This window comes from Crotalus tigris, unplaced genomic scaffold (genome assembly GCF_016545835.1).
Source record: "Crotalus tigris isolate CLP2741 ecotype Arizona unplaced genomic scaffold, ASM1654583v1 scf7180000018491.14276545383:2951260, whole genome shotgun sequence".
NCBI classification, from domain to species: Eukaryota; Metazoa; Chordata; class Lepidosauria; order Squamata; family Viperidae; genus Crotalus; species Crotalus tigris.
This window is the reverse complement of record NW_024097037.1, coordinates 1471143-1543231: the sequence shown is the minus strand read 5'-3', so window position 1 is coordinate 1543231 and position 72089 is coordinate 1471143. Positions and strand designations below refer to the sequence as shown.

Below are 72089 nucleotides of genomic sequence, written 5' to 3'. Positions count from 1 at the left end.
ACTGCTTATTAGAGTTTTTTGACTGCTTATTAGAGGTGGAAAGCTTATTAGAGTTTTTTGACTGCTTATTAGAGGTGGAAAGCTAAGAATGCTAATTGCAAAAATATGTCAAAATAAATGTTTTAAATGGGAGGACACAATCCATATCAGGTCACTGAGGATTAAAGAGGTTTGCTAGCTATGAAGGGTTATGATTAGGCTAAGAATTAGAAGGAGGCAGAGAAATACAAAAGGGAGGTGATGTGTTCTGCCTTGGGAAAGTACACAGTGCATGTTTGAAACTATGAATAGAATTTATTCATTAAATTTATATGCTGTCCATCTCACTCTCCAAAATGACTCTTCATATTCTCCTTATAGCTATAGCTATATAGATTTGTTTTGTTTCTCTAATTCTCTATTTCATTCATCCATTATTCTTCATTTAAATTTCACTTTTCCTACAAAGCACTCAGAGCAGTATATTTGATCCTCACTCTATTTTATCTTGCAAGTATGTGGTGAAGATTAAACAAACTCCAAAAATCAGCAAGTGATTTTGTGGCTCAATGAAAATTTGAATTGGGGTCTTCTGATACAGTCTTCTGGTACAACCTCATTGTTACACAATATTGGCTATTGTTCATTTTCTCTTTTATTTCTTGCTGTACTAAGTTAAATCACACTGCCAAAAGAAACAGATTGATTGAGAGTTAACACATCTTGGTCCCTATCTGGTTCCATATTTCACTGCCCCACCCATTCCCTTCTTACCCTGAATGCCTATATTTTTGCCACTGTCTATGTCAGTGTTTGTTATTGATCCTCTGTTCCTGAAGGAGTAACAAGGCAACCTCAATATCTGCAAATGATTATTGATAATGGCTAGAACAGTGGTTCTCAACGTTTGTGTGACGGCGCCCCCCGTCACACAAACGTGCCGCGCATGCCCGGCGTGTGCGCATGGGGGCGCCCCCATGCGCGGTGCACGTACACGGGGCCCCCATGCACGGCGCACGGGCGTGGCGCCGCCCCATGCGTGGCGCGCATGCGCAGCGCCGCCCCCTGAGGGGGAAAAATGGCGGATCGCCTTGTTCCTGGCTGAGGAATTCTGGGAATTGAAGTCCACAAGTCTTAAAGTTGCCAAGGTTGAGAACCCCTGGTCTAACCCCTATTTCAGTCTACTAAAGTTCAACATCTTTTTAGGAATTACGCATGAGAATTTCCATCAGGAAATGCTCCTATGCTTAAAAATATTAGTGTAAGGCCACATTGGGTGCAATTTTATTAGAGTGGATTCTGGAAGGACAGAATAGTTTTTTGACCCTAACTTCCCTCCATTTCCTTTACACTAATGTATATTTTTCTCCCCCACTGTTTTATCTTTTTCTCTATTGAAAGACCTGCTATACAAGAGGAAACTGAAATAATTCTTGGTGAACAAAAATAATGAATCCATCTCATTTCAAATGTTGAACTACACAAAGCATGTTCTCCCATTGTGTAACGCAAGGCAATTGCTTTTATTACCTCTCTCCCAGATCAGAGGTAGTTGTGAAGAAGTTGATGGCATGGATCAAACTCACATTTCAGCTTGCTAGAGAGACACATTGATAAATGGCAGTTTCTAAGGAGAAAATCCTATTTTTTTTTAGTTTGTTGACTATTTTCTTTCTTCATCTGTTCCAATGATAATTATTATATTATATTAATCATACATGTAATCATAATGATGACAACTAATATTCACATCATTTTACAAAATATTCCTTTCTTGGGATACTTCCTTGGCATATTTGGATATTAAAGCTGTAGAGATAAATTTAACCAACAAATAAATAGGATAGATCCTTACCTCAAAAGGCTTATAAACTAAATCTAACAAGGAAAACAACAGAACAACCGATAGGACTATACAACAGAATAATGTGTATTGAATAAATAAGTTTGATTGACTATTGGGCATGGTGGTTAAGGGACGAAAACTATGGATACAATATCAGGAAGGTGGTTTGTGAGAAAAGTTTTGAAAAGAGATGACAATTTAGCAATTTAGGAAGGCAACATATGAGATGTTGGTAAATGTTCAGGTTGCAAATGCAAATAAGTGGGGAAGAAGTTGAGCAAGTACTTTTTTGTTTGGCTCAAAAAATTATGGAATTATAATTGTAGCTGTGAAATAATAAGATATCTGCTATTTGGGAGAAAAATGATAGAAGATCTATGGACAACACATGAAAGTGCAGGAACATCAGACTGACAACAAATATATACATTTTCAAGATTTCGGGTTCTTCACTTGCAACATTATGAATGCTGGATCGCCAGGAAAAGGAAAGCAAGGATAAACAAAGAAAAATGGAGGGAGATGGAGAGTGGAAGGATTCTTATGTGCTTTTGTGACTTTGAAGTTCTGGGATTTGTGCAATGTGGGCTTTGTAAATTGTATTGTTGAAGAAAATTGTTGAGAATAGCTTAGATCAGAGGTTCATAAGCTTCTTGCCATCACATCTCACTTTAATATAATCTTAACATACATACCTCCCCTAAAATTCCAAACACTAAAATGAACACAAATGAACAACGAAAACAATCCAATGAAAGTTTGGGAAAAGTGGCTTTTTATTATAATGTACAGCAAAAATGTTCTTTGTGCATCCCCTTTGTACATCTGCATCTTCCACTTCACTTCCACTTCATAGTTTGGGAAACCCTGCCTTGGACTATAAGAAGAACTATAGTTCATGTAGTAAATCTAAACTGCTCAGTGGAAAAGCAATAATAGTGAAATTAAATTAGATATTTTAGATATATAGCATGAAGGCAAAAGTTATTGGATAAGACTGCTGCATGGTAAAAATGAAAAGGCAATTGAAAAAGACAAGATAGTTAGATTTTATCACTGATGGCACACAGATAAGCATATTAGATTTAAAGAAACTGTTAAGGACAGACAATTCAGGAAAATGATGTCCATTAGATCAGGGCTTTTCAACCGGTGGTACGCGTACCACCTGTGGCACATTAGCACGTGGCAGGTGGTATGCAGCCCTGCCCAACCAAGTGTAGTGGGGGAGGGAACAAGCCAGCACAGGCAAGGACTTACTGTGAGAGAGTTTTCCAGAGCTGCAGAGTGGCTGGGGTGAGGCAAAGCCCCAGGCTCACTTCCAGCTCACCCGGATGAGAAAAGAGGAGGAGGGGGTGGAGACAGGAGAGGCTATAAAAGGAGGCAGTTGGGCGGGAGAGGGAGATAGAAAAAAAGCAGCAGCCTTGGGAGGTGGAGTCAGCTCTAGCTGCCCCGAAGGGAAAGAAGGAGGAGGAAGGTGGGGGGAGAAGAGAGGAGATCAAGCAGGCTGGCCATGAGCCGATCTACAACTGCTGTGGCAGCCATCTGTGCTGGCAGCAGCAAACAGGCAAGAAATGCAGTGGGGAGGGGTCGCCCTCCAAGAGGAATGAAAAAAGGCAGCAACAAAGAAAGGCAGCATTGGCTGGAGGTGAGGCACAGAGGGAGGGAGGGAGGTGGAGAGTGGAAGGATTCTTATGTGCTTTTGTGACTTTGAAGTTCTGGGATTTGTGCAATGTGGGCTTTGTGTTCTTAAGGAGTGTTTGGCAATTTCTATTTGGCTGATGGCTAATGTCTCTTGTTAGCTTCTATTGCTCTGCTATTGTTAGCTGTAAGTTTTGCTGAAAGGGATTTTAAAGTATTTTTCTCCTGAATGGATTTTGCTTGTAGCATTCCTTTACTTGTGAATGGAGCCATATGGGGAGGCTGCCTTAGCTGGCAGCCAGTACTTAACTACATTTTTTTTCTTCTTTATGTGCAGGCTCTGCTCATTAACTTTCCTTTCTAGCCAGTAGCTAATTCTTAAAGGGGAATGTGTCTTTTTAAGCTAGTTCCTTTAATGGCTTCTCTTTTCTGTCTCTGGAGGTTTTCCTTGTTTGATGAATTTATGGAAGAGAGAAAACATGGGGGGGGTGTGTGTTTCAAATTCTTCCCTCAGAAGGAGATGGGAATGAGAAAGAGGGAGGGAGGGAGGGAAGTGCTGCCTTAGCACTTGGCCACCAGCAGCCCTGCCATTGACTTTGCTTGTCAAAAGGTTGCAAAAGGGGATCACATGAGCCTGGGACACTGTGACCATCATAAATATGAATCAGTTACCAAGCATCCAAATATAAATCACATGACCCTGGGCATGCTGCAATGGTCATAAGTGTGAAAAATGGTCATAAGTTATTTCACTGCAATTGCAACTTTGAACAGGTTTTTTTTTTTGGGTCATCAAGTTTTTGACACCTTGCTAGGTGGTACTTGAATATTGCCATATCCTAAAAGTGGTATAGTCGGTGAAAAGGTTGAAAAGCCTTGCATTAGAACACAAAGCCAGAGGCAATTGAATAACTGCAGAACAGCTATACATACCATTACCATTTTTTCAACATTCAGTCAATTTTCTAGGCTGAACAGTTTATGGAACACTTAATATAAAGTTAAATCCTCTTTTTTAGAAAACATAACTTACACTGAACAATTTAAGCTACTGATCAAGTAGCTTAAATCATCCATCTTTAAAGTAATGAAGTAAATGTAAATTTTTTGGTATATTGCAGTGATAAATATCCTCAAAAATATGAGTCATGTCTTCCAATTCTAAAATTGCTTAATATGTTTTTAAAAAGAAATGCACAAGCAATTTGCTTATACTTCCTGAAATTCTAACTAAGCTATATGGTTGTAAATATTACTTCTTAATGCCAACTCAGAGGGAGAGGATGGGGGGGGCAGATAGAGATTTCTGTAGTTATGCATTTTTTAAGCAAAGACATCTACCTCACTTCTCAGTCCTATGTGGATTGGAAACTACTTTGGATTTTGCAAAGTTTTTGTGGAGAATGATTTAAAAAATCCAAAGATTTAAAACTGAATACGTGCAAGACTAAATTAGTCTGTGTGCATTCCCCAAATATAACGGTATTACCATTTAAATCAGACATGTCAAACACAAGGCCCGGGGGCCGGATGCGCCCCACGAAGTGGTTTCATGTGGCCCGCGAAGCCATCCTGGAAACAGTGAGGGAACGGCCCCCGCTGCCTTGGCCCTGGCCCAGGCCAGCCGGGAGCCAATGTACAATTTTGTGGTGGCCATCAATGCTGAAACACATTCAGTCTTAGCTCCACAAGGCTGTCTGGAAACAACGAGGAACCAGCCCCTGCCACCTTGGCCCCACCCTTGGGTGCATGCTGGGAGGTATCACCCTTTGTGAGGAATGAAGAAATGCACCATTGCCTGGAAGTGGCCAGCAAATGGCCCTTGCCTACTTCACATATCCGGCTTGATGGGCTCTGGGGGAGGGGTTTCGGCAGGCAGCGGGGCGCTCCCCTTACAGCGCCGAGAGGCTGAGCCGGATGGCGCAAATCCCAAAAGCATCACGACGCCCAGCCCCCAGCCTGCCCAGTTTCGGCAGGCAGTGGGGTGCTCTCCTCACAGCGCCAACAGCTGAGCCAGGTGGCACGAAACTGATAAGAAGTGCAATGCTGCCTAGTCCCCAGCCTGCCCAGTTTCAGCAGGCAGCAAGGTGCAAAGTTGGCGAGCTTCGCACAACCCAGCTCAACCTTTCGGTGCTGTGAGGAGAGTGCCCTGCTGCCTGCTGAAACTGGGCAGGCTAGGGGCTGGGCAGCATTGCGCAGGTAATATTGACTCTCACGCTGCTCACGGCATCCTCTCCCCCAGAGCCCACCAAGCCAGATATGTGAAGTAGGTGAGGGCCATGTGCTGGCCACTTCCAGGCAATGGTGCATTTCTTCATTCCTCACAAAGGGTGACACCTGCCCAGCTGCGTTTCTTGCCTATTTTTCTCCCTCCCTCATCTCAAATATTTTCCCATCACTCTGTACTTAGGAAGGAAGAAAGGAACGAAGGAAAGAAGGAGAGGGAGGGTCTGAGGGAAGTCCTGCCTTAGTCCTGCCCTGCTGACCTTTTACCATCCCCTTGCCCGCTCCTCCTGGCCTATCTTGGGGGTCTCCATCCTATTGCTAAGGAAGCTTTGGATACAAAGCCGGGTCTCCTCCCATGGAGAGGGAATGGGCCTCCCTCTGACTTTGCCATCATACCCATTATGAGCAACCTGGCTAAGGAGAGCAAGTACAGCAGCAGCAGCCTTGAGGAGGAGGTAAGTGCAGCTGGGCGTCCCCTTGGGGAAGTGGGGTTGGGCTTGGTGCTATGGGTGCTCGAGGGCCAGGCTGGGTGTTTGATCTCTGGTGCCCAGGGCTCCTGGCAGCCCCCACCACCATTCAGCCCCCCTGCATGGCCTGAGAGGAACAGTGAGGCTCCTACAGTGGACCATGTGTTGGCACTTGCCCTGGTCCACCCCCTTCTGTCAGAGACCCTCAGATCTGTCCCACTCCTGTCCAGGCCTCCACAGGCACCCTTGACATGAACGATGTAGAGTTGGCCATGCCCACCCAATAGGCCACACCCACTCCATCCATGCCCACCCAGTAGGCTGCACCCACCCTGGCCATACCCACCCAGCTCCCTGAGGGCAATTGCAATGCTGATGTAGCCCTCAATGAAATTGAGTTTGACACCCCTGATTTAAATCAAGCTTAGCTCCTGGTGGTTGTTAGGAGCCCAAAACAACTTATTGGCATATAATCAATGAACTCCTGGTCATTTTATGGATAAACCTATGTTGTTTTCTTAAGAGCAGTACTGAAATAGTTTGCCACTGTCTTCTTCCAGGATGTGCTTTTCTCCACTCCCTAGATTAGTGTGCAACCCTAGTGACCTAGAGGGGAGGACCAAGATTAAGATTAAATAGCAGTTCCTTAATGAATGTTAGTCAGTGTTATTTTACTCCCTTATCAATTTCTCTTGTTTACTCTTTTGAATTTGAGAAAATCCCATAGCTGAAACAAGGGCCAAAGAACTTTCCTTGATAAAATAAGGACAAATGAAGAAAAGAAAGAAAAGACAAAGGACAAGTGCTGGTACTCCAACTTTATACAAACCATTTGATCATTCAAAAGTGGGTGACTACTTGTCCACAACTGTAAATAATGGTAAATTCTACAGCCCTGTTATTTTCTCCAGGTCTTTCATCTCAACCGGATTAGTTTCCAACTGAAACAAAGTCAGCCTGGTGCTGCCATCTACAGTCAAATAAGATATTCTATTTATTCTTCCAAAGCTCCCATGCTGTTTGCTAGGCAGAAATAAAACATGCTCTTTTCCTGAACAGGGAATGTTTACATGAAAAATGCTGCTGTCCAAATGTTCAGTATTCCAAGATTCCATTCCTGTGATTTTTGAGGACTTGAGTTGGTAGCCCTTGACTGAGGTGCCTAAAAGTAGAAGACTGCATTCTCTAAAGCAGGACATGTCACTATCCCAGTGGTGGCGAACCTATGGCACGGGTGCCAGAGGTGGCACTCAGCCCTCTCTGTGGGCACATGCGCCGTTGCCCCAGCAGTGTTTACCAGAGTTGTGAGCACATGGCGTTTGAAAGTGATACAGTAGGAAGTGAGCGAACAAGCAGCGTTGCCCCCCCCGGGGATGCCCCGTAGATGATGAGGGATTGGCCCCTGCCATGCTCGCCCAGTCTGCTGTGATCATTGCAGTCATGCCCACCCAGTGGGTCACGCCCCCCGCCCCACCTGAGGGCATCGCAATCCTGATGCAGCCCTGGCACTTTGCAATAAATAAGTGGGTTTTGGGTTGCAGTTTGAGCACTCGGTCTCTAAAAGGTTCGCCATCACTGCACTATCCTATTTAGATTTTCTGTAAAATAGTAGATAGCATGGTCATCTGTGTATTGTAGGCCTTTACTGACCTCTGCTGGTCTAATTGTTGCTGCTCTCTTAATGGGAGCCAGTCTGGCATATACGGTAGTAGTAATTAAGGCAATCAGGCTAGAAACTGGGAGTCTGTGAGTTCTAGTCTTGTCTTAGGCAGATAGTTAGATAGGTAATTTGGGGCTAATCATTCTTTCTCAGTCTTAGGAAGCAAAGACTTCTGAAAGCTTGCCAAAAACTGCAAAGACTAGTCTAAGCAGTTGCCAGGAGTCAACACTGAAGACAACGTTTAAAATAAAAAAAAAAATAATAAAAAATAAAGGTGGGGGGCACAGCAGAAAGTGTTTTTAAGCAGCTCATTGAAAGGAAACCATGATGCTTGTAAGATGTGTGGCATCTTGCTGGAATGTATTGAAATTAGCCAGTGACACAATACATGGTAGGAGAAAGCATGTAACATCCCATCCTATGCTTGTTGACTGTATCTAAAACAAACACAGAGAGACATATATGGAGATTTTCAGTCACCCAGGTCATGGTTGTCCCAAAGATGCTTTTTTCAAAAGCACTGAACTTTATTTTATTTCAGTTCTGAAGATGAGAAGCGAAATGTCTTCAGGAAAAAACAAAGAACAGTTGCCTTTGGAAAAAAAAGTATCTTTGGGAAAATACATAGAGGCAGACACAAAACGCCCCTAGTTGTTTTCCCCAGAATAACTTACCATTACAATGAAAGGATTAGTTATGGAGTGAACTTGTGGTGTTTTTTTTTTGCTAAACTTTCTTTGGTCTTTTTCTCCTTTTCGCACGAATCTACCATTTCCTACAGGGTGCACAGTCACCAGCCCCATGCATTCTAAATCCTTTGAAAAGTCCCTAAACACTTCTCAAGCATGTCCCTGAACAGTAATTTTTAGTGAAAAAGCAAGGAAAATTGTTATCTACACGGAAGTAATCATATAAGCCACACTTCATTTAAAATGTAATTTAAAATTGGTATCAAACATTATTTTGCCCTGTCTCCTTTTAGGAGTGAAGCCCCAGGTGCACTACCCAAAGACTAAAAACACTTTCCTCCTGAAAAAGGATTGTGCAGCCATGACGTACCGTCATTTTCAACAGAGAGTAAGAGCAAACTGGATGCCTCCCCCCCCCCGCCAGTGTCCCCGATGAGGCCTGAGGGAGTGGTCAAAGGCAAAGGCTGGCCAAGGTCCAAGAGTTGGGGCTCTCTTTCCCATGAAGATAAACTTGTACACAGTTCAGAAAGATCAAGAAAGGATAATACTGCACTATTTTGCATCATGTGATTCTATGTGACTGTGTGTCTAAAAAGGGATTTGGAGTAAACGGTACCTCTATCAGAAGGCTGCCCTCTTTCAACTTGAAGACAGCTCCTGTTTCTCCAGTTCCCAAGAGGACATTTGATACCAGCAAGCAGCAAGTACTAAGTAAAACAACACCTTTGGTCACCTGCTTTTTTTTTTTTTTTTTAAAGAAAGGATTTCATTTCTTGAAGGCTGAATACTTAGGTTATAATCAGGACTGCAAGGATGGAATGAAAGAGGAAAAATGTACAGTAAATGAGTGTCTGGAAAGTCTTTCTATATCTTTACAGGGAAGGGAAAACAGTCCTCTGAAGTCTATTGACTCTTAATGGTGCTGCAAATAATATATTTTCTGGATGTAAAGGAGAATCAAAACAAGAAGTATTCTAAAAATGTACATACATCTTTATCTCAAGGGTACTTATTTGCAATTACTTATTTGCAATTAAGTCTCTCTTATTTTAGTGTGGCAAACTTCTTGGATTATTTTAAGATGCAATGTTAATTCTAATTTAGGGATCAGGAGACTGGATGACTCATTTTTGTAGCCCACCCCTCCCCCACTTACAGTGTGTGCCATGACCAAACCACCAAAATGAAGCAGAATCCTGTCCATTTTTAGCAGCAAATCTCATTATTGCCCCAGCAGGCCAGGAAATAAATGAATAAAACACAGCTTCTGGATTGGAAAAAAAAAGTGGCCTTCACATTCTAGTTAGACTACCTAAATTAAAAATGAACTGCACGAATATTGCAGGGTATGAGTCAGCCTCTAGACTATGTTTGATGGTTAAATCCAGCACCTGAAAGGTTGCAGATTGTTCTTCTCTGCCTTAAATGTGCATTTGACAAATTCCAAATATTCTCTCAGAATAATGCCTCTGGTTTTAGGCACCAGTATTTTTTCCCCAAAAGATAGCAAGTTATTTTGTTTCTGGGAAATGAATTACCATTTAGCGGTTTGATCCACTGTTTACGTGAGAAAACAGGTGCACAAGTTCTTCAGGTAACCTGCTGCATAAATGTCCTTCACATATTAAGAAATCTTTTTTTAATACCAAAAGGCTACAAAGTTCAATCAACCACAGGGTTTTGTTATACTATCCCTCAACAGCACAAAACATCTGTGTAGCACAGACATGGCCAAAGCCCCCTTTTTGGTTACCACAGTTATCCTGCATTAGAGAACTCCTCATTAAGAGTAGCAAAATTGAAGATAGTCCAACACAAGATAAATGTTGGCAGAACATTCCAGATAGGTAGCAGAATAATGGAAGTGCTTCTCATCAGCAGTTTGGGATGGACATAATTATGAGACTGACTGGGATAGTGGAGGCAAAAAGTCTGTTCTGGACAATGGCAGCACAGGAAATAAATATACCTATATAGCCAAACCCTCATTAATAACTTAACTTTTAGTGTTGGCACAAATAGCTTCCCCCCACTGATTTTATTGGTTCATCCTGAAAATCACCTATCAGATCAGTACAGTTCCCATTGAAATTAGCAGCTCTGGGCTGTAGCCCATCATCCCAATAAGGACTCCCATGGATTGTGAAATTGGCAAAAAACAACTAAACCTATTTGGAAATCTATTAGCAAAATTTGCTCTTTGTGGCACATCTGGTCATAACCATCCACATTATTTTTGGGAATACTCGCCTGTAACACTCTAGACATCCCTGAACGGCAACCATTTTTGTCATTTTCAGAATAAATAACCCTGTTACAGCAAGGAATTGTCTAGCAATTCCATGACCCCATCTACAAAGGTCCCTGTCCTTAATTACCTGGGAATGCCAAGCTCTACAAACGTGTAGTGGTTGAGTAGTGCTATCAAAGTGGAAGTCCAGATCTCATTCAGCAGAATGAGCAGGAAGTCCAAAAATATGGCAGACCTGACTGATCACTAGATCATTTAACACCATGAAGTTCAGAGTCTACAGCTTCCTGTGTGCAGTATAGTACTTATCTGATCGGCACCTTACAAATATAGTAGTTGTGATGTGCACGGTATGCATAGATGCAACTCTGGTATTTACCTGGGCAATTTGTGAAGCTTTTCTGAGCTGCTACGTTTGCCCAACTTTTCTATCATGTTTACAAATTTAACAGAAATAAGTATACTTCTCTCTTTACTTGAGCTTGTCCCTCTTCACCAACAACTATAGAAACAATTTTATTTATCAGTGTTGGCTTCTTTATAACCTAACAGTTAGAAAATATACTAAAAGTAGAAAATTAATTGGGGAAAAACTTTTTAAGGTAAAAATGCCACACTTAATTTCAAAAAGAAATTATGATGTACCAAGATTTTAATATACAAGTTTTCCAATCTAGGGCCTCTGAAAAGAAAGACAAGTTTATCTGTATTTTCTAAAAGACTGCTATCATATTAATTACAGAAATTAAGTGACAGATGCTAACCTTACTGTACAAGTCAATCTGAGTGCTTATGTTCTGGTTCAGTGCTATACAGCTTGGGTTTTATGGACCTGGTATAAGAATAACCATGTTCAGTTGGATACATTCAGGTGGCATCTACTCAGCAAATATTCACATTCTTTTTTAGGTCTAAATTAATACAGACAAACTTCAGTTAGGAGTTACTTCCTTGCTTTGCTTTTCTGCTAGAAACTACAAACTCTTGTTGAGAAGCCTCCTTGTACTCTTTCTCCACATTTGATTAGAAAGTGTATTATATTGTAAGCCAAGCCCAAATTTCACAGAAAGCACATATTTGTAGTGAAGTCATTTCTTTAATATGGCATATACAAAGCAAGTCTCCCAATTTCATGGCATAATTCAACACTGCCTCCCCCCCCCAAAATCTTTCTTTAACCTGGTGAATGTCATTTGCAGCTCTTTCTGAGAATGAAAGTGGGACGTACTCTAAGGGAAGATTATGGTGGAAATGGGAAAGTCATGATAGTGGGTTTCATCAGATTCAATTTTCCCCCTAGAAAAGTCTTTGCCTCCTGAACATTATAGCTTTGAACACTGAAAGAAGAAAGCCTTGGAAGAAATTGATACTGCTCAGAATTACACACTATGCAGCTGGTATCTGGACTGGAGAGAGTATGTGCTTGGCTTGCAAGCAGAATTCTTCATGCAGAAATAGTGGTAGGTAACACAGTGTTACATGCATGTGCGTGTATGAAAAAAGACTATAAACTACTCTTTTTTCACAGCAAACTGGATCTGTAGTTCCCCTATTGCTAGTGGAGAAAAAAATACAGAAAAGCCAGCTAAGCATTGAAACAGCTGTCCAATTTGATGATTTTTACATAACTACCTGTGAGATTGGGAAAAACTGACAAATCCTACTACCCATTTTCAGCACAACTTTTAAGAGTCATCATCATTGGAGAAAGATACGCACAACAAAACAATGAAGAACACACCCAAGACTGCCTAGATCTCCCAAGAGAAATCCCAATTCATCTGGCAAATGCATTGGACAACTCTGCAACCTCTTCCTACTGTTTGCTTTGCTTTAGTGTCCCCTATTGCAGCAATGATTAACCTAACCCAAAGCAGTCTGGAAAGAAGGCAGGAAGAAGGAAAGGGGCAGATTCTCTTCTCTGATCTTGTCTCCTTTGGATATCCCTCTCTTCCCCAAGAAGTGCAATGCAGAGCAGACAGGCCCTCTTGTAACCATGGCACACCAATCCGCAGAATGGCTCATAAAGCGAACATTGCATCTTCATCTTTCTCCTTCTTTTGCTGAGGACCGGACTTAGTAGACATGGAAGGAGCCCCTGTGGAGGCACTAGGAAGGGTAGGAAGTTGATCTGCCACCTTTGCACGCTCCTCAAGGAATCTGTCAAACTCTGGCAAGAAAGAATTGGGGAGAATTTTAAAAGAGGAAGAATTAAACCAGGGCTGGAAAGGCATTGGGAGGAATTAGCTGAAACATCTGTGAGGGCTTCTTGGTGCTCTCTGAGCTCGGTTGTTTTCTTTCAGACATTTCATTACCCGTTTGGGTAATGAAAGGCCTGCAAGAAAACAACCAAGCTCAGAGAGCACCAAGGACGCCTCATTTCAAGTCTGAGTTACAAATATTCTCTTCTGTTGGTGAAACACCTATCTGGAGTTGCACAGTTCATATCACTGTGGTAATAATCAATGACAAAGAGTTGCTTTCATCAGGACATTTCTGAATGCATAGCTACAAGAGCTAATAGATCTAACAGATCCTAGTAACCCTATTAGGGGGTTACAAAAATTGCAGGTATGCTAAGAAATCGTATGTGTGTGTTGTTCATATAGGATGGTTTGATTTTAGACTTTGTACACATGGGGTCAATAAATGAAGAACATTTCAGGCCTAGTAGCTGGGGAATATTAGTCATAAGAGCAGGATATACAATTGGGTATAACTTGCCTTCACTGGTGACACCCTTTGGATCCACTGTCTCATTTCCCTGAGGAGGAAAAAAAAGGCAAAATGGAAATCAAATAAGGTTAAATAGAAACTCACAGGGCTCACTTGGAACAGAATGTTCTATAAATACTAAGATCTGGTATATGTTCATCCATCATACCTACAGAGTAGATAGAGTTTCAAGGAGCAGTTGAGTTTGGGACACTGATATCAAATTTCTGTTTTTAATGCTGATATGTCAATGACAGACAGATCTGGCCACAAAAAAGGAAGAGTAGGCATTTCCTTTTCTGCCTCAGAAGAGACTCAAGGAGAGTAGTGCAAGAGAAGAAGTCAGTCTCAGTAGTTAATACTTATCATCTCTATAAGCTAGAAATAGAATCTAGGATTCCCCCTCCCCCCCATATACCATTTAGTATATGAGGGGGAGACAGCTGGTAGGATGTGCCAGTAATTAGCTCCTTATACACAAGCATTTCATCTTTATTACATACCACTTCAGTGGAGATCCACTGTTCAATTTCTTCCATGAAAGCAGCCTGGGGTACAGGAATCTGACAAGGAAAGTGAGAAAAAGAAAAAGACCAAATAGACCTTGCATACCCATGTTTGTGAAAAAAAAAATATCCTCAAATCTCAGGTTTAAAAAGTCATGGTTTAAATCAGTGCAATTCTTGGGGCCCATTTTTGATTCAACATTTTGTCAGTATGATTCAGTTTCTGAAGATAGCTTGTTTTTGATATACTGCCTGTAAAACTAGGCAGACCTTGGTCGCCCATTGATTGCGTCATTGATTGTGATGTATTGCTATGTCCTCTTGTGATGGCTCTGTCTAGTTTTGTTTTATTTGGATATTTGATTTATGTGTGGCCTTTGGCTGTAATAAATTGAATTGATATAATTGATTGATTGATTCAACATTTCTTAAATGAAGCCAGCATTACTGAAGAATGGTTAAAAATCTTTTGCACCCAGCTTGGGTCTTACCTTGCAGGTACAGATGGTATGGATAATATCATAATGTATATGGAGAGACATAATTAATTAGAAGGCTTTGATATATGTTTTAATTTTATCAAGTACAGCATAAAAACCTTCTGTGTTTTAGTTTATTTTAGGTCATACCACTGTATTTAACAAGCTTAAGGAACAACATTTTTCAAAACAAAATCAGGTAATTTATGTCTAGCAAAAGTACTTCTGTGGACTTCTGCTTTACTCCCATCTTCTAATATAAAGGCCACTTTAAAGTTCTCATTGTGCCACTCTGGCACAACAATCATACAGTTAAGATCTGACAAATAAGATCTCTCAAAGTTTCACTTCTTTCCTCTACACTTTCATCTCTTTTGGTTAATTATTACCCCTTACACTAATCTTCTTCATACAATTGTTTATGTGGGGAACAAGTGGAGGAAAGAGTGATGTGTATGCTATTTGGAGTTTCCGAATGAAAGGTAGGATGTAAATCCAACAAAAAATTTAAATAAGATTCTCAGATTTTGCCCATTTCCTGTGTTTAGTAAAATATCTTTAACATATTCTTAAAATTGAAAAGAAATAGGGTTTCTTATATAAACACATTGGTGTATTCAGTCAGCCATTTTTATTTATTGCTATTAAGCATATAACCTGTGCCTGTGATACAAAGGGTTTTGTTTCCATTACAAACCAAAAATAAAAACTTGCCTGGGGAATTATATTGTAATTTCACAATATAATGATGAAACGCCACTTCTTACTTCCCCACGTCTTCATTTTTAAGTTCATGTTCCTATCTTAGACCAAGTAAGCTTATCTTGATAGCCAGAATGTGCAAAAGAAAGAATATATATTTATTTTGGCTTTTATTTTTCAAAAGCAAGCAGGTGTGGTCTCAATAGACAGATTCTTAAGAAAAAAATGTTCAAAGTTAAAACACAAATACCATTAAGGCAGAAAAAGTATTGGAAAACAAAGAGAACTGAACCAAACGAGTAGAAGCCAACTAGCCCAAGGGAAGAAATTATGCAATCAGTTCCATTAAAGCCACTCCAGGAGTCTGATCTATTTTTATCTCATTCTCTTTCCTCTGCCGAGAAAAAGCTCTTTTTTCTTCTTCTTCAAACTGGGTTGAAAATTTGACGAAGAGAGGCATTATTAAGAAAAATGCGGTCATAATTTTTTTTATTCTCAGAAGAGCTTTCTGGAACAGATGGAAATGAGAGCTACAAAAATAATGCAAAACAGTGTATGGGTTCAGCTTGGATAAAGCAGTACAATTCCAATCCTAGGATGATGTTATTGATTAGTTCAATGGCATTTATAATCCTGGAATCTCAGGATCAAAATGATAGGTAGCTGGATATTGATTCTAGCGTTTGTGCATATATTTCTCCTGAAAGTGGATGCTATAGAAAAAAATCAAAAGAAAAAGCAAAGCAGAACTTGGCACTAGATGACAGTATGTGCCCTATGTGAGAGTACAATCCTTGCATGATATGGAACCATAGGATATGGCCACTTCATAATCCTTTATCACTCTTCCTCCTCCCCACCCCAAACATTTCTAGTCTCTTATGAAGATAGTCAGAAAGAAATAATGGATTTTTTGTACATAATCTCTGGATTGTAATGCAATGCAAGTGCATTCAGAGTTGTACACATTATGTTACAAAGATGGTGGGAATAAATTAAAAAATCTGTAAAAGATTCTATTTTGACTATTGTAAAAACCTTTCCTCTACCCAGGTAGTATCTGGAATGTGGCATTTTGAAGGAAAGCTTTCTTGGCTTCAAACCTAATCATATCACTTTGTCTGCTGTTGTCCCCACACAGTGTTCAATCCGTGCCACAATATGCTTGATATTCTTTAAGCGCTTTTTAAAAGCTTCCCCAGCAATGATACATTCTTACCATTCCTTGGCGCATCATCCAGTTTGTAATCGGGGCCTCATCAGTAGAAGCACCTGGCTCCAGCTAATTAAGAAAAAATTTGCTTTCAAAGAAGATAGAAAATGTGGATGATGAGGAGAGCAGGGAGCAATGTTCTCAGTGGGGGAACTATCCCCTCTCTATCTAAAAGATCACGGGGGACCTTCTTTTCTGCCTGTCATTCTTTTTAATGAAATTGAAGGAACTTATGTCCCAAGTCCATAAGAGAAGGTTGAATTATCTATAGAACAGAAAGAAACTGGATGGAGAAACAGTGCTTTTTGCTCTTAAGGACTGAGTTAAAAAAGGACCTATTTAGGGGTCTAACTCAGACTTTGAAAGAAGCTCGATTCAGATGAACTATATTTGAAACCTATGTTACTACAAAGTGGATTCAACACAAGAAGATGATATATTTAGAGAACTCATCTTTTTGACTGTATTTACCCCAGGATGAATGCATACGACTCATTCTCTTTTGCAGTGTTTTTTTTAGTATTGTATTTTTGGAGCTTGATGACTGTTTGAAGATTGAAGAATTTTGATGATACATACAGCATTTTTAATTACTATCTTTTCTTATGGTTGAGCTATAATAATTCCAATATACTGTATTGTAGAACAAAAGTATTATGAGGATTAAAATGTTATATACTTCAAAACTTGTAGAATTAGCTTTTAAATATTTGGGTTATGTTTTCCCAATTAGAATGAATTTTAATGAATTATTGGACATAATGCAGTGCATTACTATGGATCTTTGGTTTGTATTATTGCTGAATGTATGTGAGTAGTCTATTGTGATTTCTTATGAACTGTTGTGGGAACTATATCATGAAAAAGTGCTTAAAAATGAATTGAAATCTGAAATCATTTTTGCCTCCTCTTAGAATTCCTTTACAGAATTTACCCTTACTACGGGTAGATGGTACGTTCTTTTACTTTGGAGAGGTACCTATATTCATATACAAATTCTACATGAAAACATAGAAACCTGTATTATAAAGGATATTACAATCTCCCCAAATTTAGCATCCTTCAGTTATGTTGAATTACGCTTCACATTGCCTCAGCAAAAATAACTGATTGTGCTGGTTAGAGATCAGTGGTACATATAGGGAGGTACATGATGCCTTGAACAGGCAAGATATGCTTCTTCAGTTATATAGTTATGTAGTTATATATACAACTGTCTAACAGTTTGATAGATAGCTACTCACTGCTCCTGTATTCTGTTGTCTGGCATCCAAGGCTCCAGCTAGACCTTTTGTTGCTAAAGGATCTTCATACTTCACCCTGAAAGAGGAAATCAGGTTAGCCAACAGACATGGGTTTGGGCATTTTATCTAAAGCACAGATATATGTTCTAGATTTCTGGGGTGAGGTTGGAGGTGCTTTATATACAGAGAGACAGACAACACACACAGACCAACACAGACATACCAATAGTCAGGCCCAATAGAAATGTAATATAAATTACATTAAATATCTGCTTTGTCATTTTCTTTTAAACTTTCTTACTCATTTAATGTATAACAGTTGAATGTTCTTAAGTAAACTACATTTTCTCTGAAGAAAAAAACCATTTTGATTGACTTATAAGACTTGACTTGTGGTTATCTATCTATCTATCTATCTATCTATCTATCTATCTATCTATCTATCATCTATCTATCCATCCATCCATCCATTCATCCATCCATCCATCCTGCCCGTAATTTGGTAAACACTAGCATATATATGTACTTAGGTTGGCCGTAAAACCAAATTTTAAAAAAGAGGTAAGAGAGAAAGGATTTAGAGAAAATTTTAATGTCAAAATGAATAAACTCCCCTTCAATTGTCTCTTTTTATAGGCTCATACAATATTAAAGAATTTTCTAGGAATATATGGTGACATCAGACATTAGATTTATTATACTGATTAGTTGTGGACATTTGAGGATGAAATAAAAGAGCAAATTCAACTGCATCAGAGATCGGAAAAAGAAGCTACAAATAGTTGCATACAAAGTTAGAATTCACATTTAGAAGTAAAATATCAATCAGGCAAACAACTATTTCATTATTGGTAATCAGTAGAACTCTCAGATGTATTATTTACATGTATGTTCACAATTTTGCTTGACATCCTCAGAATAGCTTCTAGAAAGGTGTGAACCTGCAGGCTCTTCTGTGTATTTATGAGTGACTGAAAGACTATACCCAATCTCTGCCCAAGTTCCATAACAAAACTGCTGACTCCTAGAATTTATAAATAATTGCTTAAATGTAAATATCAGTAGTTGTTGAAATACATTTGGATAGCATTAATAAGGTTGATAAGACACTGGCAGCACAGAAATGCTGGTGTCAATATTTCTAAATTCTCGAGCATTCTTTGTAATATATCCTTTAACTACCCATCAATCTCAGATTTGTAGAATCCTTCATACTTTAAGAAATGGCTTACTTTGTATTTTGAGAAGGCCATGTGAAAACTGTAGAAAAGTTCTTACTCCACATTTCATCTCTGTACGTTTTCCACTGTAACTGTAGTACTACAGTTATGAAATCTTCTTCTCAGCTACTTAATCTCTTTTAGGAGGCATGTGAAAAATGTTTTGCCAGGCTGTAGTTATAGTTGGATGATGTTACTGGTGTGAATTATTTATTATTTTTAGCGGACTTAGAATGGCTGTAAATCATCTTAAGCACTGATGTGCAAGAATAAAGTGAGCAAAGGGTTAAGAAGATGCAACAAAGATTTTAAGTCTAAGTCTTTGATAGTTAGATCTTTTGCAATTGCATATTGATTTACATGCATATATACTAGGTGAAGCAGTTGCAACTGTTTCATCCTAAAATTTAATATTCAATTATAGTTTCACTGAACTTTACTGTATGTTTTCTCAATGAGATAAAGCACAGAGACAGATTGCATACCTACAGAATCTGTTTTGTTAGAATTAAAGAATTCTGAGTTTGCACATCTATTGAATATCAGAATTAAATGGAGTGCCTAGTCATTTCACATAAAAATCCATTCCTAGTCAGCTTAAACTTTATTTTGGTATAATAGTTTACAACTAATGTAGAACCAATTTGTTTGATGCTAAACTGAGTTAGAATAAGTAATTTTAGAAAAAGTTATTTTATTACAAGAGTACTGAAGTGGATTGGCTGAGAATAGGTGAAAGGCTGTAAGTCACCCAACGATTCTGAGTCTTCTCAGCCCAACATCTTACGAACTAAACTTTAAAAACCCAGTTTGAGAATCTAACCTAATCCTCTAATCAAATCTATTTCTCATTTTGAGAAAAAAATGCAGCCTGCATACACTAAGCAAATAACACTCTTGCATGCTATCTTTCAGTTTGATATTTTACGGAAGTTATTTTGATGTTGGTAGTTGGTAGCGAAGGTTAAAGGATTATAATAGGTATTAATCTGCTGTGCCCTGCCCCTAGCAATCTGTCTGCTTGCTTTTTGAGATTTTTGCAAATATCATTTTAAGTATAGCTCTACAAGAAGAGGGAATAAAGTACTTTCATTTAATAGTTTTATAAGCACTCGATATAGAACTGCTCGTGCACATAGATCTACATTTATCTCTATTTTACTTTAATATATGAACCTAACACACATTACATGCTCTGTTTTGCAGATAAAATTAGACTGGCATAACGTTTCCAGATTAATTAACGCATACTGGTAGTTATTGCAATGCCTTTTCAACTGAATATCATTTCATAGAAACTATTTCATAGAGTTACACATTTTTTGACAAAAATAACTAATTTTTGTTATTTACTCTAAAATATACCCAGATCTGCCTTCTGTCTACATTCTATCTAAATAATTTCTTATACAGGGTCAATGCAATCTTATTTGATGTTGCCCCAGAAATGAGCTCCGCCGAGCTCATATTTCTGTTCCACCCATAATTACTGGGACTTGTTCCTTCTTGCAGCCAGGGGGTTGGGCCACCTCTGCTCAAACTTTTCAAAGAAATGCTTGTCAGTGAAAGGCCCACTGTGCACAATAGCATCAAGGATGAAGCAGAGTCCCACCACCAAACCAGTGATAAGGCAGAAAGGTAGGAATGGTTTAATGTTTTGCCAGAACTTCTGCATGATGCTTATGATGTTTGGAAAGACACCCAAGCCCAACTCCAATAAAGTTATCTTGATCTGACAGTCAAAGCATAAGAAAAGAAAAGCACAAACGTATGTGGAAGTAGAGGCAGGCTGCAGAATAGATAATCCCAATCTGGTTTGCGGGCAAAAAATTAAAATAGGAGGCAACCAGTCCAACTTGAGATAGCAGAATAAACGGAAGGTGTCCCTTTATCAGAAAGATTACATTTGCCTTAATCATAAGAGGATCGAGAGGTGCTGGAGAAAATACGCTGCCAGTTCCTGTGCAATTATCCAGAGGGGGAAAAGATCAGCCAGAGTGGATGTCAAGAGATTAGGTTTCAGCTGCTTCTAGTGCTGGTTCACTCTCTCTGCTTTCTTTCCAAATAGTTCCCAATTCTACTTCATATTCCATTAGCAGCAAGCAGGCCGGGATTAGTCTTCCTGCAACCTGGTATATTCATGGGGTGTCTGTATTCTTCCTCTGGATGGTTTCCCTTCATCTTTGAACCAGGCAGAATCTCTGAAAAGGCGCTCTCTGCGGCAAGCATTATAAGTTCTTCAGTGGCAGCAAGAGCTGAATCAGTGATGCCTAGCAACATACTGGCACACTGCCTATTTTGCTAAGTGTTGGAGGGTGCATAAGTGCACATGCCCGTAAAAAACATCTGTTTCTATTAGCAATGATGTCACTCAAAAAGACTTGCTCTAATCTTATGCTATCAAGTCTGAAAAATATGCCAGGACATAGCTGTATTTTTTGGGAACTACTGAGTTAGGCAGGATCCTCAAAATTAGCTATATATCATTGTAAGACTAAAGCCAGATGAATAGTACTTAGAATTTTGTATCATAGTTTTTTGGTATACAAAATGCCTCATGTAAGTTTTATAGCCATTTTGCAGAGTGGAACAGTACTGCCATTATTCTTATTAAACAAATCTTGGAATAAAGTGAGGGAAGGTGCAATGTCTAAGAAAATTATAGTTATATTAAAGCTATTTGGTGAATGCATGGTTTTGCATCAGGAATGTGTCAGCAGAGTGTGTTAAAATAGCCTGTCCTATTGCAGGAAATTTCTGTTGCTTTATACAGAGAAGAGCTGTGTCATCTTTTAAGATGTTTATTTACCAAACAACTAAGTAATTAAGAATATGTGAGAAAATTAAAATCAAAGAACTTTCTGACAAACAAGCAGTTTCCTCAGAAAAATGTTAACTCAGCCATACACTGTGGCAACAGCTGTTTTTAGCTTGCATAACAGCTTGCAGACAATCTGCATCACTGCTACTAGATAAACAAGATGCAGATCCTCAACTGCCAACCACCTGTTAAGCAACTGTTTGAAATTACAATGGTGCTGAACGAAGGGAACTACAAATTGTATTTGAAGTTCTGACTGCTGTAACGACCCTGTGTTCACATGATCACAATTCAGGAACTTGAAAATTTGTCAATCCTTACAACCGATCTCAGGGATGCTACAACTGCCCCCACCAGCCTATCTCCCCCACCCAATTCCGTTCTATTATGTCTCTTGGGCCTCTTTCCACTTGGCAGAGCCCCTAGAGGCCTTGGCCTGTTCCCTGTCCCACTGAATCCAACACCCTTGGGCCAGTTCTGATGGGCCTTGCTCCACTTACCTCTTCCCAAGATTGCCTTTCTGAAAGAGAATTAGTCCATGTGCTTTTCTATACTTAGTGCCATCCTGGAACATGTGCCATTTTGGAAGCAGTCACAACTCTCACAATCCAAGAATGACAGTCATATCCAAAATGGCACCTGCCTCCAAGATGGCACTAAGCAGCTTCTATATAGGAAGGCTGTGTGGCATATCAGCTGATTTTCTTTTGGAAAGGAGATCTCCAAAGATCAGTTTTCCAACAGAGTGTCCAGCCGATGTGCCCCACAGGCTTTTACAGAGGCTGCCTTGCACCATTCTGGAAGTGGCTGCCATTCTTGCAATCTCTCAGAAGGACATGATTTTCCAAATTGCATGAATTGGAAAATCACGCCTCTCTGAGAGATTGCACAAATGGTGCCCACTCCAGAACATACAAAGCTGCTTCTGCAGGAAGACTGTAACCTCACATTGGCTGGGAGCACTTTTGGAGGTCAGAAGAAGTCAGTGGAACAAAGCATGACAGGGACAGAAGGCCCAAGGGGCAGGAAGCTGTGCAAGGGGTGCCTTGAGGGTGTGAGAGGTCCTGAAAACCCAGCACAGCCAGAGTGAGCCGGGGAAGTGCACAACAGTAACTAAAGCATTAGTCTTAATTGACTGTTACCTTGCTAAAACTGCACTTATTCATAATTCTGTTCTTCATTTGGTCCATGTTATTAACAACAAACTTTCCATTTTATTGCAGCTGCAATTCACAGAAACCTCTAGAGATTTAGGAAATGCCAAGGAGGACAGGGAGTGGAGGAGAGGAATGTGCTAATTACAGCTGAGGTTAGTCCTAGTTCTTCTGAGTAAAACAACAAACAGTCTTTTGAAATTTCAACAACCTAATTCTGAAAACCGCACTAGCATTATTGTTAAGGCATAATAAGACACAAAATATGTTTTCTTAGTATCACTGTATTAAAAATTTAAGGAGTCAATACCTAAAATTCAATAGTTTATTGTCAAAAAGGAATTCTAATTCTGAATGGTAATACTCATTCCCAAACTGACACCAAAACTAGGAATTTCAACTTCACATACAACATGGAAAGACTGATGCTATGCGAGCCAAGTGACATCACTTTCAAAACTTATTTTTCATAATATTGGCAGCCTTGATTTCAGTCTCCTGGTTTGTCCATTTTTCTTTTCTACTTGCAGGAGTTAAGAATTTTGGATTAACAACTTCTTTCCTAGCATGAAAAAATATGGAAGGGCAGATAGTCGAAAAGCTTTTGAAATTATGTCTACATTTTAAAAAATGTTTTACATAGATTAAATCAAAATGGCACCAGTAAAATCTGAATACATTAATTTACCAAATTGGGCATTCAATCTCTTAGTTTGAAAAATTTGCTTTACATTATTAATTTTTGCCCATTTTAATATAGTGGGTATATTCACTTACTCTTTGCGTTGTTCAGCTAAGGAACTGCCACGGGTCAGTGCAAACATATCAAACTCTTCTTCCAGTTTGCTGGAATTATTGAGGGACTGCAAACCTGCACTGACACTGCTAGAACCAAGATCTACAAGGCAAAAGACAGCAAGGTATCTCTAGAATGTTAAAAATATATGAAGATGTAATGAACCTATCAGTCTGAAAAAGAATCAAGCTTTCTTGCATGGAGGGGGCAAATTCTCCAGAAGAAGAAAGTATTAGAAAGATCTATTGTGACTTCTACATAGCATGCATTTGGCCAAATATGGCTATCTGGTTTTTAGTAATTTCTCAATAAATCTGCCTATTACTGCTTGTGTTTGCCTGAATTCAAACAATGTTGTTGTTTTTTTTATTAGGAGGGAAATTGTATAAAAACTAGAGAGAGCTTGCCAAATGGTCAGAATTGTGAATGTGAATGGGGAAAATAATTTTGCAGCCCTACAAACCCAACTAACATACTTACCAATTCCTGCAAGTTGAGATGAAAGTGTATTGGCAGTTTCAGGAACTTTTTGTGCTGGTGTGATACTAGGTCCCATGTCAAGCAGACTGTTTTCATTCTCTGTGTCATTTTGTTGCTTGGAAAAAAAAGTAAAACAAAATGTATTTTGCTAATCTTGGATTGCTGTGAAGGACTGTAGCATTTCTTTCAAAACATGCCTCCCAATTCACAGATCATGTGTTTGGATTTGTTGGGGAAATCCAACCAAGGATATGAAAGCCTGAGAAAAGGGTGATATGAATGAAAAGTTGCTACATTACAGTTAAATAGGGGTGTTAGGGAAACAAATGAATAAAAGGCCACATAGCCCTTCCAATGTTCAAAGGAATTCTCACACAAGCATTTCCTGGGGCATCTTAAGACTTCAAAACATATCAGACTTCATGCTTCCAATGTAGGTTCTACTATGCAATCAGTAAAATTTTGGGGGCTCCCTGGAGTTGAAGTTTATGGAGTTGAAGGATGGTTATGAATGTATATGACAAAAATGACAAGTCTAATAATGTACACAAATTAAGAAAAGTGTTTCTGAGTTGAAATGAAAATATTATTCACCATCTCAAACTATTCCCTATTGGCTGTTGATATCCCATTTCTATCTGGAAAAGTCAGAACTGAATCTAGGATCTTGGGCACAGAGTACACAAACTCTTCCCCTGAACCACAACAATTGCCCTAGTTTAGGATCAGTCCAAACAACCAGGTATACTGATGGATCAATCCTCCTAGAATTTTTCTCTAAATCTAGTAAATGCAAAACTTAGTTAAATTTTATGTATCGTAAAGTGACATGCATCCTGAATCATAAACTGATGTGCATCCTGTATTGGAAACATTTTGGCACAACCAAATGGAGGTAAGTTCCCCAGCAAAATGCCACTAGAACTGTTAACATCTTTTTGTTGTTGTTTAGGTGGAAAAAGCCCAACTACAAATATCTGAAGCCAAGAAGGATTATACAAAATAAGTTCAAGTATGCTTTTGCAGCCACTATCTATTTTATCTTATTCTCTAGCAGTATCAATATGACCTCATGAGCATGCTTTGAAGGAGTACTTAGTGGTCAAAGAATTGCATTAGGACAAGGAAATCCCAGGATCAAGTCCACCCACAGCTAAGGAAATTTACAGGTAATTTTAGGCCACATACTCTTTCAATCCAAGCTACCTCTCTGGGTTGCTTTGGAGGGTACAGATTGGTAAAGGCAATGTATGTTCTCCTGAGTTCTTGGAGAAAAGGTGGGCTGTAATTCAAACAAACTAAGTAAATGCTGAAATACCTTTGCAGACTGGCCAGATCTGAGCCGTTCAAACCTATGAGGATCAAGGAGATAGATTCAATGGAAAACAGCAGGCTGGTTTATTTATAAAAGGGAAGGGAAAAAACAAGGGAAAGGAAAAGTTGATCTCAGAAATACCGTTCATGGCGCAGGAAAATATTGTTGAGGTTGTCATTCACAATGAGCAGCTCCTCAGTTAGCTGTTCATTGAGGATGCGGGGAATCAGCTCCAATATACGCTGCTGCATTGCTTTACATGTCTGGTTGAGTTCCTAGACACAGAAGGAAGGTACAAGTTATGAGAACAGAACCAAAGAAACTAAGTTAAGAAGCAGCTGCTAATAACTAATCGGTTAAAAATCTAGGTTTACTCATCCAGGTCATGAATCCGAAAATTAGTTTTTGGGGTTAGGTTCAGGCTCAATGATTGCTAGGTTGAACTAAATGTCACTAAATAGTAGATGTCACATTTCAGCACTTCGTACCTGGAGCAGTTCAAGGTCAGAAGATTCAGTTTGTCCTGGCACTAATTCTGTTAACATCTCAGACATTACTTTTACATTTCCATTCACCACTTCCAATTCACTGCGTAATTTTCCAATCTGAAAACAACAATAGAGACATTTTCTAAGCATTCCATTACTGATATGTTGCCTTAATTTGTCAAACTAACAGTCATCCAGCTAGTATAATCTGGTTGCTCTTGTCTATCAAGTTTTCTCTGTTCTGCTAGGTGTGATAATTTACGCATAAATAAGCTCAGTATTTTCCTGCTCCCTTCCTGGCTATTTCCAGAAATCTCCTCAAATTAATTTTAGATTCTGAGTTAACAACACATATTCCTCTTTTACCTTGAATTCTTCAACTCTATGGTTAGACAGTTGCAAATAGAGCTGATTTTGTCCTACGTTAGAATAGATAACTGGAATTTTGTCTGAAGTGTTATGTTATTACTGTCAATATGACCTAAAGTCTAACAGCTAAAAGTGAAAGCTAAGAGGCACCATTTCAAACTTTTCAGATAAGTTATGAATAGATGACAAAGGGTGTGACATATATACTAATGGAAGTGGACTTACTGGTGAATAATACATGGAAGCCTGGCTATTCCCTTCACCCCTGGCTTCTGCTCAGAAATAATGTTTTTATACCGAACATCTGTATGAAAAATGTAATAGGATTGCTATCTTATTTTACTGTCAGCCAAGGAAAGATTGGAATCCTTATATCCTGTCTAAATCGTCTGTTTGATATTGTTACTCTTTCAGACAAACATGTCCTTTGACATTGGTCCATAAGATGCATGGATTCTTATTTCAGAAAGTAAAAATGGGTAGCTATTCTGTTCCAGCCTATAGCTGTCCTTGTTAAAGGCACAAGGACAAAACCCCTGTTGAAAAAAATAAGCTGGAGACTCCAAAAGAAAACAAATCCCTTTTTAATATGGGTGACAAACCTATAAATAGTCCAGAAACCGAAACAGCAAAACACAAGCCAAAGGGAGGAAATTGTCCACATGAAATACAAGGCAAAACAGAAGAGTAATCACCGGCAATACTAACAGAACAAGATTCCCATAAAGTACTTTGCAACGGTTGCCTTCAGCAACCAGCACCACCCACACATTCCCCTTTTGTAAGTCAGTCCTCAAGGCGTGGCTTCTCAGTGCCTTCTCCTGAGTCGTCCCATAGCCTCTCTCTGGTCTACTCTCCTAGCTTGTCTCCTTTTTCGGGTGTCTCTCATTTCCGACAGCTGTGAGACATCCGAGTCTGACTCTTCCTCCCCACCCAGCTGCAGCTCATCCTGCACACGATTGGAGGGGCCTGGCTCCTCACTGGAATGTGAGTCTTGTAACTCCTCAGAGCCTCCCTCCACCTCCTCCTCCTCAGATTCCCCGGACTCTGCTGTTGAGAGCACAGGCTGGCTCAGAGTCACGACAGGTAGCCTTCAACAAGAAACTCTTATATGTAGAGAAAGGAGTGGTTAGCGTTGCTCTTACCTGGTCCGGCGTAGGTGTGATAGAGGCATCAGCTGCAATCTCTGGAACTTGTGGTAAGGACACAGGGTGCAGGATTGAATCTATCGCCTGAGGAGAATCTGCTGATGAAGTAACTCCTGACTGGGAATCTGGTGGTGTGTATACAGTCTAAAGATAAATCCATAAAGGAGAGGAAGAACAGTTCAATTATTTCTCCTTAAAAAATTCTGCCCTGTATATTATATGCTGTTTTTCTTACCTACAATTATAGTGTTTTCTTTTTATCTAAGTAATGAGCTGGTCAAAATGTTTCCCATTCTCCTTAATGTTTCTTTATGGTTTCCAAAGCAGGCACTGCAGCCTGGTTCTTTTCATTTCTCTGCATGAGCAGCAACCAGCAGGTAGGATGAAATATGTGGCTTTTCAAAACAAAGCAGATTTTCAACTAGACTGTGTGCTTTGGGGGAAATGTCCAAACTAGTTTGTGTTCAGAACTCTCAACTATGTCTTTCAGTGGTTATGAAGCGGTTTCTTGAATTCTGTATGGTTCTTAGACTTTGATTATGATGGCAATAAATTACTCTAAATAAATAAATAAACCATGTGATCTGGTTACTTTCACTACACTTGATATATCTTGCCATGTAGTTCTTTCATTTTTTTTTCATAACATGTATCAGTTTGGAAAGGGAAAAATTGTAACAGATCAACAGCACTATTTCTAAATACCTTCAAGACATATTTCTTCTAATATTATTCATATAACATTTCACTCTAATATTTGTAATGCAAATGAAGAATTATTGTGAATTAAACATTTACCCTCTGTGGTGTATGGATGGGCGATAGCATATCTAGATCTGTCATGGGAAACTCCAGGCCTTTTCTCCTCAGGTCCTCATAAACAGTTACAACCCCAGTCAGGTCCGGTGTACTACGAAAGGCATCAGCCCAGGACTAGATAGGCAGGAAAACAATTACAATTTTTTATTTTTAAACTCCTGTGTGATTTTTTTTAATAAGCAGGAACATTATGATTCTATTAAGCATGCAAGAAAAGCAGACTGTGTTAAAAGGAAAGAGCAATTACCAGATATGAACATTCCGTAGTACCCTGGACATTTCAGCTTTTTAAAGTTTTTTTGCTGCATGGGTGTCTAAATGCTGGAATGATCTGATGAATACTAGATATATAGTCACACTAGCAGTATATAGCTGTTAGAAAACCTGATTTTGACTTTTTAAAAATGTTTGCCACCCATTTTATCACAGTGTTAAGTTTCTAGTCCTTGTGACTATAAGCTTGTAACTGCTCCAGCTGAGATCTAAAAAAAACAGTAGATTTCATGAGTTAAAAAGATAGCTTTTGCCTGTTGCCTGTGTTTTGCCTCTTTCCATGAACAGTAACATAATTATTTATACAAAATAAGGTCTTAAATTATTTATAATATTTATTTTATACAAGATAAGTTCTGATATTATATAAACTGAATACGTCTACAATGTACATAAATGTTTCAGATTTCAGTTATCCTCGGGAAACCAAGTATGGGTAGAAAGTTTACTTCTATTTAATAAGCATAGATTACATACTGCCATGAAAATAATCTGGGTTTTTGGTTTAGGCAAAGTAATTGTGGGTCTGTTATCATTCATGGAGACCCTCTGAAAGACAGACAGATTGATAGGGATGCACTTACTTGGATGATGGTCAACACCTTATCATGTACAATAGCTGGAGGATTGTTTTTGGGAAGGATAGTTCGTACTAATACACCTTCTACAAAATCCTGGCTAGCAACAAGTATGTGAAAACGATGACCACAGTTTTTGACACATGTCTCAAGGACCTGCAAAGTCAAAGAAGATGCATTAGAAATTACTTCTGGTCTACTTGCTTCTTGCTTTTTCATTTCCTGATCACACTACAGCTAGTGTTTTAGAAATACCTATATATCACCAATCCCAAGTGATTCAGTTCCTTGATTGCAAAAACAAGATAAGTTCTGATATTATGTAAATTGAATTGAATTGGTATCCACAGGCAAATAGAAAGGAATGGTTGTTTCACACAGACCAATAAAATTATTCTTTCTCTGTCAAGTATATTTGAACTGTCTTTCAATTAATTCAGACAATCTTCACAATATACTTTTTTAAAAAAAAAAACAAACTGTGCTTCCTATTACTTACATGAAAACTTAGTATTCCAGGTTAGAGATCACTTCTCTTTTCCATGTATATCCTTGAGATAAGTCAATTACCACGACAGCTTTCTCCCTTGCTAGCACCCTCCTAATGGAGCAGAACTGCCTCTCACTCAGTTTGTCAATAAAGCTTAACTGGAAAGCTATCCCCACTGACAGATGGTAAAAAGCAAAGGTGAAAGAGAAGGTGAAGGGATATATAGTGGAAGTAACTCTACACACCCCTGTTAAAATACCAAATTTTTTAGGTGTAAAAAAATCAAGATAGAACATAGAATAATAAGAGTTGGAAGGGACCTTAGTTCAACCCCTTGCTCAAGCAGGAGACCCTATACCATTTCAGACAGCGATGGAGCACTACAACTTCTGAAGACAAGCTATTCCCTTGGCTGATTGCTCTCACCATTAGGAATTTTCTCCTTAGTTCTAGGTTGCTTCTCTCCTTGGTTAGATTCCATCCATTGTTTCTTGTCTTGCCTTTTGATACTTTGGAAAATAGTTTGATCCCCTTGTGTCTATAGGAGCCCCTCAAATATTGGAAAATCACTTCAGAATTTTTTCCCACTTTTAATATAACATATAAACTATGCAATCCAACTGAAATCTTTTATGCATAAACATAACAATAAAAAACTAGAATAACGTGGCTGCATAAGTATGCACACCCTCTTTTTAATCAGCCACATTCAAAATGATGGTACACACCTGCCATCAATTTAAGTGACTCTGATCAAGTTCAGCTATTTTAGTAGGATTTTTCTGACATTTACTCAGTTGCCTTTTACAGCAAAAGCCTGCAAAGGGCTTACAAAGCTTCAAAGGGATCTCATTGTTGGAAGATATCAGTCAGGAGAAAAGTACAAATTTTTTTCCAAGGCATTGGATATACCATGGAACACAGTGAAGACAGTTATCAATAAGTGGAGAAAATATGACAATGACATCTATAGATATCCCTCCATAATTGAGGAAAAAACAAGACAAAAAGTGGTCCAAGAGGCTGCCAAGAGGCCTACAGCAACATTAAAGTAGCTGCAGGAATTTTGAGCAAGTGCTGAGGGTGTGCTACATTTTACAACAATCTCCCAATTCATCATTTGTCTCGGCTGTGGAGTAGATGGCAAAAGGGAGACTTTTCTCATGAAAAAAAAACATCCAAGCCCAGCTACATTTTGCAAAAACCTATAGCAAGTCTGACAAAAGTATGTGGAAAAATATGTTATGGTCTGATAAAACCAAGTTGAAGATTTTGGCCATAATTTCAAAAAGCATATTTGGCGCAAAAACGATACTGTGCATCACCAAAAGTACATCATACCACAGTGAAGCATGGGTATGTCAGCATTATGCTTTGGGACTGCTTTTCTTAGCTGGAACTAGGGCTTTAGTCAAGGTGGAGGGAATTACGAACAGTTCCAAACATCAATCAATTTTGGCATAAAGCCTTTTGGCCTCTGCTAAAATTCTAAAGCTGAACAGGAATTTTACCTTTCATCACAAGGACCCAAAGCATACTTCCAAGTCAACAAAAGAATGGTTTTACCAGAAGATCAAAGTTTTGGAATGATCCAGCCAGAGCCCAGATCTGAATTCAATTGAAAATCTGTGGAGTGACCTGAAAGGGGTGGTGGTGCATAGGAGATAACCTTGCAATCTGACAGTTTGGAGTGCTTTTGCAAGGAAGAGCAGACAAAGATTCCCAAGGCACGATGTGATATGTTGATAAGCAGCTCTTGCAAAAAACTGAATGCCATCATAAAATCAAAAGGTGCTTCAACAAAGTATTAGTTTAAGGGTGTGCATACTTATGCAGCTACATTATTCTGGTTTCTTACTGTTATTTTCATCCTAAAAGATTTCTGTTTGTTTTTCAATTGAATTGTATAGCTTATACTTATATGAAAAGTGGAAAAAACTTTGAAGTGATTTATCTTGATCTGTTTTTTTTTTTTTACATCTCAAAAACATGGCATTTTAATAGGATGTGTAGACCTTCTATTCTACCATGACTGAAAAATCTGCATCATACTCACTGTCAAAGCCAGCATCACTTCGTGGAAATTCTTATTCCCGACAATCCTTTTCTTTATGGCTCGAAAAGCATCTTTGGGCCTAACAATAGCAAATGTCACATTATAAAAGCACTAACATTGAAAAAGAAATATATACTTGTAATTTGCCAGACAATAAGGGTCAGAATCAGGTTTGTTCTTCTTCAATTATACCCTGGAATCACCCAACCAAAGCACAAAAAGAGCAACCTCCTCTTCATAATACAGTAAATGATTTTCTTTCTCCCCCAACGCACATTTTATTCACATAAATTAAAAGAACCAAGATTCCTAAATGTAACAAAAATGCCTGAAAATGAGGCACTAAATTGCAAAGGAAGATAATTTAAATTATTTAAAGAAAGAATTAACAATTAACATTAACAGATCTAAGGAAAAATACTTTAAGAAGAGAATTAAGAATAGTTTTAGTTTTTTCAGATGTCAGGAAAAGCGTGTAAGATTGATTTTACCCTCGTGCAAAGAATTACGACTATGATAATAGAAATTTTGACACTGACAACAAAAACAGTGTTTGAGCAGTACGCTCCTTTTTGAAAGTTGTCAGAAGACTCAGCATTGAGCTTTTATGTTTTGTATCAATGCTCCCTGTTACAAGTTTCACTTTTCTTGAGCTGGGTGTGTCTTTAAGAAACTCGGAAAAATGTGTAGGCTAATGCAAAACCATCAGTGAACGTATCCAGAAAATGACTATTGATTCTTTATTCAGCACTTGTTTCCTTACCCTTCTTCTGTCTCATTAATGATGTCACAGATTTCCATGTTAAGAGCCCAATCTTCATTCTGTAAGGAGCCATCAGTAGCTTTCTCTGTGGAAACAGAAAAAATACAACCTCTACTACTCAATTTACTAGGCTTATATACAGCTTCAGCCATTGCTGACTCTGAGAGGTTATATATCAAATACACATAAACTTTGAAATAACCACTGCCAAAACACATAAACTTGATTTTAAAAAAATAGTATAAGATCATTACAACTGGTAACAACATTTACAGTGCACCAGGGGAATAAATACAATTAAATTAAATGAATACATTCTCAAATGAATACATATCTACTCCTAAGATCAGCTGATAGAACTAGATTTTGATAGATTTCCTGAATCTTAGCAAGATTGGGGCCAGTCAGAGTTTAGGAAAAATATTATTTCAGAGAAGGGGAGGAGCAGTAGAGAAAGAAATTTCACTTAGAAGAGCAGATTAAAAATGCCACCTATTTTTCCTGGATGAATTTCTCTAATAAAGTGATAATAACATTCTAGCACCAGTAATCTAGCAAACTGAAATCCTTAGAAGGTGCCTGGGCTTTTTGAGATTTCCAAAGTGTGGTTCAGTTTTTAAAACAATGAATACTATTAACTGAAAGCTGTGAAACTAATTATGTTAAAATATATTAGATATTATAAGAGTGAGTTCAGTATTGGAGATCTTTCTCCTGCCTGCTTCCGAGCAAATCACTAACAGTCTGGTCCCAGGTCTCTTGAAGTCTAAAGGCCCTGAAGCCTACTTTTTAACTGATTGGATAAGGTAGTAAAACAATACTTATAAGAAGCCACTGTTAGAAATTATTAGGATGTTGAAGCTAAGTGTCACAAACATGTTGTTACAAAGCAGCTCTCTCCCTCTGTCATTACTCAGATGATTTAATTTATCAGATTTAGGTGCCACATGATTTCACAATACACGTAGTAGTGGGATTAGTACCTAGGTCCTAGATACATAGTGCTGCATAAAGGTTATAAACTGAAATTGAATTCCAATCCTCTGAAATTTCATAGTTCAGGAAATGAGTAGGTCTCTGATTCTAGATCAGGGGTGTCAAACTGCCAGCCTGCGGGCCGGATGTGTCATGCCGAAACCACACCCACCTCATTGCCGGCAATGGAAAAAAAGTCATGATACATCGTGACATGTCACGTGACATTGCAAGTTTGACACCCCTGTTCTAGATCATCTTTTCTCACTGGGATTCTTCCAAGAAAACCCTAGGATTCCGTGACAGGTTGGTAAGGGTTCCATGAAAGTTTGATAAAAAAAAATGTTTTTTAACTTCATGTACCAAACAACACTAACTGTAGGTTTGATGTGCAAACCCTGAAGATAAATCGGCTGATGGAACTATATTTTCTTTGAAAAAATAAAGAGAATGGCATATTTGTGCTCCTGTTGATCACTGTCAGCAGTATAAGGTAGTCCAGGCGATACCATGTGTACCTAAAGTTATTTTTTTTATTAAGACTATCTTAAGATCGATATCAAGACAGAAACTGGCAAATCTGAATGTGCTTCTCCTCCTCCTTTTTTCCTATTAATGTGACATCTGTCTGAGAGTTTTCTTAACCTTTCCCCATCATCTGGGCTTAAGTAATGTTTATCTCCTTGTTGTTCTAGTAATGGAGCTTTCCTCTGTTCATCAAGGTTGTTTTCTTTTTTATTTACTATATTTTTATTGAAGTTTAAAAGATCATCTTCTTTATTCATGCCCCCACATAGGTGCCAGGCGTGTAGCTGACCAAGTATGTCTGGTTGCAATACTTTCTGGACGGCCTGTCTCTAACGGTTTCTTAAATGCTAAACTCTAATCTAGATTACAGCATAGTGTTGTGTATTTGCCCTTGAAACACAAGAAAATTGCAGTTAGTTCAAGAAGTGACAATAAAGCTGTTATTAAACAATCTTCAGAGATTATATAACTCTCTATTGTTACTAGTTAGATTATAAGGCTTTAACAATGATGTTTCAGATCCTTAATTGTTTAAAATATTTGAGTCATGATGTCATTATGCAACTATTTTATTTATAGATGAGTTATAAAATTCTCAAACATGAGGAAAAAGGGCCAGATCTAGACAGTCAGTAAAGTTATGTAACAGAACTGATTGTTTCACTTCAAGTTATATATATTGGGTATTTTTTCTGGAAAAAATTACTCATTCAAAATTGTATTGAGTTACAAACTCATCAAGAATCCTTGCCAAGCCAGTATATCTTATTCTGTGTTCCTACATGCTTTATTGGAACAATAATATTGGCCAATTCTTAAAGACCTCTGTAAGCATAACATTGAAAATTGGTAATCACTGTATATTAAATTTACTATGTCAACTAGGTATTGCCATCTGTTGAAAGCTTTAATATTCAATTTTGATATAAAATATAAAAAACAGACAACTTACTTCACTTTCAGTACTTAGGAGAATACATCTTATATTTAAAAAATGTTTTTCCACTGTTAGCAATTACTGTTCTTTCTGAAGAGAGAATTGTCACTATAGCTTCTGGAAACAACCTCTTCCATCCAAGCCACTGCCACCAAAATGGGTTTTCTCAGTTACCCCTACCTGTTACTAACTAAAGATACAAGTGCCAATAGTTGCTGAGTTCATATTTGGATACATTTTGAAAACAACAATTTATAGAATCATAGGGTTGGAAGGGACATTGGAGTCCAACTCTGTGCCCAAGGCAGGAATCCTTATACCACCTTGGATAAATAGTTCTACAATATTTTCTTGAAAACCTCCACCCCCTATGTGGGTCTATGGAGCACCCATAACTCAGGAACCAAGCTTGTTTGCTCTCCAAATCTGAGAAATACAGAACATGAGCTATAACAAGGCAGATTTGTCCATGGCAAACTGTTATTATCTTAGTAACTTCTTCCATTTCCTTATGACTGTGCATTATGCTGCAAATGAAAACCACTGGCCTGATTATATCTCATTCTACAGTTCTTATGTATGGCTGTGTTGAACATCTTTTTAGATTGAGATTTCATAAAAGAGCCTCATCCTATCAAATACAACCTTTTTTTCCTCTCATATATCAATGAAGTAGATTTTATAATATTTCATGTTTTGCATTTGAAGTGGGGAAAAACAAGAAAAATTGTTTTATTAAAACAAAAGTTTTTATTAAGCTTTTCTAAAACACAAGGCCCTCAATAGTTATGTGAATGATATAGATGCTAAATTCAGCTTCGGAAGCTATAATTAGAACCATCAACACCTCGGAAGTCTAACTCAGCCACACAACTTCTATATGGAATAAAAAAAGCAGTTTAAATCTCACCTGAAAAATACAAACAATTCTAGTTGGAAGACCAGAAAACTAAATGTGCCAGCAAATTTAATATTCCAAACTAGTGTAGTGAAGCTGTCTGAGAGTGTTTGCAGGAGCTTGGTTGGGAAGGAAGAGATTGGGACAGCTGTTGCTGGCTTTGGGGGTGGCCGGGGTGGCTGGAGGAGAAGATAGAAAAGAGAAAGGGAGGAGAGGTCGTCAGGTGAAGGACTGGAAGTTTTATTTGTTTTCTTCGTAATGAGGATATTTTAAACAGAGGCTAGAGGGGGAGAGAGAGTGGAGTTTTTTTGCTTCCTTCATGAGGAGGATATCTCAAAAGAAGGCAAGAGAGAGATTGTGTGAAGAGGAGTTGGCAGAGACTCCTAGCCTCAGATTTTAACAATAAAGATAAAGGAGGGGGGAGGGTTTTGACGCTGAAACCTGACTGAAGGAGAAGTAATAGAAAGAGAGGAGAGACTGGAGGTGGCTATTGCTGCTGTGGAGCCTGGAAACAATTTGGACTGTGACTATCACTGTTACTACAGGTTTTAAGACATTGTGGGGGAGTTGCCGGGGGGGGGGGGACAAGCTACTGCTACAGCACATTGACTGTTGTTGTTTCTACTATCGTCTGGAGCCGGGGTTTTCCTTCATCCTACTTGACTCTGAACGATCACTGAGAATCTTTTATTCCTGCTGCTATACCGGCCTTGGGCTATTGGATATCATCATAGCATTGACTATCGTGACTGGTTATTTTCGTTCCTGGAAGCTCCTCCTTGACAAGAGCCTGCTACCTACTAATTCTGCATGAGCTCTGGCTGGAAGATACATCTTATCGACTCCTAGAGAACACTACTGCAGGGCTTAACAAAGGGGCTGGGCCTGGGAGGGCCTGGGTTTTTGCAGCCTCTGAGGAGGTAACGCTACACTAGTAATATATGTATTGCCTGACAGGCAAACTCAGCAAGATATATCTTAGCCTGCTGCCAGGGTGTGGAGATTTGGCAATTAATGACACATCACTAATATGTTAAGAATTACTGGTTATGAAGGTTTTGGATTCCAAGGGCTCCGATATCATCAGAAACTATTATTTGTATCCACTAAAGACAGAAGAGGATTTATCAGTTAATGCCATTAACATCTATTACAGTCTAAGCAAATTTCAATTTGCTTCAAATTTCAATTTGTTTCTTAAATTACATTTCAAACACATAAGTTGAATAAAATGAAGCAAAGTATGAAAATCAGTGGAACAGAATTTTACCTTATTTGGTTTCAGTTGATTTTAATGTCTCTAATCTCTAAGTCTAGATTTTTCTCAGCATTATGAACAGCATATACATGCATGTGAATTTAGGCAAAGATCTTATTTAGGAGTTTAACTTCAGATTTAAATCAGAAACATATTTTAGTAAGTCACATGGGATTTTTGTGAATGAAACAGATTGTGATGCCACAAGGAAAAGATACTATATACTTGTAGAATAGTAAGATGACTCTTGTGTGGTATGCTTTTTTCTTACAAAAATATATATGATTCACAATAGGTTCACAAATATTAATTTTGTAAATTCTTAAGCCAGCAACAGAGAACATGTAACTCTACAAACGTTTGAGAACTACAGTTCCCAGAACCCCCTGCTTGTATGACCGAAGATGAGCAATGCTTCAAAATGCGAATCAGCAACAACAGTAAGGCCACACAGGCTCCTCGTCAGTCACTTAAATGATAGATTTTTTTCTCTCCTTAGGTCACCATGACTAGACTTTGTTTAGTGCTCCAAACAGCCAACCATTTTTCATTTTGTCCCTCACTCAACGCCATCCCTATGGGACAGACTGCACCTAGAAGAGATGGAATTTGTACTTCATGTGGGCGGTTTTAAGCCTCCGCCCATTCAGTTTGCCAATTCGTGCTCTTGCGACAACCTCGAAAGCAACTGAAGGGCAGACTTCGAAGATCTTTTTAAAATTATTTCAACTGTTTGTAGGCACCGCACTCTAAAAGAGCGATTACAGCGAACAGCCTTCTAGGGGGCGTGATGTTCACATCAGAGGCGCGTCCCCTTTAAATAAGCAAACTTTATCCCTTCTTCGAGACCCCCCCCCTCTACTATTACCGCGACAGGATTGGCCCACAAGGCCTACTCTAAGAACCCGCCTCTTCGATGATACCCCATTGATCAGTACAAAATGTCCGTCAGAAGAGTGTCCTATCCCCATCGACCAGGAAAAAAAAAAATCTAAACCCCGCCTCCGTGGTTTATTAGCTCCGCCTCTCTCGCGGTAGACACTGACTTGAGGTAAAATCCGGAGTTTAAAACTACGGTCACGCGAGCAGTCGAGCTCGGGAGATACACGGGGGACAGAGGAAGCCTAACGCAAGAATCGGGCTGCAACTTACCAATGCGCTGTCCGACCGGAGAGCTAAAAGGATTGCCGAGAAGAAACTCCATCACCACCTAGACAACCGCCACGGCTTAGCAGGGATCAGCTGACAGGGCCGCGAGTTGATCACGTGACCAGCCTGAGCTGCAGGGGGCGTGCTTCGTTCTTTGCTCTTGCGACACTCCCCGTGGCCTAAGCGCCTCCTTTGCCAGCGGAGTTTAACACGGAAATTTGATAGACGAAGCGGTTTGGCGGAATATAGGCACAGCCGGCTCTTAAGCATCTTCGCCGGCAATAAGATGTTCTAACTTTGGGGGAGACATTTCCTTGCAAGCACGCTCGGGAGTGTAGACTTTTACAAGGCTCTTACTGTAGAGAAGGGTTTGTTACCTGACGACAGCATGCGGCGACGATTGGATGATGCCATAATAGGTCGCAAATAGGACCCAAGCAGCTCGCAGTCATCGTAGTATTGGTAGCTTCCCCGGAGGGCCTGCTCGGGAAAAAGCAGCTTGAACAGACTCCATTTCGCTCTGCCACAATCAAGCCGCATTAAGCTAAACCTGTCTGTAAAAAGGCACGCTGTTGCCACTAGGGCAGAGCTGAGGTATCTTCCTTCCTGATGTCTTTCAGTTCTTTTTCAGTAGCAACGTTTACATAATTATAGATGCCAAAGTTGTCAGATTGTTTTTCCCATCCAAATCCATATGTTACAAGCATTTAATTGTATGTAGAAAGCTACAAATATCAACGCGATGCAGGAAAGAAACACTGTTGAGTAGATTCGGTAAAGCATTGAGAAAATTTTTGGAGTCTCATCCTGATTCAAATGAATTTAAATTATAAATTTAAAAAGTACATCTGCAACCTCAAACCATAAATGCAAAGCTATTACACTACTAGAATACTGGAAAGTCACATGTTTCAATTTTCATCAGAAAAGTTATATGTACAGTATACATATGCAAAATACACCCAATTGAAAAAATATTTTTAAATCTTAACACAGCTATATTGGATTACTGATGATTTCAAGGTATTTTGCATCATGAGTATAGTATTAGTATTTCAGTATTTTATAGATGTCATTTAATGTGGAAATTGAAGTAACCACCTCAAAAAAAACAAAGCATCTTCCTTTCTTTGCTAATAACTTTAATAGAAACAATTTGCTTAATTTGCTGATGCATATGGGGACAAAGTTCTCCATTTTAAAACAAGCTTGTGTCAAAAACAATGTAAGAATGTTTCTACATGTTGATCTGTTACAGGCTCAAGTTCTCATGTTTCAAGTAAATTCAGTACAGGTAGTCCTCAATTTACCACCACAATTGAGCCCAACATTTCTGTTGTTAAGTGACACATTTGTTAAGTGAATTTTGTCCCATTTTATGACCTTTCTTGCCACAGTTAAGTGAATCACTTCAGTTATCAATTAGTAATACAGTTGTTAAGTGAATCTGACTTCCCTGTTGATTTTGCTTATCAAGAGGTTGCAAAAGATGATTATATGATCTTGGAACACAGCAATGGTTATAAGTATGAACCAATTGCCAAGTATCTGAATTTTGATTACATGATCATGGGGATGCTTTGTTAGTATGAAATTATGGTCATACGTCACTTTTTTCAATGCCATTGTAAGTTTGAACAGTCACTAAACGAACTGTTGTAAGTTGAGGATTACCTATAATGTGCTTTTTCACTTCAGGACCCAGACTGTTATGAATGCCAGCAGACTGACCCACAAACTTCACATGAAAATTATGACAAACTCAGTTACAACTGAAGAGTTAAATAACTGTTCCTGGAAGACACACTGACTGAATTTCAAATAATAACCTTGGAGCAAAATTAAAAAATGGCATAGAGCATAGAGTTCTACAGAAGGACATATATGGGTGATTATCATACAAGGATAGTGTCATACTGATGGCAGAGGGAGAGAAAATTTTCTGATACTGAAAAACCTGTACATGAATTAATGGGAGGAAAGAGAAATGAATCAGAATAAAATTTCCAAGTATAAAAATGTTTATGTACAATACCAAGAAGGTTGAATGCAGGAACTAACAAATACATAAAAAACAAAAGCAATTATGTTCAAAACCTTTCACTATCAAATATGACAAGATATGTATTATACAAATGTGTACAAATTTTAAATAAAGGTACATCAAGTACATTTAAAACATCAAGTCTACCATATTGCAAATGGTAAATGTGAAGCAGATCTTCTGTTTAATCCAAGATGCTGAAAACTTAAAACTACATATTGTCTGTTTATGTATTACAGCCTTTAATTGACAAGATTATTTGAGCCACTGGAAGAAGGCAATTATTTTTGACTCTTCTGTGCTCACTTTTTGTGTTCTGATTTTTTTTCTAGTTTTTGTGATGTATCTGTTGGTGGGGTAGCACAGGACAGGAGACATACGGTAAGTAAAAATTGCTTTTCATTTGTAGGAGAGCTGTGTTAGCCTACAGCCCCAGATGTTTGATAGCACCAACTAACAAATTGTATTAAATAGAGTAAGCTTTTGCAAGATGTAGCTCATTTGGTCAGATGCGAGATATCTGATTATGCCTTTTAATTACATTTCTTAGTTGGAAAAGGTGCTACCAAATTCCTAATTTTAAAGACTTTCCACTCAATGCTGAAAACTCAAAGAACTTTCCAAAGCAGAGATATAGTGTGATGATTCTGCTAAATGTCCAGCTCTAAAGACTGATATTCTTCATTGCTTATGTATTGCTTGTATATTTGCACATCTCTGAGTGAGTGACTCACAGGATGATTCTTAAAAGTAGTTTGCCATTGCTTGTTTCCTAGGGCTGAGAGAAAAATGATTGGCCTAAGGTCATCAGATGGCTTCCATGTTTTCCTGGCTTCCAGCCTGATGCTTAATAACTGTATCAATTGGTTCTTATATTGCTTGTAGCACAGTTCAAATAACACAAAATCTGAATAAGTTTTTAAAGCCTCAAGTCATTAGCTCTTAACACACAGTACTTTAATCTTCAGGTTTAACTAGGGGATAGGAATGGGGACGGGCACTTCATTATTTAGAGAAAGTTTAAGATGAAATGATGGAAAACCAGTCAATTTAATACCCTACCAATTAGAAAAATATCCACTCTAAGAGCCTAGGAAAGAGATATATATTTAATCTTGGATTCAAAATTATTTTATTTCCTGTTTTAAGATTTATAAATCCTATGTGATAAGGTTACATGACATAGCATTTCAACATTTGTTTTATTCATTTTTTTAACCACACTGCAAGGATACAGCGATTCACAACCACAGTTGGGACCAGAACTTCTGTCCCTAAACAGTGTGAAGGTTAAGTGAGTCATCATGTGACTGCACCTAATTTTATGACCTTTTTGCTGTGGTCCTTAAATGAATCTGGTTTCCCCCCCATTGACTTTACTTGTGCGAAGTCAGATGGGCAGGTCACAAATGGCGATCACATTACCCTGGGAAGTCGCAATCATAAATATATGCAGGTCACATGATCATGAGAACTCTGCAATGGTCTTAAGTGTGAGGACTGGCCATATGTCACTTTTTTCACCCTGTTGTAATTCTGAACATTTGCTAAATGAATGGCTGTAAGTTGTGGATTATCTGTATTGCTATTTTTATTTGAATACTTTTTAAAAAATTCAAAATCTCCTTTGAATCAATACTTGTTATTACATGAAGTTCAATTCTGGCAAGGCTGTATAGATCATAAAACCAATACAGATAGTCCTTACAACTATTTGTTTAATGACCATTTCAAGTTACAACCGCACTGAAAGAAGTGACTTGTGACCATTTTTCACACTAATGACCGTTGCAGCAGCATCATGGTCATGTGATCAAAATTCAAATGCTTGACAACTGGCTCATATTTATGACTGTTGCAGGATCCCAGGTTATGTGATCACCTTTTGTAACCTTCTGACAAGCAAAGTCAATGGGGAAGTTACATTCATTTAATAACCGCATTACTAACTTAACAGTTACAGTGATTTACTTTACAACTGTGGCAAGAAAGGTCATAAAATGGGGCAAAACTGACTTAACAACTGTCTCAGCAACATAAATTTTGGGCTCAGTTGTGGCCATAGGTTGAGAACTATCTGTACATGTTTTCTGAACAATAGTAAGAGAAGGAGTTTTTTGTATTCTAATTAGAACTATATACAAAAATACACAAAAATGTAAACCCCTATATTAAGAATGCCATACTTAATCCTATGAAAATGCTTTCCTAGAGAAGAACAGATTCAGAACACTAAAGCCTGGATTTCTCTTCTTCTTATTATTAAATCCTTCAATATCACCTCTCTAACTGCCTCTACATGAATATTAGCACCATAAGAGAAAAAAGTCAATTTGCTGGTAGTAAGAATTGGAATTTGCGTAATTGGGGGAATGCTCTTGCCTTCTATGACAGTATTTTTAGCTGCTGTTTCAGAAGTCACTATCTAAATGTGAAGAATTTGGAGCTTGGAAATGTAGGCTAAGGATCTTTTCTCTCATAATCTGAAGATTGTGTGAAATATTACAATTCTATACTATAATTACTAGTGCTATACATGTTTTGAAAATTATTTGGAAGAATTGCTTCAAAACTTCAATGAACATGAATTAGCACCTCACTGCTACTTATTAAAACAAGTGTGTGTGGAGAAAAATACAGCTGCTTTAAGCAGTCACATTAAAGAAATAACTGTTTTAATGATTTGATTTCATTCACTACCATATTTGTATGTAGCCCTGTCAATCAATGAACGCAACATTTAATAAGAAGTCCTAATGTCAGAACAATTCTTTAGAGATAGGACAATTTTTCCCATCATTACTTAGAACAAGATGTCCATTATTTTTTTTCCATTCCATTGGTTTCCACTTAGAGAAGTACTATTTTATAGCAATAGCAATAACATTTAGGCTTATATACCGCCCAATAGCACTTTACAGCACTCTCTGGATGGTTTACAATGTTGAAGCATTAGTTGCATATTGCCCCAACAATCTGGGTCCTCATTTTACTTTCCTCGGGAGGATGGAAGGCTGAGTCAACCTTGAGCTCTGTCAAGATCAAACTCCAGGTTGTGTACAGTTCGCCTGCAATACTGCACTTTAACCACTGCATCATCAGGGCTCTGTTTTATACTAAAATATTAGTGGTACTCGGTCCATGGCACTTATTTGCCCCAAACTTACTTGACATTTCTAATTAAAATAATTCAATATATTTTTCTTTTATATTAAGGCTAATATATAAAAAAATTACTAAACTCTAGTTATGTAGAAACACAGAGACTTAAGAAAACATCTTCCAATTCTTGCAAATTAAGTTCAGAACTTTTCATAAAATCAAGTTAAACAGTTATTGACAAAAAAGTTAAAATTCTGTAGGTTGAGACTTGAAGAACACAATATATATGTATACACACCAGTAGCATGGCAGTAGATTACTTTCCACATTCCCTTTTTTTTGTCAAAGACCGGGCATTATGTAGGCAATATTATCTAATGTGTTTGACTGAAAAGACAGAAACATTAAATTAATTCAGTATGTATGTTACAAAGTGAAATGCTTTTTGCTTGAATAGAATAAGGAAAACCCCATCAAAAGTAACTTGTGGTTTCCCAGCCCCACTTCTGCATTGCCCAAATTGACAACAATCTTCATTTTTTGGTTCAGTATCATTTTTCCTATTTGTTTACTTTGTTTTAAAACAACAGTGGCTGAAATAGATGTGACAATTTCCTATTTCACATAATACAATTTTGTTTTAAGTCTCCCTTCTCACATAAGCATACAGAAAATGCTTAAAATGTGAGTCCTGGCCACAGTTGATCATGTCATGGTATCTACCATATTTTGCTTATGACCACAATTGTACTGCTCATCCCTGTTGTGAAGATACCAAAGGCTGCATCTCTTGGGAAATATTTTTCTCTGACCTGGATTATATAATTGTTATAAAGCTAATAAAGATGTTAGAAGGGTTTTTTTTTGCTCCCTTTCATATAGTTAGGTATAAACTTGTATCTAAATCTTATTAAATTCATTGGGACTTATGTTAGAAGTAATTAAATTAAGTAACAGATTCAAATGAATATTTTATCTCCATTTTATGCTCCATTTCCAAAAATGGAGACCATTTCCTCTCCACCTTGGATTTATAGGGATCAGCTGAGGCATTTGTACTGTTAAAATGGAACTCTTCAGCTCTCCTTCAGAGCCAAGGAATGGGAAAGCAAGTTGGAATGTATTTATTAGCTGTGATAACTCTCCAAACCCCATGCAATTAAGAGAGAGCTGCTATTTCAATTACCAGTTAGGAAAAAGGATGGAGCTACTTGCCCTTTTCAAGCCAGGATTAAAAACTCACTTTTTGATAATAGGATTAAATGAATGTTCAGGCTTTAAGTCTCTTTCCCCCACTTACAATACATGTATTATTGTATTTCAGGATGTGGTAAGATAGAGATGTTAACATAAAAGAAACTCTATTTATGAAAACTTCCCAAGGAGTGTATTACCTTCTATAGCTAGTCCTCGATTAACAGTGGTTAAGAGAGTCTGGAATTTACACTGCTAATCGGTGTAGTCATAAAGTGTGATGTCACATGTTTTGCTTATTGACTGCAATCCTGGTTGTCCCCATTGCCATTATTAAGCAAATTGTCATGTGAGGACCACCCCGATCTAAGCCATTCTAGACTTGGTCCTTCCCAGCTTTGGTAAGGTAAAGGACTGCCTCCTTTTGAATAATCCTCACCTGCCTATCCCTCCCACTGTCTCTGCCCTTTTGGCTGCCTACCTACCTCCTACCACCCAGTATCCCCTTCACCTAGCTATCCACTGCCACTGCATCTGCAGCACTGAATGCAACTATTGTACTGGATGGGGTCTCTGTTTGTGCCCTGCATAACTAAATTTTAAAACATAATAAGACAGCTTGGTAATTAAGGGTAACTTACCAAAACATGTTTGGGGCAGCCATTTAGTTCAGGTAACTGGGATGTGAGGCAAGTCAATGGGCCCAGAGCACAAATAATTGAATCCAGGAGTACTGATAAACTTCCTGATACAGCTACCATTCCCTGGGAGGCCAAAAAGGAATGAGAAAAGTTGTTAATCTAATATACTCAGTATCAATGTATCCTTCCTATTTTAAGTCCATCATAATTTTCTCAAATTCAGCAGCCCTATTCTGCTCTGTGAAAGAGCTTTTACAGAGGAATCACACACAGAGAAATGAATGAACATGAATTCTACTGAAAGCAAGAAAGGCTACATTCTGTACCACACATGTATAAGATAAGCAAACACAAAATGTAGCACTTCATAAAATACACAAGCAAAGTAAATTCTGAACCCAAATATGGTGTGCAATTAGCAAATTAAGTGCGCTGTAGTTCAGCAGGCTAATATATTTAAAATGGAGAGCCTCCACACTTCCTCTCTTTTTAGGCAGCTTCTTAGTAGTCTATTCTACAGGGCAGTTCATAATACCGTAATTAGGTTAGAATATCATAGTGGATCAGAAGTCCCATCTTCATCCAGCATTTTGTTTCTTAAAACAACAGTTGCTTCTGAGATGCTCTTAGCAGGAAGTGGAGAAATAGCTTATTTCCAATATTTGCCCTACCAATTTGATATTTGGATATTGCTTTCCATCTCCAAGGTTAAGAGTTTTTGATATAATCTGTCCATTTTTATTTGTATCTACTGCCATATTCTGTGAACCTGTGAATGCTAGAGTTTAATCAGGTGCTGTATGATAAAATATTTTCTTTGATCTGTTCTAATTCATCTTTCAATTGCCTTTACCAGATAAATTCAGATCTTTGGATGAGGTGATGAGATTTATTCCTTCTTTGTTTTCTTCTTTTTAAAGTAATTTCAGTTTTTAAACAATCAGTGGCACCTCTGAATAATGTAGTGCAGGTTAGAAACTTCATGATTTACAAGAAGCAGAAATAGTGATATATCAATTGCATTCCAATTATGCTAAATTTTGTAGATTACAGTACAATCTTCTACAACATAGCATACTATAGATTTTTGCTGCATTGCAGTTGCCATTAACCTTAACTACACACTACAAGAGATGGGACTTGAATTTTCAGCTCCAACTTTTGTAGGTGAGTTAGATTTATTTCAATAATTGTTTATTTTTTACTAGACAGGGGTGTCCTTTATCGCCATTGTTGTTTGTTTTAACATTGGAAATATTATTGATCAAAATTCGAGAGTCTCAGGAAATTAAAGGAATATATGTTAATAAAAAAGAATATAAGTTGAGAGCTTTTGCGGATGACTTGGTTGTTACTTTGTCGCAACCTGATTATTCTGTAGTAAACTTATTACAGTTGATTCATCATTATGGTTTGGTTTCGGGTTTTAAGATTAACGTAAATAAGACTAAAATTTTACCTAAAAATATGTCGAGTCAGGAGAAGCAGATTTTGGTCAACTTGACGGGTTTTGAGATTGTTAATAAGGTAAAATATTTGGGGGTGATGCTGTCTGTTTCTAATGCAAAATTATTTAAAAATAATTATGAAAGGTTGTGGGTCAGGGTACAGAAGGACTTGAAGAATTGGGAAAAGTTGCAATTATCCCTCATGGGAAGAATTGCAGTGATAAAAATGAATATTCTACCCAAGTTTCTTTTTTTGTTTCAAATGTTACCAATTTTGAAAAATGAGATTAATTTAAATGAGTGGCAGAAGGGTCTCAACAAATTTATTTGGGCAGGGAAAAAACCAAGGGTTAAGTTTAAAATTATGCAAGACTTCCGTGAGAGGGGTGGACTTAAGGTACCAAATTTGAAATTATATTATGATGCGGTGGTTTTAACATTAATTAGTGATTGGGTAAATTTGACAAATTCTGAGATACTTTACTTAGAGGGATGGGATTTACTTTATGGGTGGCATGCCTATTTAATATTTAATAAAAAAATAGATTGGGCTTTTAAATCTCATATTTTAAGAATTTCTTTACTTAGGATTTGGAGAAAATATTATAAAAGTGATTTTAAAGTACCATTATGGGCTATACCTTGGCATGCGATAGAAGGAATAAAAAGAGGGGTTAAAATGGATATGGTGTCTTATAGACAGTTACTTAAATGGGATGGACAAAACTGGCAATTAAAATCACGGGAAGAGTTAGCACAAGAAAATTTTACTTATTCTTGGTTCCAATATAGGCAATTATTAGATAGATGGAAGATGGATTGTAAGGTGGGTTTTCTTAGAGAAGATGAAAACCTTATTAAGCAACTGAAGGATCAAAGACAAACCCACATTAAGAGAATTTATGGGGTTTTAGTCGAATTGGACTCAGAAACGGAACTAATTAAAGATTGTATGATTAGATGGGCGCAGAATTTTGGTGAGCCAGTTTCATTGGACACCTGGGAAACTATTTGGGTGAGAAATGTCAAATTTACTCAAGCACAGAACTTAAGGGAGAATTTTTATAAAATGTTTTATAGATGGCACCTTGATCCACAAAAAATGTCTTATATGTATCCTGACGTGCAACCCAAATGTTGGAGATGTGGTTATAAGGAGGCTTCTTATTATCATATTTGGTGGTCATGCAGAGAGATAAAAGCATTTTGGATTAAAATATGGTGGAATATCCAGAGAATTTTTAGAAGGAGGGTAAAATTTACTCCGCAATTATTTTTGTTAGGTATTGTTACAGATTGTGATACAAAGGAGGTTGTATTGATGTTAAACTTGATCACAGCCGCTAGGCTGTTAGTAGGACAATACTGGAAGAAGGAATCTTTGCCTACATTGCAGGAATGGTTTCTTAAAGTAGCTTATCTGGCAGAAATGGCAAAGATTTCGGCTTTCTTAAAGCAACAAACGCAAGAGAAGTTTTTTGCTGTTTGGGATAAATGGATAAAATTTATACAATTTAGATTGGGTATACAAAAATATTATATAGTTTTTTCATAAGTTTTATTTTCATATATATTATAGATAATTTTTTTATATATATAAATATAAAGTTTTTAATTTAATTTTTATTTTTATTTTTTAAGCCTATATTCTGCTCTGGGAAGCTCAGGGGGGGGGGGAAGGGAGGGTTTTTTTTTTTTGGGGGGGAGGGCTGGGGGATGGGGTTTTTTTTTTTATTTAATATATGTATTGTTTAGTTTTATTTTTCTGTATATGTTGCCTCTTGTTTTGTATTATTTTTCCTTTTTTGTAAAATTTATAAAACTTTCAATAAAAAAAAAAATAAATAAAAATAAAATAATTGTTTATTTTTTAAAATAAAAACTCATTACAAAGGGTAGACATCTGTAATAAAATCTTAGGATGCGAAAAACTAGAGCTGGGGATCACATGTGACCTAGGGATTATCCACTCATGATCTGACTGAAGAACAATATTGTCAGCCCTATTAGATAGACACTAGACCAAGAAATCAACTACATAGGAAGCATTATACTACTTTTATTAAGATTGGTCATAATAACAGAATCTTGCAAGTCTGATTGTGCTTCTTCTTTCTTATAAATCTGAATTAAGGAGGTGCCTGTCTGAACTGCTTCCAAATATCTGTCTATGGTAGACTTAAAATATGTTTCAACTTGCTATTGCCTGGTAACAGATCTTATGTGTCTTTTCTTTAGTTTCTATAAATATTAAAGAGGAATGAAACTACATGATAGCTCTTGTACCTACTTCAGTCTCCTGCAGCCTGTGGCCAATAAGACTTAGAGACTCTCCGAGCAATTGCAGATGGGCAGCTACATCAATGGGATCTGTCTCAGGAACTTTCACTGGTGAAGAGGATAATACCATCATGCTAGTTGGGGACTTTTTATGGGGTGAAGGCACGCTTGTTAGAGAAGCTGAAAACAGACAATAAAACAGTTTAAAAATAGTACCCTTATACAATATACAAAAAAGTTAAAATGGGAACATCTCATATATATGAACATTTCTCTAATTCATGCCTTTTGGAAAAAAGAAGAGCTGGAAAAGCTGCCCAGAGATCCAGAGAGCATAGAAGTTCAATAATTATTATCAAATTCCCTCACAACTCAAATAATTCATGTTTGCATTGGCTCTGTCCAAAAAAGCTTTTCTTAAATTTCTTTCCGTTATTTTGGATTTGAATTTTCACAATTTCCAGGTAGTTGTGGGGCTTGAAGCCTAACATACACGGACAACATCAGATTGGGAAAGACAGTTCTCCAATCACTGGTCCATCAAAGTTCCCCTCTTCATATTTGTGCCTATTTCACATTGTGAATATTTTGTACTGATTGTTCAATAATATTTTGTCCTACCTAGGTGATAAAAGCAAGATTAACACAAAGTTCAAGAAATATCTTTAATGATAGCCTGGATTAAAATACAGTAGAATCTTGACAATAGCAAGAGTAAATTCTCAAATTTGGCTATAATGAATTAATTTAAGTGGAGTCTCTTGGAAATATACTGTTCTCACATCTGGACTGTGCTGCCCCTTCTCGGATAACTCAACTCCTCAACACTGCTTTCCTACATCTCTTATTCCTTTCCATCTATTACTTTATTTCAAAAAGGCAGCTGATAATTATCTAAAAGTCAAATCAATTTAATACACAATTATCAAAAAATGAAACAAATTTACATTTTTTGGTTCCTACAGTGTTTTGGTATTTAATTCATTGTTCTAATCTATGCAGACTTATTCTAGATAGTCTGATTAATAGCAAACTAATAGCAATCTTGGCTTAAAGCAGCTTTTACAGTACTTCTCAGAGCTTCATATTTGAATTTTGAGGCCTGGGAGTAAACCAAAGCCCTAATATCTGCCAATTTCTCATCAGCTGTTAATGATAAAATTTTGTTTGGAATCTTGGAGCAGTTTGATGAAAGAGACAAATGTCCCAATATATTTAGTTACAATAATACAAATTACCTTGGGAGGAAAACATATGAATATAATGGAATGTGGAAGCTACCTTTCAATTTTGGGGAACCCTCTGATGACATTGCTTTCCTCTTCACTGTCGTTGCCTCTGCTTTATTCTGCTTATGTTGCAAATACTGAGCCTTCTGCTTCCAAACCTGCAAAGAATAAGGAAAGCAAAACTGACACGAAAAACTGCATTGTTTAAGCAATTGATTAGCAAAATATGCAGCCCACATAGTTAAAAGTACTTAGATCCCAAGTATTTCATAATTATTAAATATGGGGGGGACTGCTATTCATAAACTACTCTGGGGAGTAAATTAATGCAAGCACCATGGTGGCATCATTCCAGGCACAAGCCAACTCAGATTTTTTTTTAAATATCTTCTCAAATATTTACCATCTTATCTTTCTCTGGAAGCTGTTTCCAAACCTCTGCTAGCTTTTTGCTCAGCTCACCAAAATCTAGCAGGAAATCAGAGAAGGTGAACAGTTCAGAATAAAAGCAGATAGTTTCTAGTTTTAATGAGGAATCTGATTCATGAACATTTAGTTAACCACTGAATCAATTATGACACATTAACAAAACATGTAACGATAAATATTTTTCAATAACTAAAATATAAAGCTATCCATGTCAGATTTTATATTAAATGTACAAAGCAAAGGCATCCCATAATTAATAATTTTATTTATTTTGGCAGTACAAACTACCATAAGATTGCAAGCAGTTCTAAAAAAATTCTGAGTGAGAGGAACTGGTGCAATCTGGCTGCTAAAAGAACAAAATAAGAGATAGATATTTAATTATCCTGATTTATATTAGCCAATACCAGTCCACATTTAGCAAGTCGATCTGTAAAACAAATTGTGAATGCACTATTAATTTATTTAGATACTCAACAAAAATTAGTATGCTTGTTTGTCTTTTGATAGTGCAAATTTAATTACTAGCATAACTCATTATAGCTACAATGGCAGCCATTTTTATTTATGACATAATACAGTTATCAACATTTAACTGAGCTGAGAGGAAATCAGTTTATACTTTGACCAAACTACTTAGTTTAACTAAGAATTAAATGAACATCTGCTGAAGTAATTATTTTACAATGATAGGCAGTAATCCTACAATATATGTACTTACCTGAACTCAGTAGTAGTGAGTACCAAGTTTTCTTGTATAAGAATTTAATAATTAATTTTATTTTTTTCCTTATGCAAAAAGTTCCCTACACTGTAAAAATATTAGAGATGGTTTCAACATTTGCACCAAGCTACACTGCCTGTCAACATACTTAATTCAAAAACTGTGTAACAAGACAACTCAGAACTTGAATTATGTTTGGCCATGTTGTCTTGAGAAGTAAAACACTGTTTGCCCTGTCTTATGGTTTTGTTTTAAAATATGCCAAAATATAAATTATTGCAGTATGTTTTATGTGGGCCTGCCCTGATCAGAAACTGTAATTGTTTTAAACTACAAGCACCAGAATAGAACTGGGAAATACCTTTCTATTCTTTAAAATTTGTTCTTTATAGTTCTAACTTAAAGATGGCCAGACAGGTTATTACAGTAAGTGTCAAATACTCTCCTCTGGGTTCTAATGTTATTAATAGCAAGGAAGGGACTAATTAGAAATTTAGACTTTTCAGTGGTGACATCTCGATTCTGGAATCTTCCCATTAGGATGATTCATGTAATGGTGAGTTTTGTATTTTTCAGCAACCTGCTAAAATGTGTTTTTGAGTATGAAATGCTTCTTTTGTGATATATAATTTCTTAACATAGATTCAGATTGTATTGTCAATTGCTACAATAATTCTCTGGAGTGGAAAGTGGAGTAACAGATGGTATCGGAAGAAAAATACTTTCTCGTGGTGATGCTTACAAGGAAATATCTCTTCCTGAAAGTGCAGATTTTAAAAACGTGTGTCTTTATAAGCATGTGCATAATCTCCTCATTTACTGCTCAAATGAGTATTTTAATCTTTAGGCAAATAATTTAAAGAAAATATAATAGAGGTTGGATTAAACAAACAACAAAAACTCAACCCTTATAGGGCTGTTATTTTACCTATTCCTGGATGCTCAGCCACAATATTCACACGATATTCCTTACAGAATACTTGGTAGGCAGACATATTTTTCTTCTTTGGCTAATTAGAAAAGGGGGGGGAGGGAGATAATATTTTACAGTATGTACTAGTATCAATTTCTTTCTAATGCCTACAAAAATAACTGAAAACCCATTTCATAGTACATTTCTTTATACATTAGTACCTGAGCTGATTTTTTTGTTATGGAGCATATGTTTTTAGCAAACAATAGTTTTATAGTTGAAGGGGAAAATGCAGTATTTCTTATTGCCTTCATGATGATAATGAAAAAGACAGCATCTAAAACATTTTGCAACATAAAAACCTCTGGAATAAATAACAGATTATGGCTTAAAATCTGGAGTTACGAAGAACATTTTGAAGTTGCTATTACAACAACCAACCATAACTTATAGTACTCACTTCCTATGCAGTTTTACCTTTTCTTTTTCAATTTTCTCAATCTTCTCTTTTTCTTCTTTCTTCTTCTTTTTCTCATTCAGGCCATCTGTACAGAAAACAGGTGGTAATGGTGAGGGAGGAGGAGGGGCAGGTAGAGCAAACTGGATGCTAGCTGGAGAAATAGGCAGTTGTGGTGTTATTTCTACTGCTGCTGGTGATGAAGAGAGTCCAGAACTCTTCTTCAATTTAGAGTGTTTTTTCTCCTTGTGTTTCTCCTTGTCTTTCTTCTTTTTACTCTTCTTTGATTTCTTTTTCTTTTTTATCTCCCGATATGAATCGTCAATGACTAGTTCTCCAGCTTCCAACTCACCTCCAGATGAAGATCCAGATTCCATTTGTGGTTCCAAGTTGGAAAGCTCAAAGTCACTGCTTTGGCCTTCAGGGAAGAGGGATGTCTCTGGGCTGAAGCCCTCAGCAGGAGAAAGGGGATGGGGATCTGGAGGTGGCTTGTGCTTCTTGCGCGATGATTTCATGAAGCTGTGTGTATCAAGGCTTGGGGGCTGCGAGCTTTGTTCATCCCGAATAGACTTCTTAGAGGTCTTTTTTATAGCTCCAGAATGTGAAAAGGGATCTTCTGTTATGCTACCCCCTTTCTCTTTTGGCGAGAGGATTAACTTCATTTTTAAGCCATCAGGTTCACGTAAGGTTAGCATTTCAGTGTTTACATATGGTGGTTTTATTTTTTTGGATTTGTGGAAAGTTCCATCATCCAAGGGTGGATCGCTGCTTCCACTCAGCTTCTTCTTGTGATGTTCCTTCTTACTCTCTGAATAACTGGAAGCACTGAATGAAGAATGAGATGATTTTTCCAAAGTCCTTTTAGATGATTTGGAGCTAGTGGCTAAAGGAGTGTTGATGGCTTTAAGCAAATCCATGGCAGAGAGTGAAAAAAATTGTTGAGAGTGAAAAACAATTACTTTTTCCTATTCTTTGATGACTCCAAAGTTCAAAAGGATAAAAGTCTAAAAGAATACAGAAAAAAACAGGTAAAAATAAGTACATGCACCAGACATCAAAACCAACTGTATCTTCATTTACAAACTGTCCTAATGTCAGGTTATTAAACTACCCAGCTGAAAAACTTCAGCTGTTGTTCTTACAAAGGATTTTACCCTAAGGCTTCTGGATTATTAATCTTATATTCACAATCTTATATTCTCTTTTAGTGAATTGTATAAATAAAGTACACAATGCAACAATTTATTTAACATCTTACACCTCATTTTCTGGATTTGCAAGAAAGGAAAACTGCAAAATACAATATATTATCAATATTCAAAATCATATTATGTAGGGAACAGAAAACAGTATTTCGAGTAAGAAATCAGAAGTCAGAAAAATAAAACACAGGGCTGGAGTAGCAAGAAACTAAACATAAAATGCCTAAAACATGTGTAGGGCTAGATATATATAAAACAGGTACCAGGCAGATTTTCAAGAACAGGGATTTCCACAACTGAATACCCCCAAGATGGATAATATGACTAAAGCCCTGTCCTATTTTAGGTATCCATTACACCCATTAAAAAAGTGCAGGGCTTCAACTGCATAACCACACCTGCCATTTTGACTTTTTTTGACATTCTCTCCTCAGTAGAACTCCCACAGGAATGTTCAGCTGTGCTTTTGCTTTTCTCAAATAAATATCTTTGGATCTTGGTTAAGATGTGTGGTGGGAAAATACCAAGAACCAGAAAGTTTTTAAAGATCAAAAGCAATACTCAGAAATGTAATGGCACCTGGTGAACATGATGGAATACTGCTTAATATACTCATGATGTCCAATATAAAGTATTATGGTAGTAGCACTATTTTGATCCACCTGATTACTTTTAAAGGCAGAATCATAAATTGTGACTGATTGAATGAATACAATATTAATCTAGAACAGCGGTTCTCAACCTATGGGTCACGACCCCATTTGGGGTCGATTGACCATTTCTCGGGGGTCGCCAAACAAGGCGATCCGCCATTTTTCCCCCTCGGGGGGCAGCGGCGCACATGCGCGCTGCGCATGAGGGCGGCGCCGCGCATGCGCGGCACGTTTCTGTGACGGGGGTCGCCGTCACACAAACGTTGAGAAGCACTGATCTAGAATATTGACTAGAAACTAACTTAGGTATTTTTAGAAACTATTTGAGATAAAAGAGATAGAAGAGACAAGAAGGTTGAGAAGGTTGCTCAATGATTACTGCTGCTTGACATCTACTGATTGTCCGTTGAATTGTTGATTGCACTGATTGCAGTTAATTACTGAGATGACACTGGAGCATGGTTTTAACACACCTGGAAATGTGAGAAGTTCCTGGACAAGATAGATGAAACTCCTCAGGAAAGACACAGAAAAGTGAACACCAGAGAAGGGGAAGACAAGTAGGAAAATACTCAGTGCTAGTGGAATTTGGTAGCTGATATTATAGTTTTCTTCTAGAAGACAATTCATGGCTACTCTAATAGTGTGCTAATCCTGGTTTCTCAAAATAAAGTGGGCCAAAGAAACCAAATAACCACTTTAAGGAAAAAGAAAGTTGTGGTGATTGGTGATTCTTTGCAGAACCAATGTAGCAGTGAGAGATTTGATATAACATCTGGAAGGTGATTTATATAGGGATGAATTTTATTACCTGAAACTCTTAATACAAGGTATCAAATATGCCATAGGCATTACTGAAACTTAGTGACACACGATGGACACACAGCTCTTCTTGTATCTTACTCAAAAGGAAGAGACTCAACAAAAAGAGAGGGTATTGCACTGAAAATAAAGAAATCATATACCTGTACAGAAATTCATAACAAAATATCATTATTATAGATTGCCTGATAGGAAATGTGGATATGAATGAGATTGATGTGGTCAAATATCCAAGCTTACAAGAGCCATGTGATATCAACAATAGATGTTTTGATCTATCCTGGCACGGGCTGGAAATTCAAACTCTTGTCAAGCATTAGAGATCTCACAACCTCCTTTCTTGTTAACAACTTTATTTGTCAGAACATGGAAGAAGGAATAAAAGAGCCTGATATCTATCATACACATAATATTTACCAATAGCAAAGAATTGGCTGAAGGATGGGAAAATGACCCAAAAGTGCGAAAGTGACCAGAAAGAGCAGATTTTGATTAATTCAGCTGGACAGTAGGCCACATCCAATAGCTTGAAATCCTGCAAAACAGTGTTTGGGAAGCTTGGGAAATCCTGCAAAATTAGCTAGTGAAGGTATAGGTCAGCGGTTCTCAACGTTTGTGTGACGGCGACCCCCGTCACACAAACGTTATGAGCATGCGCGCCGCCCCCCATGCGCGGTGCACATGCGCGCCGCCCCCCATGTGCGGTGCGCATGCGTAGCGCTGCCCCCGGAGGGGAGAAAATGGCGGATCGCCGCCTTTGGCGACCCCCGAAAAATGGTCGATCGACCCCAAATGGGGTCGCGACCCATAGGTTGAGAACCGCTGGTATAGGTAGTCTTTAGGTTATGATCATCAGATCATGAGAAATAATTATCCTGTACTCTGTCTTGTTTAGGTACTACTTGGAATACTGTGTCAGGTTCAGGGCACCCTTGGAATATCATTGAACAGTAATAAATTCAGAGAATGGCTGCCAATATGAAAACCAAATCCTGTGAGGAACAGTTGATGGAGCTGGGCATGTTTAGCCTGCAGAAGAGAATGAGGGGAGGCAGGATAGCAACGTTTGATATCTAAAGAGTTATCATATAGAAGTAGTTCCCAACTTACAAGTATTCATTTAGTGACAGTTCAAAGTTATAGTGGGATTGAAAAAAGTGACTTTCAACCGGTCCTTGCACTTGCAACTATTGCAGCATCCCCATAGACATGTGACCAAATTTGAGTGCTCGGCAACCAGCATATATTTATGATGGCTGCAATGTCCTGGAGTCACATGATCACCATTTGTGACCTTCCCAGCTAACTGCCAACAAGCAAAATCAACGGAGGAAGCTAGATTCACCTAATGACTATGTGATTCACTTAACAATCACCCTGCTTAGCAATGGAAATTCTGGTCCCAATTATGGTCTTAAGTTGAGGACTACCTGTAGAGGATGAAATGAACTTGGACTCTGTTGCCCTAAACAACAAAGCCAGAACTAATGGGTTGAAACAAAATGGAAATAGATTTAAGCTATATCTTGGTTCGCAAATGGGGCACCTCAACAAACTCACAGTGATGCCATGGAATATTTTATATTTTTGTGATGTTCATTTGCAAAGCTGGGTTTCTGGTGGTGGTTGTGTTAAAAAGGAGGTACCATGCAAAAATCAATGTGGAGCAGCAAATAAGGGGTGATGGTATCCAATATGAGTCCAAAGTTTAAGAAACTGTGAAGTGCCCGAGAAATGAACACATCCTATTAGTAAGTAACATGGTTATTTAAGAATGAAGTGAACATATATTTTCTTTCTATTTATGTTAATGATTTTTGTCAATTGATTATTATATAGTTAGGACATAATATGCTGTTTGGACCTAACCATGTAATAAACAGAACAGTTAGGCATTTATTTTGGCTGTGGAAAAATTACTGAGACACTAAGGACTGTGAATTGTGAAAGACTGGGAAGCTCTGGGTTAGATATTAGGTATTACATACATTTTTCTCTTAATGATATTATTTCTTGTTATTTTTAAATATCCCACAAATTTCCTATATTTTTCCAAACAGTTTGATTTCAGTTATTAGGAACAGTTTCTCCTCTGTAATTCTCTCATTCTCTGTTACTGAAATTTTCTTCTGTTGCCCAGATAATCTTTATTTATATATAATCTTTAATCTATATTTTTAACTAATGCCAATTTATTGCATCACAATTTTATAATTATTTTGATAAATGAAGAGATATATCATGCTAATTCTTTTAAATTTAGAAGACATATGTAGAATAAAATGGCCCTATCCCTTACATTGTCTTCAATGAATATAAGCATACATTTTAATACAAAAGGAAAGTAAACTGGAACCATTCTGATTTGGATATTATACATCAAGAGAAAACTGATTAAATATTTTTTTAAAAAATGTTTTTCCCCATTCTGATTAGAAAATCATTGCCCAAGAAAAAAATGAATAATTGTTTTAAAGAAAAACTGTGAACCTTTCCCAGAAACTATTCCTCCCCTATTTTTTTTAAAATAGCCTAGTAGTGACTAACAGAAGATAAAGAGTTACATTTCTGTGACTGGTGAAAAGGGAACCATTTTTCCACTCTTAGTTTATTTGGTCTTCGTATGCCAGACTAGGCTTCTCATTACCTTACATGGAATTCTAGGATTAACCTCCATATAATTGTTGTTTAAAAATGGTTACCAAATTAGTGCTTAAATACAGTTTTACCTAAGATAGTTTTAAAAGATAAAACAAATCCATAACTGCAACACATGCTTACATTAAATCAGTGGTTCTCAACCTTTTTAATGCCGCGACCCCCAACTGGTTGTAAGTTGAGGACTACTCAACCGGTCGTAAGTCAAGGACTACTCAACTGATGCAGCACCGTTTGCAGAATGGGACTTTTGGCGGGCTCAGCAGGGCAGAGACAGCCTGGACAATTCCTATTGGCTTTTGAAAACCAATAGAATTAGACTCTATTCAAGAGAGTCTATTCTATTGGCTTTTAAAAGCCAATAGAATAAAAGGGAGTAGCACAGCTAAGGAAAAGGGGGAAAAAATGGCGGACTGCGTTGTTTGGCGACCCCCGTGAAATGGTCGTTCGACCCCAAATGGGGTCCCGACCCACAGGTTGAGAACCACTGTATTAAATCTTTTATATTTAAAACAGAATATCTGAACATTAGAAGAAGAGAACAGAAATTATGATCAAAATGATCTGCTTATAATTCAAATCTCACTAATCAGATTTCAAAACAGAATGCTTCGCTAAATGGAGTAACTCAGCAAGAATATTTTTTATTTTTATTGTCAATTTTTTAGCTATTCCACAGTATTTTACATAATAACAATAAGAACTTCTTAAGTTCTTTAACATTTACCTAACTTCAACAATGGTCAAAGTTAAAAGGCTGAAATTAAATTCAAACATGTGAGAAGTGCTGTTGAGCTACAGGAAACCTGGTAAAGAATTGAGGTTTACCTTATTCTGGATAGTAAGTGCTTTTCAGCTGTTTTAACATTCAAACTTGTGAAAGGTATATCTAGTTGGGTCCAACATCATTTAATAATAAATAAATAAATAAATTTATACAGGTCTGAGCTACATCCCAAACTGATCACAGCAATGTATTCTACATGAAGCTACTATATTCCAGAATAGTTTCTGGAAGTTTCAATTAATGAAAAATGCAGCAGTTCATGATACTGGATATATATTACACTTGTGTTAAAAGTTCAGCACTTATTGCCAATTATTCTGTAAAATAGTTTAACATGTTTGTTTTAACATCCAAACTCCTAAATCTATTCTGATGAGTTTGTATGCTGAAAAAATGCAAAAGTAACTCTCTTGAAGTTGCCTTTACTTTTCAAGGTCTGTTTGCTGGACCACAGCAGAGGGCCTTCTCTGCTCTTGCTCTCAAGCTATGTACACTCCCTCAAGAGCTGCACTTGGCTCCCATTCTTGCCACTTTTCAGAAAGGACTCCCCCATGGGCAGAAAAATGGGGTATAAATGAAATAAAGATAGTAATATTAGTAGTAATGGTAATAACAATAATAAACATTTATAATTTAACTTTTTAGATGCTGGAATTTAGATTTCAGTTCATAGAATAATGACACGGAATAATAAACTCATTGTCAATGCATTCCTAATTCAATTGTTACCATTTTAACAAAATCAGAGCAGAAAATCTTCTCCTTCTCTCAGTTTTCTCACCTTCAGTCTATGTTCTGTATTCCTCCTGACTTGAGCAGCTCTCTCCTCCTTTTCCGGAAGCAGATCCTTATAGGAACGTTTCTTTTCTTATTGGGTTCTGCCAGCTGCTAGTCCCACACCATCTATTTGGTTATTACCTAAGAAAGGAATACAATTAAGATGAAAGGAAGCCTTAATTATAAGATACCACATTATGACCCCGAATAAATGATGATGCAGAAAAGAAAGCAGACAATACAGGCAGACACCCATTCCCATTTAAACAACAGTGGTTCTAAGTTGTAAGTATGCTTTTAAAAGAATGAAATTGTATTCTTATTCAATTCCTTCCCTACGATAAGAATTGAAAAGGCTGTGCATACAATCAAGGACATAGATATTAGTATAGTGCCATGCAGAAATTTTGCATCGGGCTCTAAATTGAATTATTATTCGTTGGAGCAGACAGAATTAAGAATTAAGACAGAATTCTACCCTATCAATATTCTATACTATTCTTTGTGACACTCTTGTTCCAGTCCTGATTCCCTCAAAGTTGAGAATAAGGATATGAAAAGCTGTAGACACCCAATCCATGCAAGGCATTGTCCCCCCCCCCCCAGACTTTGGCTGGGCTACTATATTTTTCATAACATCTCTTAGATTAAGAAATAATCCTACCATTTTTTCTGGGAGTCATCATAAAGTCATGTCTCTCCTGCAGGGATCTGGGAATGTGTTGCCACATCTAGCCTCCTTCCCAACTACAGAGTAAGGTCTAAGAAACAGAAAATAAGAATCACCCTCCCATAAAGTGAGAATCATAATGCAGAAAGGAACTAAATATTTGAAATAATGAAAAGTAGAAGGATGAAGAGATGTTACTATCTACAACGTATGTTTACCCTTCAAAGAGATCAAAGCACAGAGAAAGGAACTAATTTTAACAAGAATTCATTTATCCAATGTCCTTATTAATAGATAGAGAAGGAATTCTTATTAAGATGATAGCTAATGTTCTATTTCAAGTAGCTGGATGCTAGGTTCCAGATTTTATTTAAAAACAGTGATCAAATGGCTTTTATAATGTTACAAGACCTTTCAAATAGAGAGCTGTATTTAATTCCATGTATTTTAAGTTAAGGTTATATATAATGAGAGTATGAGATAGAATTGTGAGGTATATAGCCACCAAGAGTAGTTTTTGATTATGTCAAGACATAAATGAAATAATCCACTTGGAAACTGCTTTTGGACTTTGTTACTGAAAATGAAACATTGACTTTGTTTTGCTGATTAGATAAGTTTGTTGTCATAGAAATGGCTAGTATGTACTACTATGTAAAAATAAAAAGTTGAGACTGTATGTTATTTTATTCTACTGTGCTAAAAAATTAGAAGCCAGTGCTTTTGTTCCTTTTCCCCCTACACTTTCCTCTCTTCTCTCCCCCCCACTTTCCCACTATTTTCCTTTCCTTTTATTTTATATTCTAATAAATAAAAAGAAAGAAAACAGGAAAAAAGAAAACTCTCCTTTCCCTGAGCTCTGCAGCATTTTCAGCTTCTTGTGATCTAAGTTGTTCAGAGGTTCCTCATCTTGGCTCATGAATGACAGTTCAGTGAGAAGGGCAAATGCTATGTCTGTTACTGAAGCCTTCCTTCTCTCCTATAAGAATGACAGCTGCTTAAGAGTTTCTTCCAGAGCATATTTTTTAAAATTGTTTTGGAGCGTAGCAATAAGGCAAAAAAAAAATAGTTCCAGGATTAATTTTTTTAAATTTATTTTTGTATGAACAACAGTTTCAACCTCCGCTTCTAAAAGGCAGCCAAAACAAGCTAAATTACAACTGATGCGCTCCCGCGACAGAAAAACTTTCCCTCGGTATAAATGGGAAATACAAAGCTCAACTGTCAAAAGACTTTATTCATTACAAGCGCTATAATGCCTTGGAAGACAAATCCCGAAGAACACAATCATCCTCCATCAAGCGAATGCCTCCTAGATAATAACAGTTCCCGCCACAAGTCTCTCTGGCAGCCTGTTGCTTATTCGGCGTTACCGTCCTTCAGCCAAGCCCAACACACGCGCCCCTCTTCTCCCGGTTGTGCTTACAGTGAGAGATCAGGCCTCACACAGACAGTTAGGCACGAGCCGTAAAATCCGTCAAACAGCGTCCTCTCCCTCCAACCGCGGCAAGAGGGCCGCCAGGACAAGGATGTCGGCGCCGGCCCGCAGAGGCGTCGCCGGGGATAGCCGCAGCCTCCCGCAGGCCGCGCTAACAGTGGCCTGAGTCCCGCCCCTCGCGAGAAGGCGGAGAGGCGCGGGATCTCGCGAGAGTCAGTAGAGTAGACATCGCGCGAGATTTCAGCGGGAGACGGTGCGGCCCTTGGAAGTTTGTCTCTCGTGGGTTTTGATAGCGGAACAAATCGGGCGGGCCAACTAGGGGCAGTTTTTACAATACTTAACAAGTTGTTCGCGTCTCTGCTTGGTTCGGCGCAGAGCGGAGTGTCGGATCAAGCGTCCGTGGCTCCCCAAATGTGGGGATGCGGTCACCAAAGACGATGCTATTTCCTTAATTCGAGCATCGCGCTCCATGGGGCGCTTTTCGACTGCTCCTAGTCCTGCTGAACGGCAGACATTTCAACCGATAATCATATATGTTTCACAAAACAAATTTAAGACCGTTCAAGTTTTCTTAAAAAGATTTCCTAGTCCTTAGGTTCAAAGGCATGATTTTAGGATTCGTTCGTTTAGGAGCCTCTCTTAGCTTGACTAGCGACCGACGGTGTAAAATGCCTCTTTTCAAGCTGTTTGAAATTGGAAAAATGGCAGGGTGAAATAATTGTATTAAAAAGAGGCACGAGTGCATCTAAGATCTAACCTTATTTAAAATTTGTAATGTTTTCATTGCTTTTGAGTCCAGAGTCGCAAGAGTAGGTAGAGTGGCAGTCTATGCTAGCTCAGAAAGTTTGACTAAGGGAATTATTTTACAATTGTTTGTTTATTACAGCAATGTTTATTACAGTCATGTGCCAGAATCCCAAACAAAAGTATTAAAAACAATAATAGTAAAAAACAATAATAAAAGGAATAAACTGGTTAATATTGCAGTTGGTAGTGGATTATTAGTATGCAGTTAAAGTTTGCTTAATTTTACAAACAACATAGCAAAATTTGGCCATATTCAAAGAAACTACTTTCACTGATCTGATAGTTGCATGGAACAAAGATCAGTATTTCCCAGATATTTTATTAGGTAAGGTGTTATAAATTGAGTCTGTTCTTATAGAACAGGGGTCTTCAAACTTGGCTTTTTTATAACTTGTGGACTCAGCCAGAATTCCTCAGCCAGCATTGCTGAAGTCCACAAGTCATAAAAGGGCTAAGTTTGAAGACCCCTGTTATAAAAGATGCTATACATTAATTTAAACAATGCATTAAAAGTTACACATTAAAATACTAAACACTGCTGTAACTGGCTAAGAGCCAGATGTGCTGAGGGTGAGATCTTACCCCATCTGCCAGTGTTGAGTGTCCTCAGGGCTGCAGGCCACATGGCAAACCCACGTATTAATACCTTCAGGAAGGCCAAAAGGGTGGGGGCAGTTCTTACTCTAGTGGTAGAATGTTCCACAGGGATGGGCCACAGTGAAAAAGCCTCTTCTTGATCCTGCCTGCTTCAATTTCTTGGCAGAAGGGATCCATAACGCATCTATGACACAAGTTGGGCAGGTTTGTCCCATTGGGGATAGATGGCTCCTCTGATACAATTGATATCATTACAGTTGTTTGGAAATCAATATAAAAATCACCCTAGGAAAATAATGCTTCTATTGTTTGCAATTACAATTTAAGTCATCTTATTAGTCAGTTTTTCTATAGCAGTGGTTCTCAACCTTTTTAATGCCGCGACCCCCAACTGGTCGTAAGTCAGGGACTACTCAACTGGTGCAGCACTGTTTGCAGAATGGGACTTTTGGTGGGCTCAGCAGGGCAGAGATAGCCTGGACAATTCCTATTGGCTTTTGAAAGCCAATAGAATTAGACTCTATTCAAGAGAGTCTAATTCTATTGGCTTTCAAAAGCCAATAGAATAAAAGGGAGTAGCACAGCTAAGGAAAAGGGGGGAAAAATGGTGGACTGCGTTGTTTGGCGACCCCCGTGAAATGGTCGTTCGACCCCAAATGGGGTCCCGACCCACAGGTTGAGAACCACTGTTCTATAGATTGGATGGCAGGTAGCACACAGTCTGATTTACCAGTCTACCTATTAAATAAATCCTTAATAGCATTTTTTGATCAGCTTGTCTACTAGGCACAAGGCCATCTGAAGAAATGTGTTGTTCATTGCTGGGCTACATAGTTATAAAAATATGGCTGCTAATATCAATATTCTCCATTCAGCTTTTGAAGACTTTGATCTTCTCATTTTCTCTCAGCTCAACCAATCGCACAGAATTGTACAGGAAAACAGGAGGAAAGAGCACTAAACTATCATGAGCTTCTTGACAAAAGGCAGGAACATGTGAACTATAATCGTACATAAGTATAACCAGTGCTTTTTTTCTAAAAAAAAAAAAAAGGTGCTGGAACTCACACATGTCATACAACCAGCCTTGCCTACCCTACAAGGTTCCATCCAAAAAAGGTGCCGGAACTCCGTTCTGGGCGTTCTATGTGAAAAAAAGCCCTGAGTATAACTATTGCACCAGTCATTACAAACCAGTAAAATTTAAACTTAAAGCTCGAGATCAATAGGACATAGAGGATTTATTTATTAATTAAACAAATTTATATACTGCTCAATTCACACACGGTGAAGCCAGGTGATATACAGCAATAAAACTCCCAAACCCTGCCTTCCGTCCCATGGCAATGACAAACATTCAAACATGCCACTTTATTGGCTCCATAATCTGGGGTCCCCAAGCCCACTGACAGAACCATATTTTAAGAGCCTTTCAGAATAATAATAAGATGGGGATTAATCTTAATCTGGGGAATAATGGTCCACAGTGAGGGAGCCACTTCGAGAAGGTATAGTGCAGCGTACCAAGCATATAGTCATTTAACTGTATGCACATATAATGAAATTTGGTTATGTACTATATTAGAAAATATTTCAGAATTTATTTCAGAGAACATTTAATTGGAACATAACATTCAATCAGGTTTTAACGACATCATTTGGCTTATGTTGCATTACTCTAAGGATGTTGCTAATTACTGCTAATTAATTCAGAGTTCTATATATGTCTGCAAGATGTTGATATGTCATGAGCTTTCAGTGATTGGTGGAGGTTTTTTTTTTAAAGCCCAGTTTGTACTTTTTATATAAGCAAATCCAATACTGCTTCTGATTCTGTATGCAAAGCCTCAAGAAGACCAACACACTGGAGGCAATTTTAGCATCAGAAGCTGAAGATTTTTTAATAGTCTATTAATAAACAAACTGTCAGGACTAAAATAGAAGTACGATTAGAAAATAAGGATAGAAACTTAGTGTCCGTCTCCTATTTCATGGGAAGCATAAATGTAGTCCCTTTGAAGGTCAGTTATTTTACCAATGATTTAGCAGTGTTGCATTCCATACATGGTTGAAAAGACATCATTTCATTCTTAAAATGCCTGGGTTCCTTGATAGTTTTGTATTTTAATTAAAATTCCACTCACTGCTTTTGCTTTAAGCTGCTTTATCCTGTCCAAAGCATACAGAATTCACATAATGAATTCCCTCTGAAAGCTGTTTAAAAATGTGCTATCTTCAAAGTCAAATTGCTGTATGGCTCTATATCATTTATTTTCATGAAGCATTTAGAACAATTGCATCCTATTTCAGTCTGGCATCAGCCAATAGTGGGATTGCAATTCCCAATCCCAAAACATCTGGAAAATTGCCAAATTGCAAAAAGCTGTTTCGTTATTATTAAGCCAAATATGACCATACACTTTTCTGCTTAGTTCTGTTTCCTGTTCTCCTGCTCCAGTTTTTTTGTTCGCTAAAAAATTGAAAGAATGTGAGATAGAGGCCTGTCACATCCATTCTTTGTGAAGTGCTATTTACATGGCTGAAGAAATAATTATTATCTTGCATTTATTATAGTTGACTTTGACACTGAATATTGTCAATAAATTACGGTAACTTGAAAACAGGGTTCTTTATTGAATTCAAATTCTGAGTTGAATTTAATTATTTTTCTCTCATAAATTGATGAAGCTAACAAAATAGGGTTAGCTCCTTTTCTAATCAGAAGACTGGGCCTTAACATTTTCCAGAAAATAGAAACTTTTCTTTGAATTCTTCTATCTAGCAACAGTCCCCAGTAGCTAATCTGCAGGCTCAAATCAAATATGCGTACTTGGACTTTCCAGGAAATGGAATTGGCACAAAGAGGATATATACAGATTTTATCTAAAGCACACTTTAGGTTTACTGTCAGATATTTATTTTCTATAAATACAGGGGCCTTAGTTGCTTACAAAACATACTGTATTGGTGTGTTCCATCAATGGCCTAAGTCCTCCTGGAGAACTTGAGAGCAGTTATTTCAACAGCTGAGTGATGGGGATTTCCATACCTGATATCTAGCTCCATTGACATAATAAACGAAAACAGTATTTCGATTTAATAAAAGTTAGCTTTCTTGTCATACACTGGTATTGTTATCAGATGTAAGTGTCATTTAATTTAACAGATGTACTACTATAAAACATTTTCCATTTTCTACCATGAGAAATATAGCTATTCTAATGGCAAAAGATGCATTCATTTCTTATTCAATCCACAGTAATTGTACTTTTATTTTCTTTGGAGATCTCCTACTGAGCCTATTTTAGTTCTTTTTAACTTGCTTCTGGGTTATTTTTTGTTCCTTAATTGTTTCTACTTGAAGAAACTTGAAGGAAAAATTATAATGACTAATTGATTTGCAAATGATCAATGCTTAACCACCCTCATAAATTGCTTTGGCAAAATTAGCAGAATGAACAGCTGTTGGCATGCATTTATTGCAGTAATAAATGTAAATAAATTTGAAAACATTGTTCACATGAAATTCAGCTATATTTGTAGTGAAAATTGGCATGCATTTATTGCAGTAATAAATGTAAATAAATTTGAAAACATTGTTCACATGAAATTCAGCTATATTTGTAGTGAAAATTAGAGATAAATTAGGTTCAAGAAGGAGATTGAACATAGGAAAAGAAAAGGAGGAAGATGAAGAAAGAAAAACTTGGTGTTTTATTATATTTTGTCACCTTCATTACTTCTCATGGTAAGATAGAACATCATCTGCTACTTTATCTTAGTACCGTATTTTCTGGCATATAAGACAACTTTCTAAACCCTGAAAATCTTCTCAAAAGTCGGGGGTCGTCTTATACGCCCAGTGGTCTTATACGCCGGAAAATACGGGTATTCTATTTTATTCCTTTACACATGTGATTTGGCATATTACTCATCAAGTTTTCTCTCCCCCCCTCTCTCGCTCAAAAAGAGTCCTAGGGTTATTATTATTATAACCAGCCAATCAACTAAAGATATCTCTTTCCAGCCTCTATACTGGTAGTACGATAGGCATTATCTGGCTGTTGTGACAGTAAGATTTCCTGGAGGTTTATTCCCCATTCTATAATGCTACATTGCATACTGCCTCCTTCTCTCTTCTTCCCTCTCCTTTGCCATCCCAATCCCTTGCCCACCCCTCCAGAACTGCGGATTGTAATGGGGAAGGGGGAAAAAGAGTTGTAGGCTGGTTTTTTTATATAATGAAAACAAACCTAAGCATCTGCGTCCATTCAAGGCACTTCTCAGTACTTCTTCATCCGGGGCCTTTTCGGCGTTTACCTCTCACCCCCGGTGGGAGTAGCTTGGGGGAGGCGGAGCTTGAAAGGAGGCGGGGCGGTAGAAGATGCTCATGTGGGATGCAGTGGCGGCTCATACTGAGTGTGTGACCAGTGGAGGTGGGCAGGCGGCGGCGCAAGGCATTCCCTCTTTCCTTGCGCCCCATATGGTAGGGAGGAAGGAGGAGGAGGCTATGGGTCTGGAAGGGGAGGGAGGGATGTCAGCTAAATTCCTCTCGGATTTACGAAGTAGGAATGGAGGGGGGACAGAAAACAGCTACACGGTCCTTTCACCTGTCGACTTCCACCGAGCTTATGCCAGCGGTTTCCTCCCATCTAAATAAACTTGCATGGTGCATTTATGACAGATCCTGGCTGGTCAATCTGGCTCCTGTCAATAAGTACTGTAAGTGCACTGAGTTTTAATAACAAAAGGAAAGCTGAAATTAAAAGGAAAACATTTACTTCCCCCCCCCATTACCTGAAAAAGGGGCAACTTATCACATTTATTAACTGCTTCCTTTCCTTCTTTTCTAAACATTCTGGCTGTCACCAATTTCATTCTTAGTAGTGTTGCTTTAAAAAACTGCTGAAAAGTCCTTTTGCAGGCAGGGCAATTTTCATCAAGATGTGAGTGCGATTGACAAGGCAGAGCCCCGAAGTTTCCCGGCTCACAAAGAGGCAGGCTTTCCACTCACTCCCAGATCCATATCCCAATCCGTCGTCTCAATGGGGGGGGGGGGCTTTGCGAGTACATCCCACCAAACTCGGGGAGGGGGGAGCTCGGCTCGGGGAGGCTGTGGAGGATTTGCGGGGTGGAAGACCGAGAGGAGGAGATCCTGGTGCGCAGCCGCTTGCTCCAAGCCGGAGCTCACTACTGGGGGGGGGGGGCAATGGAAGGGACCCGGGGAGTCACACGCATGCGTACATGTGCACACACAGACCCTGAGCTACTCATTTGGGCTTACAGGTGGCCAATGAGAACTCAGAAAACTTTGCTCCCTTTCCCCCCTCCCTCTCCCCTTCTTCAGCGAAAGGGTGTATTAGCTTGTCCATTTTTTCCCTACAGCTTATAAGATGACAGGGAGGGCTGGGCAGGCAGGGAGAGATGGCCCACCCAATCCAAGCAGGCTTTGTACACAACAACCAGCCAATCACCGGTAAGGTACATTGCTTGCCGTAATTGGCTGGTTGTTGTATACTGGGTACATACAGTACAGCACCAGTATCTGTACCAGTTCATACAGTACAGCACCAGTACATACAGTACAGTATACAAATGTCCAATAGTCAAGACCCCATCATGGCTCTACCAGCAAGAAGAAAGAAATATGAAGCCAGTTTCAAACTTAAAGTTGTAAACTTTGCCATGGAACATAATAACTGCGCTGCTGTAAGACAATGTGGAGTAACAGAAAAGATGGTTTGGGACTGGAAAGCAAATGAAAAAGCATTAAAGAGTATGCCAAGGGGTAAGTGTGCATTAAGAAGAGGCACCCCACATTGGCCAGAACTCAAAAAACATGTAGCAGACATGGTGAATGAGCATCGCCAAAACGGTTATGTAGTGACATGAAATAAAATACGTTTGTTTGCACTTCAGTGGGCCAAATCTAACCCAGATTACAGCAACAGATTTAAGGCCACTGTATCCTGGTGTACTAGATTCTTGGAAAGGCATAATATGGTACTGAGGCAAAAGATGAAAATTGCACAAAAATTACCTGCAGATCTTGATAGCAAAGTAATCAGTTTCCATCGATATATAATACAACAGCGCATTAAATATGATTATGCATTAAGTAGTATTGGAAATATGGATGAAACTCCAATGAATTTTGATATGGTTGGAAATAAAACTGTCCATCAAAAAGATGAAAAAACAATTTTAATTAAAACAACAGGACATAAGAAGTCCAGTTTTACAGTGGTACTAGTATGCACAGCTGATGGTGCCAAACTGAGACCAATGATTATTTTTAAAAGAAAAACAATGCCGAAACTCAAGTTCCCTGTTGGTTGTTTTGTACATGTGAATGAAAAAGGCTGGATGGATGAAGAAGGGGTAAAGCTATGGCTTGATAATGTATGGAGCAGGCGACCAGGTGGACTTCTTCAAAAACGTAGTCTACTGGTGTGGGATATGTTCAGGGGTCATTTAACTCTCAGCACCAGGCAAAGGCTTGCAAGAATAAACACAGATGTGGCAGTTATTCCTGCAGGATTGACATCGTTGGTACAGCCACTGGATGTGTGCCTAAACAAGCCATTTAAAGATCGCATTCGAGAACAGTGGAATGAATGGATGGTTAGCGGCGAAAAGTCATTCACAAAAGGAGGAAACGTGTGCTCCACAGTTGGATGTTTTGTGCAAGTTTGTCATAAAAGCCTGGAATTATATTGATGCAGAAACAGTAATCAAGTCTTTCAAGAAGTGTGGCATATCAAATTCATTAGATGGTATGGAGGACGACTACTTGTGGAAAGATGAAGAGGAAGCCGAAGCTGAGACCACACCATCTGATACGGAATTCGATCCATACGATGACTGCCTTACAAATGTATCACAAGATGTCATTGATATTTTTATGATATCAGATGATGAACAGGATGATTTTGAAGGCTTTTAAAGGGAAAGTGTCATGCCAGCAAAACCTGTAAAACTTGCTTGCAGTTATGATGGGCGTTGCTGACTTGCCAGGGACTTGCCCGGCACTTGCTCTCTCTATTGTTTGTTATCTTCCTCCTATCATTATCAGTTCCAGTTTGGTTGACAGCTTAGAAAACAAACAGCATGGCAGCTCCCATAGGTTTATTGTCTTATCCTTCCTTTCAGCTTTAGAGTGAATTAGGAAAAGTTTAATCCACTTGCATTGTTTTATGTTTACATGTTTGATGACAAACAGCCTTATGTTTATAAGTGACAGTTTTCCTGCTAAGTACCTGCATGTCATAAGCATTTGAATTAAAATTACCATATTGAAATTAAATCTGATGTTTTTTTAATTTTTATTTGGTGTGCGTTGGAAGAGGGGTAGTCTTACACGGTGAGTATAGCCCAAACTCTATATTTTAACTGGAAAAGTTGGGGGTCGTCTTATATGCCCAGTCATCTTATACGCCAGAATATATGGTAATATAAAATTACCATGATGTTTCCGTATTTTGATTATTTGCTCCTATATGAGAAAAATACATGAAAAAGAAAAACAAATTATTATTAATTAGAGATCTATGTGATGTGGAGGCATGTCTTTCATCTCAGTTTCAACCACTGATTGAAAACAGTCTGTTACCACTAGCCTTTATTTGTCCATAGAGCAGCATGAACAGACCTCTTAGACTGCATTGACTTCATAGTTAGTTCCTTGCCTTTCTCATTTCATACTGATTTGTTGTCCTGCTTTTACATAGACATTTCTGTCAAACTATTCAAGGTTTGCAGTTTAAAATGGCTTTTCCTTGCTTTGAATTCTTCAGATCTGTTGGGACTTTCCTCATATTTTTTAGCTCTTAAATGGGTAGACATTCTGGGAGTTATAGTCCTAATGTACCTACAGAATTCCTGGGGAAGATGGGATTGGCCAAACTTTATCACATTAAACTCTTGATCACATAGTAACTTCATTAACCACAAAAAGTAGGCTTGGGAGAGCTGGATATTGTGCACCCCCAAGCTTGGAACCAAAGATCCATGATATAAGAAAGAAGAAAAGAAATACCTCCATATACAGTATTAGTTATTTCATAATCCTGTATAGTTAAATTGGACAATTAATAATCAAATGAGATGGTAGCCACAGAAGAAATTGCTTATATATACAGGAATACAAATGGCAGGGCCCTTGCTATTTACTCTGGTGGAATATTACCATAGAATTTATTAGATTTACATCAACTTTTTCTTCAGAAACTCAAGATGCTCTACACAGTGTTACTTTCTTCTACTTCCCTCCCTCATGGAATTATGTGTGTATACCTAATTCAGTAGCTAGGAGGACAATTATCCAAACTGCATAATATTTCAACTATTGGATTGAATGGCCATAATCTAAATTAAAAGAAAAAGAAAATACAAAGTCTTCGAGGATCTAGGAATTTTTGGATCATAAGAGGGCATTTGTTCTTCAGATCAAATGAGAGGTAGAGTATCATACTCCATACACATGTGTAGCAAGAAAATCTAAGTATAAAACTAAGTTCGGGGTAGTGGTGGTTAATTTTTAATCTGTATTGTCTACCAACACAATTGTAGAAAAAATGTAATTTCTAACACATTGAAATTGATGTGGGAATTCTCAAACTTGTTAAGACTTCCTGAAGGCAAAGGATTTTTTACTTTTATGAACATGGACTAAATAGGCACTTTAACCCTCTGCCATGATGAAAGTATCTTATATTAATTTTCAAGGCCCACAATTTTGGATTCTCTTGAGATAACACTCATAAAGAAATCCCAATTGGGATAGAAATCTAAGAAAACTTGGAGAAAACAGAAGAGCTGATGGATAGTTAGGTTTAGAAAAAAGAGAAAAATAGTATAGAAAGATAGCAATAGCAATAGCACTTAGACTTATATATTGCTTCACAGTGCTTTACAGCCCTCTTTAAATGGTTTATAGAATCAGCATATTGCTCCCAACAATCTGGTTCCTCTTTTTACCAACCTTGGAAGGATGGAAGACTGAGTCAAGGTTAGTGACCCTCAGGAAAAGGTAAATTATCTCCCTTGTGAAGGAAATAAAAATGGTAATCTGTTATATCTAAA

General features: G+C 37.8%; 2 protein-coding genes across 6 annotated transcripts; both read right to left on the bottom strand.

The window, feature by feature from the left end:
* Positions 1 to 11835: 11835 nt before the first annotated feature.
* Positions 11836 to 38276, bottom strand: TOM1 (target of myb1 membrane trafficking protein). 3 transcript variants are annotated; one of them, XM_039353061.1, is made up of 16 exons: positions 38137 to 38276; positions 32389 to 32473; positions 31626 to 31704; positions 29086 to 29235; positions 28208 to 28342; positions 27407 to 27553; positions 25893 to 26009; positions 25546 to 25679; positions 25408 to 25441; positions 24090 to 24204; positions 23591 to 23711; positions 17619 to 17694; positions 16381 to 16443; positions 13978 to 14037; positions 13484 to 13523; positions 11836 to 12929 (listed from the first exon to the last, which is right to left on the bottom strand). In XM_039353061.1, exons 1-16 carry the CDS (start codon positions 38186 to 38188, stop codon positions 12781 to 12783), a joined length of 1557 nt encoding a protein of 518 aa, XP_039208995.1. In that variant the 5' UTR covers positions 38189 to 38276; the 3' UTR covers positions 11836 to 12780. The 3 variants fall into 3 exon arrangements, with proteins under 3 accessions (XP_039208995.1, XP_039208996.1, XP_039208997.1); XM_039353062.1 differs by lacking the exon at positions 16381 to 16443; XM_039353063.1 differs by lacking the exons at positions 11836 to 12929; positions 13484 to 13523; positions 13978 to 14037 and adding an exon at positions 14047 to 15282.
* Positions 38277 to 40136: 1860 nt separating this feature from the next.
* Positions 40137 to 61785, bottom strand: HMGXB4 (HMG-box containing 4). Of its 3 annotated transcripts, none has more exons than XM_039353065.1 (11): positions 61590 to 61785; positions 60158 to 60254; positions 59498 to 59634; positions 52615 to 53598; positions 52153 to 52234; positions 50475 to 50539; positions 50124 to 50229; positions 48853 to 49022; positions 45115 to 45237; positions 43578 to 43666; positions 40137 to 40955 (listed from the first exon to the last, which is right to left on the bottom strand). In XM_039353065.1, exons 4-10 carry the CDS (start codon positions 53509 to 53511, stop codon positions 43622 to 43624), a joined length of 1488 nt encoding a protein of 495 aa, XP_039208999.1. In that variant the 5' UTR covers positions 53512 to 53598; positions 59498 to 59634; positions 60158 to 60254; positions 61590 to 61785; the 3' UTR covers positions 40137 to 40955; positions 43578 to 43621. The 3 variants fall into 3 exon arrangements, with proteins under 3 accessions (XP_039208999.1, XP_039209000.1, XP_039208998.1); XM_039353066.1 differs by lacking the exon at positions 40137 to 40955 and having other exon boundaries at positions 42140 to 43666; positions 52615 to 52682; positions 52947 to 53598; XM_039353064.1 differs by lacking the exons at positions 40137 to 40955; positions 60158 to 60254 and having other exon boundaries at positions 42140 to 43666; positions 61590 to 61784.
* Positions 61786 to 72089: the final 10304 nt, after the last annotated feature.

Bases quoted from the DNA above. Each gene is read 5' to 3' on its own strand.
- TOM1 (XM_039353061.1), bottom strand. From the start codon at position 38,188: ATGGAGTTTCTTCTCGGCAATCCTTTTAGCTCTCCGGTCGGACAGCGC. The intron at 25,680-25,892 runs GTACGAAGTGCT...TTCTGTGTCTAG, and splicing joins CTGACCTTGAACTGCTCCAG to GAACTCAACCAGACATGTAA. The intron at 23,712-24,089 runs GTAAGTATGTTA...TTTGCCTTGTAG, and splicing joins ATCTCAACTTGCAGGAATTG to ATCTTGGTTCTAGCAGTGTC.
- HMGXB4 (XM_039353065.1), bottom strand. From the start codon at position 53,511: ATGGATTTGCTTAAAGCCATCAACACTCCTTTAGCCACTAGCTCCAAA. The intron at 50,230-50,474 runs GTAAATATTTGA...TATTCTTTGCAG, and splicing joins TTCCAGAGAAAGATAAGATG to GTTTGGAAGCAGAAGGCTCA. The intron at 49,023-50,123 runs GTAGCTTCCACA...GTCTGTTTTCAG, and splicing joins GGGTTCCCCAAAATTGAAAG to CTTCTCTAACAAGCGTGCCT.